Consider the following 72,089-nt stretch of genomic DNA (forward strand, 5'->3'; position numbering starts at 1 on the left):
TCTGGCACATGACAGTTCTAACCACTATTAAATAATCGATTAATTGGGATACAATCTGAATGTTCTCTGCTTTATTAGTAAGTGTTAATACTCATACCAGCCGTCCTGAGGTACATTTTTACTTCAAGTGGATTTCTCGTCATCACGAAACAACAATACTTGGTTTATCAATATCTTAATACATGAACATCAGGAGATAATTAGAATCAATAGCATTTAACATAGATATAATAGATACAAATATTTTAAATTAAATTGGTTTGTTTTGAATTTCGCGTAAAACTACACCAGAGCTATCTGAACCAGCTGTCCATAATTTAGCAGTGAAGAACTAGGGGAAAGGCAGCCAGTCTTCAACAGTCACTGCCAGTTCTTGGGATACTCTTTTAGCAATTAATAGCGAGATTGACCAGAATTTATAAAGCCTCCATGGCTTAAAGGGCGAGCATGTTTGGGGAGGCGGGGATTCGAACCTGTGACTCTCAGATTACGAATCAAATGCTCTAACTACTTAGATATCCAGGGTCCTCTTAATTAAATTGCAGTCATAATATCGAAGTAACGTGCCTTGGAAAAACAAAAACACCTATTATGTAATGCCCATTTGTAAAGTAACATGAAAATTTCGTATTTAATTTTCCAAATAAAACTATAATATAAAATTAATATTAATCAATTAATAATAATAAGTATATGTAACAAATTTCTACTGAAAATAAACGTATAACGTGTAATAATTTTCTTATCAGAGGATTTCCCTTTTCAACACTTTTATACTTCTGTACAACTGCCGCCAAATCTCTTTTACTTAGGTGAAAAATTTGGCGTGATCCATTGCGGCAGTTACTTGCGTTTCTTTGTCTGGTTAGATTAGGGTTTTACCATGGCGAATGCACGTAAGGATTTGTAAAACCGTTATTCTTAGTTTAATAATTACTGTATGTTTTGCTAATGTTTTACATTAAAATTGTAAAGTTTGTGTATAGTTTCATTAAGAAGAGTTAATGTGGGCGAAAAGTATTACGTAGACTTCACATTTCAGGTTAAGATAATGTACTGTAGTTAGGCTTAGGTCTTGTACTAGTGGTAGCTATAACAGCAATAAGAGTAATATTTTATTAATAGGTATTAGTGGTATCGTGCAACAAATTACTATAATTTTATTAAGTTGTAGATTTTTAAGAAAACTGTTGCTAAATATTTTTTGTATTGTGTAATCATATTTTTATGAATATAAGATTTGTGCAATTTAGCAATAACAGCAGAAAATATAAAATTCGGCTACAGAAAAGTGGGAAGAATGAAATGGATTTAGTTTATTTCTTTTTAAAATATAACTTAATTAAAATTTGTAGGACTATTTCAACTTTCAAGTATTTGTAATCAACATTTAGTAATATAATGTTTTGCATGTGTAACCTTATTTATTTTATTCATAATAACATAATACAAATGCTAAACATTTTGTTGTCTGTATATCATTAAGGGGTTTTGGCAGTTTCAAATAATGGAAAAAATAATCACACTTGAGGGGATTCTGCAGTCCTAAATTAGAAGATCTACACTGCAAACTCAATTGTATAGTTAATAAATAATGAAAAACAATTACAGCTGTACCTGTAACTTGAACTTTCACTCCACACCACTTTCCCATTGAAACATTGCTAACAAGATGATGATGGCTGATATAGAATTAGGATTTTACTTGTGACCTGATACTGTGTGACATCTGTGTTATGGCAAGGTAAAATGTAGCCACAGTAATGTCCATCAGTTTCCAGTTTATCACATAGATTCACATATGGATAAGTGAAATGAAAATTTTCAATAACCAAATGTCAGGAATAAAGTACAAGCTTATCTGTGTACCTATAAATATATGGGAGTTTTAAGTCATATTGGTTGTAAATTTGACATACCATGATAGAACAAGTAGAAGTTACTACTGGTAGTCTGTCAGTGTAATGATGTAATTCATATATTATTTATACCACTTTTATCATAGACTATTGTAGTCAATTAAATTGTGCAAATTAAAGTTTCATAGATTTTATCTTTTTTTTTGTTTCATAAACTGTTGTAATTCACATTCTCTTAATTTAGCCACATCCAAAAATACAACGTGTAGCAAACTGTTGTCAAGACAACATGTTGTTTGTTTATGCCTGATGGTAGGATGTAAAGTTACTTGTTACCAAGCCATTGTGTAGTCTATATACATTTCTCATTTATTATTCTTTGATATGTCAGGTTGACTTGAGTAGACAACTGTGTATCAGTTTATGCTTTATGTAATGTGTAACAAAAAGTTTTATGTGTGGTTTTGTATCTATAAATTCAATGGCTAAAAATAATTTTATATAGTTTAAAATTTTGTTTGCCTTTTCTAGTAGTAAATGCTTCTTGATTTGATGAAACTTTCCCGGCCAAAGTAGATCATGAGGAGAGCTATTGTTTGATGTATCACTGAACCTTATTTGTTTAGCAAGTGTGAACTGACACCCTGTTTTTGGTTTTAACATTTGTTCCCAAGTTGTTGCCAAATGGCATAGGATGGTTTTGGTGATATGTTTTTAAATCCAATTTACAACTCGTGGAAGTACAGTTACTGTGAAATAAATTGTGCAGACTTAGCATGTATTGGTGCTGTAATAATGTGTACAATAATTTCTGTTTCATGTGAATTTTATATATCTGCAACTGTAACTGAGAACTATTTTTTGGACCCCACCAATAACATTAATAAAGTTGCTGCTGCTACTAGTACTAGTACAAACATTACTTGAGTTTTATATGATTTTAGGTATTATGTAGTTATTCATTTGTGAAAATTATAAGAACTGGGTGTGAATCTAAATCACAAAAGCAGGTACAATACTTTTAACCAGTTTCTTTGAGTGGAAAGATAATTACATTCTCTTTGAGATTTTAAATTTATAAAATTTGGCATTACTGTGTAGGAGCTCCATATGAAACTTGTTATTGAAGCATTTCCACGATGCAAAAATGTGTTAAATATTTCAGTGACATCTAAAATATTAATTTCTTTTCATTTAGATTAACTAGCTCAAGAGCATGGTTATTTTACCTTGTAGTTTTACATTTTCTTTCACAATTGGATTCAAGATGATTAATTCAATGTAAGATTCCAAGTATTAAAAATAGTGTTGATATATTGTAGTGGTTGAGATGTTGTTTGTCACACACTGTTTGACGTTATGAACTTCCTGGTATTGAGTGAAAGACTAGTAAGAGGCAACAGATCTGGTGATGTTTTTGTAACCTTGGTATTGGGGACAAATATTAAACTAACCATCCAAAAATCTTGAATATTATTTTTTGTAATCTCTTTAAAACCTTCAAAATACAATCAAATATTTGTTTTTAGTAAAACTATTTTCTCTGTTAATTTTTTTACCTCAACTGTATGGGTTTGTAATTTTGACTGACTGTGCAATGTCCAAATAAATAGGAAATATAAATTGTTTTTTGTTCTAGATTATGATGCTAAAACACATGGTTTTTCTAAATAGTTTAAAATCTCAAAACATTATATATTTATATTTATTAAATTGATCCTCAAGTTTGTGCATGACTAACATTATAGAAGCTGTATTGGTGCAGAGCAGGTGCACCCTTTTTACTACATCCAGTGATATAAAACTGACCTTGTCTTTACAAAGTTAGCTGTCCTTGCTGTGTTTTAGTAGACTAGTATTTTGTAAAATACTGTCACATTTCAATTATTATACGTATGTGTATGTAATTTATTACTATTTAGAAATAAGTTCTTATTTTTCTTAAAACATAGAACAGTAAATAAGTATAGTAAACAATTATATCTAGTAACAACTTTTATACTTGTTTGCTGCTTGCTGTAGGTTGCTAAACCTTTTTAAATTTCACATGTAGATGATGTGAAACAAAAATTTTGTTTAGATTTTATATATACATTTGAAATAATTTAAAGAAAAAAAAACTGTATTGATGCCACAGAATTCCACTATAATTGTGGAGTCTAGAGGGTTTGAGAGTTGTTTTCTAGTTCATCATGCTACCGTATTTTTTGCAGCTTTGCAAGTGTAATTATTGTATTGTTTTGCCATTGTAAATCGTATTACAACCACCATGTGTGCATTCATACAGAATCTGGAAAAGCATAAAGTAGGTAGTAGGTCTTTAGACGTGAATGTAATTTGAAAAGCGATTCAAATATCATTGTAGTTTAACATGTGGTTAAAAAGTTATAATATGCAACTTAAGTATGAAACTACTTACCTAATAAAGAAAAGACTAATCTCAATGTCTGTTTGTCTGTAGTTTATCGTTTCCTTGAGTTCAGTTTTGTTAGAAAATAATTTGAAAGTTAAGAGTTTGAGTAAAAGGCTAAGGATAACTTGTTTATTAGAATATTTTGTAAGGTGGCTACTTTATTGTAAAGAGAAAGTTGTATGCTATGTTGGGAATACTAAATTTAAGACTATATTTAAAGAAGTTGAAAATGCTGACAAGCTAGAATGTGAAATAAGAATTTCATATCTTTTCTCTTTGCTGAGATATGGCTCATGTACCATATTAGGTACAGTGGTTTCATTCACTTATTTCCATTTTTGGAAGTAGTCCCTTACATATGCTTAATATACAATGTGAGTAATAACCAATCAAAATCTCAGAATGCCCCTTTAGTCATTTTCAAGTGTTAGGATACAAACTCATTCTTTCAAACCAAGATTTGAAACAGGTAGGTTGTGTCTTTAGACTGACTGAAGTTACTTTTTTTTTTAAAGGAAAAGTACCACTTAGTTACTAACCATGATAAATCATAGTGGAATTCTATATCAGTATAGTTATGATTTCGTGGTTATTTCAAATATATATATATATCTACACACACACACAAAACCTAAAAAAAAGTTTCGCATCCTATATGTGCAAAATGTGAAAAGGTATAGTAACTTATGACAAGCAGCAAATGAGTGCAAAGGTCATCATAGCCAGAAGTCTAATTGTTTGCTAAACATATTTATTTACTGTTCTATGTTTAAAGAAAAACAAGTATAAGAACTTGTTTGTAAATAGTAGTAACCTGTGTATGTATATAACATACAATAATTGAAATGTGACAAAATACTAGTTCACTAAAGCACAATGAAATGGGTCACTTTGTAAAGACTAAAGGTCAGTTTTATGTTATTGAATAAGGTAGCACGAGTGTACATTTACCACATCAATGCAACTGCTGTAATGTTAGTCAGACAAGACTGGGAGATCAGTATAATAAAAATAATGTATACTGTTTTGATTTTCAAGCTATTTAGACTAACCAATTGTAGTTTTGGTATAATCTGTAGTCATTCTAAAACAACAAAAGCATAATTTATATTTCCTAATTTTTGATGGTTATGATGTCAATCACTTAAGACCCTACATAGTTATGGTAGAGAAAATAACAAAAAAAAGTTTTACTCAAAACAAACATTTGAAATATTTTTAGGAGGTTTTAGAGATTACACAAATTATATTTGAAGTTTTTGGGACAAATAATAGTTTTTTAATCGTAACATGAAAATCACTTTGCATTCGGAGTGAATCAGATGTTTCACAAACAAATCTTTAAAATATTTTATTAAAAAAATCTGAGTTTTTGTGTACAAATGACAATTGTTACTAAAAAATTTACTGAATTTTGTGAAGTACACATACTGCATCAAAAGTTGAAGTATAAATACTTTAATATTATACTGAGCCCATTGCAAAAGGGTTGAAGGTTGTGTGCTTTAAATTATTTAGGAAACATTTCTTTAAAATTATTTGTATTGTACTTTTGTGTGGAAGGTTAGCAAATATTCAGTCTTAAAACTAGAAAGTATATATTGACTAGCATTAGTGTGTTAAGGTCTTGTACAATAGATAAAGAATCTAACTGTAAACTCATTGAAAGGAAGTGTACTTGAAATAGGAACAATAAATTTAGTCACTTTATAATTGTGAGGTTTGATTCTAGGTAAAACATGTCCCAGTGGGATATTGTTTTTGTAAACTTGAGACAACCCATGAGATTTAGTGGAAGCCTAAGGGGCCTTCAAGAACATTTTCAGAAATGTAACTACATTGCTTGAATTTTTTTAACTTTTTTCCCATGTTTTATGGTGAGTTTTAACTAATCAACATTGAGAGTTTTGAATTTTGTTTTGCTATTGAGATTCCCTTCATTTTTAATGTAATTTAATTTATTAAGTGTAACACCTGTACCTTTATTAGGATAAGTGTTAGTATTTTTGTTAGTATATAATTCCTGTAAGGCAGTGTGTTCTTTATGAGAGTAGTACAACTGGTTTTGTGTGAGTCCTAGTTATAAAATGAAGACAAGGCAGTGTTTTTTAACCTAATTTGTACAAAGCTGTGTAAGTTCTTGCAACAATGTGTTGAAACTAGGTTGATATTTCAAGGTTTTGTAACTGCACTCAAAGGGGAATAGGTAATCAAATAATTTATGTTTAGGGGGAAGTAAGCAAAAGTAGTCCCCTAGCTAGAACACTCCTGTAGTTTTGCCAAGTACAACATCACTAAAGATAAAAATCAACCTGTTAGGATCAATACTTTTGGTAAATTTGTCTGGAATTAATAATTTAATTTAATGTTCTGCTTGCATGCTAGGTGGATTGCAATTTTGATATTAATTGTTAAGACCTGTGGTTGAAGTAGATGCATGATATATTGGTTTTTAGTTTATTCTTCATTGATTTATGTTAAGTGATGCACTGTTTACTGTTTCTTTTGTATGAATTTCAACTTCCAAAAGACAACAATGACATGAGAATAAGCACTGATTATTTGTGCACATAATGGGTTTTAGTTTTGAAATAGAGGAATTTAGGAATGACTTAATGGCATTTGCAAGTTAAAAAATGAATGGCCAGTAACATTTTCCATAATTTCAGGTTGATGTTTTTGAAAAATCAAAATAGCCATAGAGTGTAATTCTCATATCACTTTTATAACACTTGCAGCAGGCCCATTAAATGCATGAGTCAGTTTTATGGTGAATAGCATGATAGCAACAACAAAAGGAAATTGACATGGCATAGTAACAAACATTTAATTCTTGAAAATTTTGGAATATACATATTTCGTATTCAGCAGTTAAACAAGGTAAAATGTCAGATATAAAAATTTCTAAAGTTTCAATATTTCATAGAGAAATTAAGCTACTGCTCTACAATATGATTCAGATCATTTGGTAAATATAACATGGATTTAAAACTTGCTAAATCTGTCAAACAACCTGATAAACAGTTTGGTTGGCTTACTTGTATTTTCATATGATAAGTTTTGATAAGCCAGTGATTATAAACTCAGTGGATTCTATGAATAAAAAGTGACTAAGAGATGGATTCTGACAAATTTTAAGTTTTTTTATTATTATTCAGTTGTTTGTAGTTTTAATAATTACTTTGAAAATGATGACTGGACAGCTGGCTATTTCTTGCCTCTGCCATACTATGCACAGAATTTCATACTACATGTAAAATATAACTAACAGCTTATCAAACCATTAATATCCATATACAGTAAAGATATTTGGTTTTTGTGGTGCATAGAGAGAGTGGAGCAGCATTGACTGAATGTGTCCAAATTTTATTCTTTATGAATGGATAGTTTATAGTGTTCAGAAAACATGATGAAATATGGAATCAAAGGTATATGATGCTTACAGTTGTGATGGTTTTTTTTTTTTTTGTTTTTAATCCTCATAGAAGATTGAGTGAAATCTAGAGCCTGCTTTGACATTGTGTCTAACTAGACTCTTTCTCATGTTATGGTTGATATTTATATTCTAATGGCAATGACTTCTTTCAGAAAATAATGTAATAATCCACTGTATTCAGTGCCTAAAGTTTTTCTGTGATTTGTAGAATGTCTGAATTATTTTAGCTTGCATTGAACAAAAAAGACATTTTAAACATAAAGTAATCAAATACATTTTGAAAGTATTTAGCACTGCATGTAAATAAAATGTGTTACAAACAGTAGTGTCCTCCACAAAATCTGATGGTTTATTAAATTTGGACAAATAAAAGAACCACCGTCGGTTGCAGACTAAGCTAAGCAAAAGCCAAAGTAATGGTTTGCAATCTTCAGTCTGTAAAAAGATTCAGTCCTTATTTTCTCATTTTGCTATTCATGCAACTGACAATCTACTATTTGAAACTGACTATATCATTTAGTTACAAAGTTCAAGTAATCCTGAGTTACATAGTGAGATGCAAGGTTTCTTCAAAAGTGGACATTTTTGGTCAGTTATGATTAGCACATCAAGAGATTTTGTTTTATAAGATACTGCATGTGTTTGTTTCAGTTTGGTAAGTTTTCAAGTACTGTTTATGACTCAGTTTGTAGGTGTGCAGCTTTCAGTGAATAGTCATAAATGATGATCAAGTGAATCCTTATCAGTGTATTCATAATGGAGAAACAAACCCTCACTCAACACACAAGCTCAAAACAGCATATAAAACACAATGTATGAAAAGTTACAATACTTCCTGTAGTTAGTCTGTAATGTTTCCTTGGACTGTTTTTCTTTATTTTGTTTTGATGTTTCTGAATATGAGTTTTTAGATTTGTCCAAGCATTAAAATGTTCATATCAACTTGTTTTGCCTTCAGTAAATTTGCAAGATGTTCTAACATTTTTTCATTTATTATTTATATTATTTGCAAGTTTGTCTTAAGGCCATTCTGACACTTTCAACAAAGTCAGTAGCTGAAATGTACTTAAATAAATCACCAAACGCAGTCAGTGACTTTGTTTTGATAAATGTCCTTTGTATCATAAAAATCTGTAACACCAAATACTTATGGAATAATATGAGTAAGTTTTACATTTAAGTAAACGTAATCTGTGTCGCTTTGTTGTGCATGGTTAAAGTTTTAAGGTACCTTTTGGTAAATTACAGCCTGATCTTTTAACATCTACCAGATTCTTTTAGGTGCCCCAGCAAAATAGCTTTACATAAGTAATAGCTCTCCTATTGTAAAGCTACAGTATTATTCAAAGGGCCAAAATTTCTGTAAAAGCAGCATTTGAACTACAAATTACAATGATTTAATTTTTTCTAATTATCATTCTGTTTTGGCTTTGCCATTTAATGTGGTGAGTAAATCCTCAGCCACATGTTATAGGTGTAACACAGTGACAATGAAGGATTCAATGAATATTAAAAGAGCATTTTGTTCATTTTGAAACCAGTGGGTTCCGTGTACCTTTTTAGACTTCCATAATATCTTAAGTTCCTTAAGTTGCCTTAGGCTGTTAGGTTACAAACAGTAAAGGTTCGTAAGTATTTCAGTCACATTGTCAAGATGTTTTTAAAAGCAGCCCATTGTAATTTAGGCTTCTGAATTCATTGCTTGATTTTTGAAAGGGATGTGAACTCTTTCTTTCTAGACTTCATATTAATTTCATGCTGTAATTGGTGTTTAAAAAGGCTTATACTTTACACTATTTGTAGCATCTTATGTAATTACACCTTAGAATAACTTGGTTTCATGTATTTGTGATGTTTTGAAAACACATAGGTCCAAGAAGCCTTAATAAAAATGAATTAAAAATCCTATAACCCAAGCACTTTCAAAAGGTGGACCTTTCTTCTTCAGGGTCAAACTGGGAGTGGTAGTGTGATTGAACAAGTGATATATGTAGAGGATGTTTAGTGACATCATAGGGGTCATCTGGTTTTCCAGGAATTTTTTATTTCTCTGTGTACTATTGTGAGCATTGCATTTCTGGTGCAATGTAGGTGATGGTGAGTGTGTGTGTGAAAAGGTGTCAGTGATATTTTAATTTTGAAATGGCTAAATGTATGTGTATTTTAAAAAAAATGTGCTTAGGTATTTAGGTAAAATAAAAATAAAGATAACACCTGGAGAGTGATTGAAAAAGATATGTTCTACTAATTAATTTAAAAAAAAATCAGCTTTGATATTTCATGAAAAAGTGAAGAATAAAGTTATTTTTCTGACAGAGATGAAACTAATGACCAGAGTTCACTGATTCCTCTATCTAGATTAATTCTGAAAGGTTGAACAGTGTTTAGCTTGGCAATCCAATATGCATCTTTTATTTCTCTTTTTGCTTTAGTTTTGAAACCTGTTTTAATGCCAGTGAGAATAACATTGTTAATGGAGTGACCATGTTAGTTGAAGTGTTGAGCGATAGGGAGATCTATTTTGGTGTTAATAGAAGATTTATGATTGTTAAAATATTCTCTTAGAGTTGTTTGTGTATGTCCTACATATTGATGATTGTATTTTTACACTGTATAAAATAAATGTTTTTTGTTTCACGAGTAAGTTCTTTAGATATTTTAAAATTTCTTTGATTGTGCTTGTAGGAAAACGATTCAGTGGTTTTTTTTTATGAATTTGCAGGTTTGACAATAGGCTTTATTATATGGATGACAACCGTTTTGGGGTAGGATGTAATTTATTTTTCTGTGAACAAATATCTTTTAGAGTTCTGCTTTTTTGGAAAGAGACAATGGGAACTTCAGGAAATATCTGTTTAAAATGACTGTTGAGCTGCAGTGGATGAAAAATGTATTTTAAGAATTTGTGAAACATTTCTAAGTTTAAACTGATAGGTAATAACAAGAAGAATTCTATTTGAAAGTTTAGTATTACTCTGATTTAGGATGTTTTTCCACTGAGTGTTATTAACCTTCTCAGTTTGCTTGTCGATTTCGGTATCTTTATATACTCTTTGTAACATGGTCTGTTTTAGATCCTTTGTGTCTTCTGTAGTCTGTTTCATCTGAGTATATTCCCTTTTATTCTAAGAGCTTGACTGTAGATAATGTTTTGTTTAGTGTGAGAGGGGTGACAGCTTTAAAAGTGAAGATATTATGGTCTGTCTATAGGTTTCTTGTACAAGTTAATTTGTAAAGTTCCATTTTTTAGAAAAAGTGTGATGTCAAGGAAGTTAATCTGCATGGCAATAATTGCAAGTAAACTTGATTGTTTTGTGAAAGGAGTTTGTAAGTGTGATAAATTCTTTAAGTTATTTACGATCGGCTGTCCAAATGAAAAAAGATGTTGTCTATGTAACGTTTTTATGTGTTGGGATTTACAGGGCTGAGTTGTAAAAGCTGGTTTTCAATATAATCCATAAAAATATTGGTGTAATTGGGAGCCATTTTGGTACCTATTGTGGTACCATTAACCTGAATGTAGTGCTCGTTATTAAATTTGAAGTTTTTCAGTGTTAGAACTAGGCTCGCAAGATCAGTTATTTTTGAGATTCATATGGGTTAGAGAGGTTTAATGCAGACTTTAAGAGTTTCTAGTCCTACATCGTGTGGGATGTTGTAAAGAAAAAAAACATCCATTGTGCAAAGATTATTATTTGGTGGTAACTGTCTGTCAGTATTAATATCTTCTATGATGTTGAGAAAGAGGGTAGTATTCTTTATGTAAGAGGGGGAGTGTGCAGGGAATACATTTTATGTGTTGGTCAACAAAAGCAGGCAGCTTTTCAGTAGCCATGTTTATATTAGAAATTATGGGTTGGTGAAGGTCACTTGGTTTGTGTATTTTGGGTAAGAAAGAAAATTTACCAGGAAAAGCTTGTCTGGGTATCAAATACTGAAAGGTTTCTTTGTTAATTTTACTGTTTTTGAGGAGTTCTTTAAGCTTTCAGTTATGATTTTAATAAACTGAGTTGTAGGATCATGTGAAAATTTTTTTTATAGAAATTAATGTCCTCAAGTTGGCTTTCTACTTTAATTTATGCTGTCATTTATGTAAGCAACGTAACTTCTTTTCAATTGCACTTCTCACTGGAGCAAACAAGAACTTTGTTCAGATAATTTAATATCTGGTGTGACATTGTTTAGATAAACAGTTCCAGTGCACAATTTAAATTGCTGAAATATTATTGGATTGCATCAAGGTTTATAACTTGTTACTTCACCGTGTCAACAAAATTAAGAAATTGTATCTGTAACATATATACATACTTAATAATTAAAAGTTTTGATGGCAGAAAGTAAGAATTAATATGGTTATATTCCAAATGGTACTTAAATTTTGTATTAATATGAAATTGATAAAAAATAAGATTTTTAATTTCTTCCTACCACTGTTATTTTCTGTGTTAAATAGCAATCGAGTTTCTAGATGCGTAGGAATTGTGCAGCTGATTTTGTATAGATTAGCCATCTTGCTCTTTGTTTCAACTGTAAAATTATATCTTGATCCAACTGATTTACTGTGATAAAAGTTTGCAGTATTTTTAGGTTCTTCTGGACACTATCCTTTTCTGATACATTTTTATACTTTTCCAGATATCCCATTAACAACAGTTTCTTGAGGAAATCTGTCCATGTTTTGAACAGTTTGAAGAAGACATTTGGGATACAAAAGCTTTAGAATATTTTTTTCATTTTCAACCCCAGTTCATTCTTTGCCAGTTGATAGCAGTGCTTGGTTTTACATGTGTGACCTTTGTTTTATCCATGTATAAATCTTACAGGTATTATGTGAGAACACAAATATGTCAATGAAGGAAACACATTCACATACTTGACAGAATTTAGGTACTTGGATAGAAGCTGTGGTATTTTATAATTTGGTAAGGTAGCACAAATGATTTATGAAGTATGTGCATCACTTAACACAAATAATATTCTTTTAAAAATAAATCAACATGTAGTTTAATGAATGAAATAACAACTGCTTATGGATAGTCTTATAACTACAAATATACTCTAAGGGCTGTAGTAAGCTAATGAAACAAGGTAGAAAGTAACAAAAAACTAATCTTACAATATTGTTTATATATATTTATATATGTATAAAAGGTTATTTAACAAATTGAGTAAAAAATAGAAATAGATTGAAAAACTTCAAGGTCATGCTTTTCTTCCCCCAAGAATGTGGATAAAATGTATTAATTATTATTATACAGCTTGAATTTTGGTTTGCAAAACCTCAAATATTCATTGCAACTTGTAATATGTCATGAGTTACTCTGATTTCTGGATTGATATGCTGGGTGTATTGCAGAGTTCAGGTGATTAAAACGGTTTAAGGCAGAAAATTATGAAGCTGTATTTTTAGTTTATCACTGGTTCTTTTAGTGTTTAGTGCACTTTTCTGCTTCCTTTATTTTCTATTCTAATTGCAACATACTTTAACTGAATGATTTTTGAGTAAAATGTTTATTTTCAGAGTATACGGGCTACAGCAACAATGGTAGCACTCAACAACCATCGAGGTAGGTGTATTACATAGTTATCTTTATTGTGTACTTTCAATCTTGTCAAATATAGTTACATTTTGTGAAAACTTTTACATTTTTGTTATTGTTGAAGAATAACAGTGATAGAAATTAAGAATAGCTTTTTAAGGTTTTTACAAAAGCCATGTAAATCTTTACCAGTTTTTTATTGATGGTGAAAGTTTGAACAAGTTGCAAACAAAGCAATTCTAATTTGTCTTATTAGGGATGATGATAATGAGGCAAAAAAAAATCAGTTTTTTGTGTGTGTGTGTGTACTGAAAGGTATATATATATATATATATGTATGTGATGATACAATGTTTTGCAAAAGTTATGGAAAAACTTAAGTCACTTCTATCATATTGAAACTAACAAAGTTAAAGGCTTACGAGGAGTAATTATTATTTGAGAGCAGAGTTACTTCTGTGTTTCTAGAATAGAAATTGACTAGATCTTACCCAACCAGGAGTAGAGAGTTCTGTGTTTGAAAGGAAGATTGCATTTTACATCTTCATTTTTGTGTGAAATTTTATAAGGCTAAGCAACATATGGCAAGCAGCAAATGAGGAAAAAGTTAATAACTAGAAGAAATAATTGTTTGCTGTATTCATTTATTTACTGTTCTATGTTTTAAGAAAAATAAGTGGGGGCATTATAATGTGACAGTCAATCCCACTATTTGTTGGTAAAAGAGTAGCTCAAGATTCTTTGATAGATTATTTAGACAGAGTATTCATGATGAAACCTTGTACAATGGAAGGTATCTGCCTGTTGTGTTTCCACAACAAGCAGTTGCCATCCATTCTACAAAGTTTCATTAGGTATATATACATTTAATGTATTATAACTGAAATTATGACTGTATATTGTATTATAACTGAAGTATGACCATTTTAGTCTTGTCTGCTTGAACACAGCCAAGACAGGTCACTTTGTAAAGGCCAGTTTTATAACTTGGATATAGTAATATAAGTGAATGGGTGCTGAGTCATTGAATCTTCTGTAATGTTAATCAAGCATGGCTGAAAGGTCAATGTAATAAAAATGTATGTAACTGTAATTTTATTAGATATAAGCTATTTAAACTAAACACTTGTGTTTTTGTGTTATTTGTAGTCATTTTAAAACAAAATATAATTTATATTTATATTCTAATTTTTTATGGTGTTTATGAGGTTAGTCAAATCAACTGAACCCATACAGTGAAAATAACAGATGAAATGTAAAGGTTTTTCTTTAAATGTAATGTTTATTAATTATCTGGAGGTTAAAGATTTTGAACATGGACATTGAACAAATTTTTTGATGCACAAAAGTATTTTTTTAATTTGATTATTGTTTGACAAGACCTGCCACTTATTAGAATTTTTCTGAGTGAAATCTTTGTCTTTAGTATATGTACATGTATTTGTAATTTCCTATGGCCCTGGCATGATGTACTGTACGTGATGCCAGTTGATCCAATAATTTAATATTGCAGTTGTCAAAAATGGCAATAGTATATAATGAAGATGGGTCATGAGCATCACACTATCTGTGATGAAAGTAAACAATATTATAAATAATTCTGAATCTTGAGTATATTCTTTAACACACACATAATTATTTTGCCTGTTTTTATAAAAAAAAATTATTTCAATCATTTTCAAATGTAAAATTTGTTCACACATTAAAAGTTTGTATGCCTCAAATTATGCTACACTTAAGTAATTCTTCTGATACACCAAGACCTTTTAATTATGATTTGACATGTCTATGGTGTTATTATGGTAATATCATTAGCATATGAATCACTACTTAAGATATTGATTTTTTAATTTTACAGGTTATTTGTGGTTAGTGTGATTATATAACATTGGCTATTAGAAATTTATTTACTAAATACTTATTAAATGGAAATGAAAATTGTAGATAGCCTTTTGGTTTAAAACGTAGACACTCCTTCATAATTCATGTGCCAAGTTTTTATGGGAATTTGGATTAATCAGATCTTTTGACTGGCAGTTGTCCTAGACTCCTGGCCCGGCATGGCCTAGCGCGTAAGGCGTGCGACTCGTAATCCGAGGGTCACGGGTTCGCGCCCGCGTCGCGCTAAACATGCTCGCCCTCCCAGCCGTGGGGGTGTATAATGTAATGGTCAATCCCACTATTTGTTGGTAAAAGAGTAGCCCAAGAGTTGGCGGTGGGTGGTGATGCCTTCCCTCTAGTCTTACACTGCTAAATTAGGGACGGCTAGCACAGATAGCCCTCGAGTAGCTTTGTGCGAAATTCCCAAACAAACAAACAAACCTAGACTCCTCCAAGATCTCAAAGTGGGGATGATATGTGCACTGGATAATTCTCTGAGTCCATTGATAGTCCAGGAAAAAATGAGTTGGGGTAAATCTGGAGAATGAGGAGGCCACTTTTGTGCTATTTCTGTCTATTCAGCATGAAAATGTGTGTGTTGACCATTCATGGACTGCCATTTGATCATTGTGTTTATGTGGGAGGGTATTCCATTCTGTGAAAAATAAATCTTATGAACAGGTATCCAAAGTTGATATAGGTTTGGATTGAAGAACTCCTGCAATAATGTTGTATAATCCTCACTATTGACAGTGCTGTTTTGGAGGAGATATGGCCCCTCACTAGCTGTTCAGCAGATGTTGTGCAACACTTATTAATTTTGGGTGGAATTTCTGTAAATACTTATGTTCATGTATATAACTGTGTTCCCCACATCACACTTTTGTTTGTTGACATGGCTGGACAGTTGAAGTGTTACATAAACTAAAAATGAAGAAGAGCAACGTCCTCTTCAATTGTAACATGGTAATCATTTTTTGATAAACTTACTATTGTTTTGGAAAATGTGTCTAAGTTTATGGAGAATTTGAATATGGTAAACTCTCATATTCAGATGATCATTCAAAACATGGAATAGACATTTCGGTAGGATAATTTCAATTCTAGACTTGCTCTTTGGATATATTTCTGACTGCTGTTCAGAAAGGCATCCTGCACCTGTAGCACATTTTCTTTGTAGCGTGTAGGATGTGAAGCTGTCCTATATGTTGTTTAAACAGATTTAGGAGACATTTGGACATTCTCCCTCAACAGCAGAAAATTCCCAAGCTACACAAAATACTGAAACTGGATCTGTTTGAACAGCATCTAGGACAGGGGTTCCCAACAGGTGGGGGGTCGAGTAGCCTTGTTAGAAGTAGCTTGGGATAACATTAATTTTATTTCATCAATTACATTTTCATGCTCTTACATTTTTGTTTCGGTGGAAAACAAAACATGTGCTACATTAGTTTAATGTCATTAGGTGATATTATGGGTGTATGTATGCTTGCCTGTGAGTGAATTTGCCTGTGTGAATGTGTATGTGTCTGCAACTGTATGCATGTGTGTACTAGTGAGTAGCGAGTATGTGAGTGCATGCGCATGTACGTATGCTTGTGTATCTGTTTAGCTGTGATTAAGTGTGTGCTCACTGTCGACACGTGAGTCACATGTCCGTGGTGATTGGTGGATGACAAATCGCGCGACTGGCCACGCTCCCTTCCCTCCCAATACTTACCCCATCATTACTCTACCTGCACTCCCACAAGTAGTCAGTGTAAGATCTACAGTTGCCAAAGCGTTCATTATTCAACATTTTTATTTTATTTTAACAAGGAGATAAGTAAGCAGTAGAGGTGTGAGTTGTGTCCATGTCTAAATGGTGCAGATACTCAGAATGCTACCTCAACATTGGCTTCACCACTGTGCTCGCCAACGACGGCATCGAGAAACCACAGTGTGTTTTGTGCCATGCTGTCCTGAGTGCAGAGTCAATGAAACCATCAAAACTCAAGCGTCATCTCGAGACAAAACATCCAGAACACGCAAGGAAGGGTTTGGATTTCTTCAAACGGCATGAATGGTGTCTTAAAAGCCAAAGAATCGATAGAAGTGGGTTGTTTCAGCAGCAGAGTGCAGCTGTAGTGGAAGCTTCATATGAGATTGCATTCGAAATTGCTAAGCAAAAAAAGCCTCAAACGATTGGAGAAACACTTCTTAAACCCTGCATGATGAAAGCAGTAAATCTTTTTCTTGGAGAAGCCAGTGCAAAGAAGATGCAGCAAGTATCCCTGTCAAATAATACTATACAGAGGCGCATTTCTAAAATGTCTATGGATGTGAAGGAACAGGTTTTGACTGAAATCAAGGGTTCCCCTTTGTTCTCCTTTCAGCTCGACGAGTCAACAGATGTAAGTTCATGTTCTCAGTTGCTTGTCTTCGTGAGATACATTAATTCAGGTGACATCAAAGAGGAATTCTTATTCTGCAGTGCACTTGAAACCACAACAAAAGCTGATGATGTCATGGAAAAAGTTTCAACCTTTTTTTCAAGACGAAGATCTTCAATGGGAAAACGTGTGTGGGGTTTGTATGGATGGGGCACTGGCTATGCTGGGATCGAAATCAGGATTCCAGTCGAGAGTGAAGAAGCTAGCATCTCAAGCAAAGGGCATCCACTGCATGATTCACCGATATGCTCTCGCCAGTAAGACTCTCCCTGCCTCTCTGCAGGAAGTACTTGAATCTGTAATCAAAATTGTAAATTATGTGAAGACTCAAGCACTCAACACTCGCCTATTCAAAGAACTATGCAAAGACATGAATGCTGACCACGAAGTCCTTCTCTTCTACACAGCAGTACGTTGGTTGTTGAAAGGAAACGTCATTAATCGTGTCTTTGAAATGAAAGATGAAATAAAGCTATTCCTGGAGACTCAAGAAGGGAAAGATCTTGTAGCTCACTTCGAAGATGAAGCATGGAATAAAAGGGTTGTGTACCTAGCCAATATTTTTGACCAGCTGAACAAGCTCAATTTGAAGCTTCAAGGAAGGGAAACACATGTTCTCCTTTTTCAAGATAGTCTTCGGGCCTTTGTTTCCAAACTGCAGAACTGGCGTCGGAAAACCAATCTTGGAAATGTCGCTATGTTTGAAAAACTTTGTGGAGTGACGGATGAGTCTCAGATCCAACTGGATTAGTTCCTCAAGGATGAGATTACCGAACATCTTCAGTCTCTAGAATAGGAAGTCGAGCGTTACTTCCATGAGCTATCACAGGAACAGGAGGCCCTGGTAAGGAACCCATTTTGTACTGAACTTGATGTATCCAGCATCCCAGATGATATCCAAGATGAATTTCTGGATCTAAGGAACAACTTTTCAGCTCGTGATCTCTTCAAGGTGAAATCCGTGACTCAGTTCTGGTGCGCTATGTATCAGTCATACTCAAAAGTCAGCATGATAGCTTTACGTGTCCTTGTTCCATTTGCTTCTATCTACTTGTGTGATGCAGGATTTTCCATTCTTGTCAATATAAAAACAAAGAATAGGAACAGATTGGATGTTGGAGATGACATGAGACTGGCTTTAACAAACACTCGGCCACGAATTTCAAAGCTTGCTGCTGAAATGCAACATCAGGCATCTCACTAGCTGGGTTGGATAGCTGTTCAAATCTATGTTAATATTATTTTAAGAAATATATGTTCTTTTTGTGAATTCAGGTTGGACCAATGTGATTTAATTTGCTAATAAATAATTACAGAATTTCTAATTTTTTTTTAGATATTTCTTTTCCTCTCCTTCACAGAAAATAAAAGAAAAATTAAGCTGCTGATAGTAAGCACTAAGTAGGGGGTCACATGGGTTTCAAACTTTTAGGTAAGGGGTCGCCGCGAGTGCCAAAAGGTTGGGAACCCCTGATCTAGGACATAGCTTCACATCCTAGTGCTGGAAGAAAGTGAGGGTTTGGAGCTGTCCCATCAGTATTTCACCTGAAAACCAATTTTAATATGGTTATTCAAAAATTTTAGCATATTCTTCCCATTTAAAAAAATCAAAAATAAAAAAAAAAATCAGTGGGGATACTTTTCATTTATTCACCCCATATATCAACAAATATTAAATGAAGTTAGCTAATAATAGCACTGGTAAAGAAAAATATCTAACTTAATCTTTAACTTAATCTTCATTGATTGAGCTTATAACTTGTACTATTAAGTAATGTGGTAACTCTAGGATATTTGAGGTTGCATTTAAAATTACTCTTTTAATAGGCATTAATTCTTTGTCAGATTTTATAGCTTTTCTTCAGATTGTGTGATAATGAATAATGCATTGCATACATTTTTTTTCACACTAAACATCATGTTTTGATATCTGAGGCAGCTGAAAAAAATCAGGACTTTAATGCTTTATTTAAAATGTTCCTACTGGTGAGCTATGTTTTGTTGAATTAACATTGTAACATCTTAAGGAGGTGTATTATTGAAATTTACATTAAAATTCATTCTTCCATCCTGGCTACAATTATACCAATCACTGGTCATTTAGCAGTATTGATTAAATTTGGAATGCATTTCCCTTAATTAGTGCTTAAGCAAATCACTAAGTGTAATGTGCACAGAAAAAAAATTATTTGAACCACAAAGGGGCCTACTTTGAAGTTATTATAAATGTAATTTGTAACATTTTAAATTTAACTGTTGCAAAACATTTAATTTATAGTACATTTCCTGTTGTGTATATTAATTGATTGCAATATACTTTCAGGTACAGTGGAGGATATGGTAGTTATGGGACTGATTCAAACTACACTGAAGGAACATATGGCCAATCTAACTTAGGATATAGTGTAAGTATTGTTTTTCACTGTTACTTGTGAAACATTTAAAGTTGAATGTATGCATATGCAAGAGTGTTTGTATGAATTATTTTGCTCAGTTATCCTTTGCCAAATGAAGTTGATACCTTATATTAGCTAAAGAAAAATGTACACAAACACTTAAGTATTTTTAATTTTCAACTCCCCTTCCTTTTTTTTTTTCTTACATTCTTCAATTCTTTTTAAAGCAACAACCACATCAACAAGGCTGGGGAGGAAATACAGGTGGAATGGCATCATCAAGCAGCTATTCAGGGTACAATCAGGATTACTCTCAACCTACTCAGTCACCAAGCTACAATTACAATCAGCAGCAGAGTTTGTCATATGGTCAAACATCTGGTCAGTATGTCTTGCAAGTTTTTATGAATATGTGTGATTTGAAAAACTGGTTTGATGATTTTCTGACTGTTGAAGTGAAAGTTACTGCAATATTCAAGTTAGCAAATTTTCTTCGTATAAACAATCTGTAATGCCAGATTCATTTGAGCAAATGATGTTTAAGTTTAGTATGTTAACTGTTACTGGTAAGTTTCCACAGATTATGTTAAAGAGAAAATTGCCTTGTGATTAATAGACATCTTTGTCCATTAATCTATGACTTCATCTTACTATGCATGATGTCTTTCAAGCAGACAGCAGTGATTCAGAGGTTTTATCATATCAGATCAGATTGGAACATACTCCATTTATGGAACTTTAGCAACACGTTATGGAAAATGGTCTCTTACCTACAGTACCAAGCCATCATTCTACTATCAATCCCCTGCTAGCCAACAGATGTATGCCTATCAAAATAGTTATGAAACCAGTCAAAATCAGTCACCATACAGAACTTCTCCATTGTACAATTATTCTTACACTTGCATATCAACAATAGATTATGGGCAGTAGCCAGGTACCACCTCAGTTCTAGTTTGTAGCAGCCAAAAGTAGTGGCTTCACTGCAGGTGGACTGTTTTCCTTTTTCCTATTATCACAACATTACCAGTTCAATAGTTATCGCCACAAGGAATTTCTCTGCCAGGGCATGATTTTATGAGACTTCCAGCACCTTCTTTTTACTGTTATGGTTAGAGTATACCACATACATACTTCCTTTTGCCCAACTGTCTTAGGGTGGACTGTTTGGCCCACCTTCTTGTAAAAATATTACAACCTAAAGTAATTTTCTTTACCATGGCAAAATAAACACTAGGTTGAAAGTACAACATTCTGTCTTTGCAATTCATTAGAAGCTCTGTTTTGAGCCTACAAGCTAAGCTTATGAGTTAGTGTTAAGATGTCTTTGGCAGATGTGAAAACTGTGTGTATTTCAGTGATAGTTTGTCAACCAGAAAATGGAGAAATTACACCTTATGCTCAATAAATTGTGAATCTGTTGATTTGCATATTTCAAAAAGTTATAAAATAAGTTTTACCTCTGTTACACAGAATAAAAATGCCTTATTAAAAGTGTTTTCATTATGCAACTGCTATGTTGTCACCAGTGAGATATGTTATGTTGAATTAAAGAAAAAGTCGAGAATAAATCAGTGATGTGGTTTGTGGTTCTATGCTTTTATTGACATAGCTCTAAAATTCTAAGGAAGTGTAGTATTGAAATGTGCGCTAAAAGTCATTCTGCTATCTTGGGTACAAGTATACAAGTTGTTAATATTTATAAGGATTTATCTCAACAAAATGACAAAAAGGTCATTTTGCAGTTTTTTTTGTATATGCATTTTGGGAAGTATGGATCAAATAATTGCTAGTACAACCACTACAGTTCAAGTTTTAGCATTTACATTTGAAATGTATTGAAATAGTAACTAACAGGACTACTAATACTTGAATTTAAGCAACAGATATATTTTCACTGAGCACTGAACTTGTAGCCATATTAATGAATAGATGTTTTAATGGTGCATTTTCATATTTTCTTTATATTTTACTTAAAAAAGACCAGGAAAAATATAGTAGTAACATAAGTTTGTTACATGATGGGAATCCTATCAATTGAAGTGGCCACACTAGTCTGAATATTTTTAGACTTTTCACTTTTCTAATTCTGGCCAATTTTCAATATGAGTTACAAACTCAAGTCTTTAAAAATGAAAACAAACAAGCATAATAAATATTGGAAACAAAATTACTGAACTTGTTTTAAATTAAAAAACCGTATTGCAAATTGTCTTTTTGGGGAAAGATAGTATGATGAATAGTTTCTTGCACATTATAATGGAAACTGCCTTAGAATATTTTAAATAATACTTGGACATGAGTCTTGTAAAATGTGGCTAAATATACATTGGTAGAAATGAAAAAGATATGAAAACTGCTTAGTTATTTATATGAATGTCAACATGAATATTTGAGTATAAGGATGAATATTCTCAGAAATTGCCTGTGTCATGTGTGTGTGTAATAACAATGAAGCTGTAATTTTCATTCATGGGCATTTTGTTGCTGTTTATGTCTGCTGCTGGAAATATGGTTAGCCCTTATAAGGTTATTAATGGTACATTTACTGTGCAGGTGGTCCTAGTTATGGAGATAGGGGAAGATCAGGCTTTGGGTAAGTTTTTTTTTATTTTTTATTTGTAATATACAGTTTTCAAACATTTAACTACACATTGAATTTCTTTTAGGAACATTATAATGGTAATGTACATTTATCATTGAAATGTTTTTAGATATAAAATTTCAGTGATGTCGAGAAAACCCACTTGTAGAGAAATATGTATTCAAAAACAGCTCGTTTGGGTTGAGAAAATATTTTACATAGAAGAGCGAACAACGTTTCGACCTTCTTCAGTCATCGTCAGGTTCAATCGAAGGTCATAACGTTGTTCCCTCTTCTACATAAAATATTTTCTCAACCCAAACAAGCCGTTTTTGCATAGGTATAAAATTTATCATTAATATTAAAAGCATTTTATATCAATTAGTTTGTGTAAATAAATCCATGACCTTAAATGTGATGAAAAAGTAACATAAAGAATTGTTCAAAATTTCTCAGCCATCTGATTCAAAGTTAGTTCCTGTGTGAGAGTCCTAAATCCTGTAGTTTTAGGATTACCTAAGATATCCATGAAATATTCATATAGGAAGGGCAAAAATCAAATGCTTGTATATCAGTTTCCTTGTTTTTTAAAAGTATTTCTGCAAGGAATTGTTTGGGAAGTACAAAGAATGTCATGATGAGAATAAAGTCATAAAGTTCTTTACCTCATTACATTATGAGCAGTAATCATTTATTGTTGTTAGAAAGATGAAAGCCTGTTGTATCAAAAAGCTATCTTAAAGATTTGTTAATACTAAACTTTTTTTTCGTTGTAGAGATTTGGTTGTCTTCATCATGTATTGGATAAAGCACTTATTTCATCACAAAAGTTAATATTTTGATACTGTAGCTAAAATAGAACAGTTAAAAACATTGAAAATATCTAAAAATAAATGAATATAACTAATTTCAAAGGTTAAATGAATTGCAAATTCTTACTTATTTTTTATTAGATATTAGTGATCTCTATTGTAGGAATGTAAAGCACTGAATTTGAGAGATTTTGTTTTACAACTGATATTACGAAGTAGATTCTAAATGACTAAAGATTTATTAAAAAAAAGTGTATAAACTAATTGCTGAAATTTTGAATTTTTGTACTGAAAATCCTGTTACCCTGAGTATGTTTTCAAAGAATGAGAGAAATGAATGGTTTGCAAGTTGTTTTAATGTTCTAAATTATGAACAGGAGATGTTCTAGTTTAATTAGTTAATAAATTTAATTAAGGTTTGTTTTGTAAAATATAATAATAGAAACATAATTGTGTATTTCAGAGTCTGTTTTATGAAACACCTATAAATGACAAGGTTTTGTACTGGAAATGTGAAATTTTTCAACATATGCAGGTTAAATTTCAATCAGAATGAAAAAAAAATTCATTTGATATGGCTAGATCATTTTAAAAAATGATTTAATACAAGTAGACTTTTTTTTGCTTAACAGGGAAATGAATGGATTGAATATGTTCAGTTTGAGTGTTTTGTATAAGCTCTAATAGACAAATAATATGACTTGATGTAAGCAAACTATAAAGGAGTTAGAAGTTTCATGTACACCACCAAAGAGAAAAACAACTTTGTTGTTAATGATCAAAAGTTTTTTACTAGCTAATGAAACTAGATGTGTTGTTGTAGAAAGTTGAATGCCTTAAACTAATGGAACTGAGATATGTTTTATTTTGGACACTTGCTAAAATATTTAGGTGTTTAAGCTTTGGTGCCAATATAAGCAGTAGACAATGGACTTTTGTATATATATAATAGAAGTAGCTTGATTATAAATGGTTGTTTTAGAAATAACTGTCTGTTGTAGGGTTTTGAAAACCCAAGTATTATCAAGCTGCCATTAATCCTTTCCCAATGACATGCTACGATATGTAGCACTTAATGTCGTTATTGTTATATTTCATTCCAAAAATAAAACTGGTGGTTGAAATTGCTTGAAATTTGACAAGAACTTTCCTAAAACCATGTAGTTTTACGTTTTGGAAAAATAAAATATTTAGTTTTGATTTTTTTTTCTATTTTTAATAAATTTGTTATTTAATGTAGTTAGTTATCTTTATATATATATTCTAAAAATACTATTTATCTTGAAGTTTTCACATTTCATTTCCATAACCTCTAAAACCTCATAAATGAATATCAAATTTTTGACATAAATATGTACATTTTTTTCATTTTCTCTACTGTATCAATAACTACCTATTTTCAGTGTATAGTGCTGTGAAATGTATAAAATTAAGTGCAAATATGTACGTACCTTTCAGCTCTTCACAGAATTATCTTTGATTTTTTTTTAATATGTGTAATTTCATATTTTTATCTTTTCACTTGTTTATTTTTAATTTTCCTTTCTACTTTGTCTTTTAATATTTATGCTGATACATAAATGGTGCTTGACCATTATTATTATATGGTGACTTCTGTACAGACTTGTTTCACTAATGCTTTGAACATGCATATGATGCTATCATGTTTATATATTTTCACAATCCAGGCAGCAACAAGTAAAACTTACAAAAAATATTTAAACCTTTCAGATATGATTTTTGAAAACCAGATAATACACAGTTAACTAAAGTATAAAACTAAGACCTAAATACAATTTAATTTTCTTTCTTGCAATAACATATTCAAGTGAGAAGCCACTGTCATTGTTATAGTTAATCAAGCAGACAATAATATTAATGGCAGTTAAACATACGTTGTGAGAAATACTGCACATCAAAATCAAATTAACTGTTGGTATAGTGTAAACTGAGCTCTTTCTAACAACTATATGCATTTGTGTCAACTAACTACATGTACATTGTAGATCTCAAGGTGAAGTATAGAAGGTGGGCAGAGCACCCATCAAGGGTTGAAAAATTTATGTTTACCAGTGAATACAATTCTAAAACTTTCTCTTCCATGTCAAAGAGACATGTATACCTACATTGCAGTTTAGACATTTGTATATTTCACAAGCTTGTGTTTATGCTCAGCCTCTGCTAAAGTTGAGATTTTTCATAGATGTGGATCACGTGGCATGTAAACTGCAGATAGTTCTTTGTTTCCTTTCTTGACATGTGTGGTGATAATAGTGTTTTAATTAAATTTTGCTTATAATGCAGTACCAATGCAGAAAGAAGTTTAAAAATGACACCTGGGAGCTATAGGGTTAAGTCTTCAGGGCTCATTTAAGTACTGAAAGAACAAACTCTGAACTGCATGTGGCTACACATTTCTTTCACCTGACAAGGGACAAAAACATTTGTGTTGCTATTGAATTAATATTTTGAATGGTTAGGAATATCAATTTCTAGGAAACCAGGTCAAAATCAGTGGTTTAATGTTTCATCATTCCACTGAATCTAAGCATGTGTCTGCTAGAAATAAGATAGGAGTTTAATTTGGAAAAAAGAGTGCATGGTGAACGATTTCTGCTATATATACATTAATTACAGCTGTTTAATATATTTAACTTCTGTTACTCCCAACAATGATTTATACATGAAAATAGCTTTGAGTTTATTATTTGCTAGTTGCTTAATGCAACAAATAAGTGATTAGTTATTTGTAAGTTTTCATTTCCTGAGTTAGAAGGGTCATTAAGTTGGCACTGATGATGCCATTACTTGCTTTACACAATTTGATTAAATCACAAATTTTATGAATTTGTGAGGTGTTGAGATGAGTTTTAAGTAGACAGCTTCCATCTTTAAAGTGTAAAGATTCATTTTACAGCTGGTAAGCGACACAATTTTAGTCAGATATGTTGGTAGTGTTACTTGTTTTGTTGTAACATTCCACAGTAATAATTTAAAAATGTTATTTTATTCCAATTTAGGTGGCTAGAATAAAAAGTTACTTTACCAAATATCATGCCAGAAAGCAGGTATAGCTACTGTTCTGAATAAAAGATTGTATTTGATGTTTCTAGGCTTGGAAGTGCTGTTAATTTATCTTTTGATTGTCTGGATTGTATAGTGGAAGTCTCACCTTTTAAAAAGTGTGAATATTAAATATTTTATTATTTCACTTAATATAAAATTAAGTAGTGTTGAAATATGTGGACCATCAGCTTAAGCATCACAATGGGTAAAAGGAAGCAAGAGAAATGATCAAATAATGTGTAATTGAAACAAAGAATGATTTAAAGCATTGATTTGATAAGATGTGATTCATAGCCATTTTTACTTCTTACTTGTCATTTGGCTTAAATGCAGTGTAACATACAGGCAGAAATTTATTCCATTGGAAAGCAGTACTCATTACCTGGGGTTTTATTCCTCTGTCTATAACAGGAAATCTTTGAGAAAACTCTACTTCACGAAATATTTGGTTTAGTGAGCAAATATTAAGTAAATAAATACCTTTAAATAACTGCCAGAGGTTATCCTTTTAAGTATTCATTAAAATTCTGTGCATTTATAGCAGATCTGAACTGGGTTGGAATTTTTTAGAAACAATTGGATATTTATTAAAATGTGTGTTAAATAGTAACATGTATAACTGCATCCAACTACTCATTGTTTCCTGTTCTTTATCGACTAACTGCTTGAATAGCTCAGTTGCACTATAAGTGGGTTATTTGCTTCTATGAGTGAAAACATTAAAATTAAAAATTAGTATTCAGTCTTTGATACCAGTATAAATGTTACTTTTAACAAACTTTAGATTGTAGTTTTTAAACAGCCTGTACATACATTTAAGAAACCAGTATAATATACGAGTAATTGAAATATTTTTTGATAGGATGAAAGTTTTCATTTGAACAAGATGTAGCTCTTAAAAATTATATATCAGTATTTTTTAACCAAATTGTTTAATCAAAATTGCAGAAGAACCAGTGGTTTTTATGGAAACAATACATTATAGAAAACAACTGAATACATTTATAGAAACTTTTAAATAAATGTGCCAGATAGCTCCTGTGTGTGTGTACCAGAATGGATGTAGTGCTTAAAACAAGCAAGACATACTTGTAGTTTTTAAGTAAATAGTGTAAAACTGTTTTTATAGATTTAACAAATTCCCACTGGTTCTATTGCTAATTGGACTAAAGTTAGACATAATAGTGTTTTGAAGTTTTCCAAGATCAAGAGTTCTCACTGAAATTTCTGTGCTTCGATTGTAGTAACCAAGGGCCTGGTGGAAGGGGAGGTTTCAACAAAGGTAAAGCATTGCAGAAGTGATGCTCAGTTTTTATATAATGTTGACAGTTAAATAAAAAAACTAATTTTTATAGGGTGGTGGCTGTTTACAAAGTATATAATATTTTTTGTGTGGTCATTGTCATTTAATATTTGTTTGACATTTGTAAGAGGTAAGTTAGAGAAAGTCTTGGATATGAAGGAACTTGTTTACAAGCAAACTTGATTGGAAGAAAAAGATGCTCTCCAAATACATTAAAAAGTGGTTATGGCAAAAATGTTATCTGAAGGCTGTAATAAGTTAAATCCAACAAGTTAAATGTTATTTTTGATAAGTTCTGCTTTAATGCATGGCTGAATTTTTTTATTATAAAGGTTCTGAATTTATTGCAATTGGCTGAAGCAAAAATAATTTAGTTCAAAATACATTACTATTTCATCAGATGAGTTTGATTGGGAGTACTTGGCAAGTGAATGAGTGTATAGTTTATATTGATTGTAAATGTATTCAACTTTTGAAGTAGTTTACTTAGTTGTGCTTGTTAATAACAAATTATCTTTCTTATTGTGTCTTAATATTATGCATCTCAAACATTAAAGTCAAACTTTACAGTCTAGTGATTTTTTTTTGTATAGAATACAGCTAATTTCAGATTTTATTGGAACTTAGCAGATGTGTTTTTGGAAACCTTGTTTTTTGTATGTTTAACATTATAACTATCTTTTAAGCTTGGTTAATAGGCTACTTAGTGAGTTGAGAAATTGTTTAATAATAATGACTTTTAAATAAGCTATCATACCCACTAACAGTTGTTCTGTAATTTTAAGATAGTAAAAAAAAACTTGATTTTGTATAAAATAACATATTAGAAGTTAAGATTGCATTGTACAATTGTAAATATCAAATTTATGTGCAGTTTTTCTAGTTATTATGCTGCAGATACAGCTCAAGATTGTTTATTGATTTTATGAAAAAAGTTTTCATATAAAACCTAACAATGATGAAATACATCATTATATTGCTATCAGAGTTTACTTGTACTGTAATAAAATGCCACATTATATGAGTCTTTAGGAAAATTAATGTATTTTTAATACATTAAATCAATTTTCCAAATTTTTTTAATTATTCAAAACTGTGTGAATTGGTTCCTGGAGTTAAAAAAATTCCAGAACAGTTTTCTCGGAGCACAGAAGTAAAATGTGACTGATGTTTTTCAAGAAAACTCTGAAATTCAAGAATAAGCATATGGGTATACTGATATGAAAGTAAAAATGCTTAAAACCTGGTTCTTTCTTTCTTTTTTTTTTAAAAAGTTAGTGATTATGAACACAGTGAACATAAAACACCAAAATACAGTTCTCTTGACCACTTTTAAGTATCCAAATATAATGAAAGTAAAGCATATGAACCATGTGTTTGACTAGAAAAGTACATTACTATCAAAGTTTTAAATAAGAACATGAATGTATTGGAGGTAAAACCTTGTTGAAGAATATTTTTGTTTACAGTGGTATTAGTCCTATGATAAATATGTGATATCTGTAAAACTTCCAAAACACAATTTTTAGTAAAATACTGTATATTAACTACTTCAGGTATAAGTAGAATATAATGAATCTAGAACACTGTTGTCAGTAAGAACGGATAATTTTATCATTTCAACAGATCAGTCCCCACACCTCATGGGTTCAAAAACCCACTGAGTTTCAGTAATATTCTCCCTCCCCAAAAGTATAAGAAATAGTATTACAAAAAGACTGTTATGAAAATAAACATTTTTATTTCATCTTAGTGGTAGAGTTGCCTTAGTTTTTTCTTGTTACCACACATTTTTCATTGTTGAACAGATAAAGTAGAAAAAAAACAGATGTCTAAAGGTATATAAGAAAAGGAGAAAACACTACTGTTTGTTATGAAAGTGTTAATTGTGAGTATTAAGTAACACACAAGGATGTACATGAGACAGTTAATCATTGTACGTTGTATTAATGAGGAAGGTTTACCTTAACATCTTTTGAAGCCAGTAGCTGACTGTAAAACTTATGCAATTGTGTAGAATATTGCTCCTACTTGCTCTCATTTGTATTAATTTAAAAGCAAAAGTTATCTTAAAGTGTAAAAACTGTCAAAGTTTCATTGATTATAATGTATCTCTAAAGTGATTGTATATCAAAAAATGAAAAACTTGTACGAGAGATATTTGATTTTTTTTTTACAGAAACGAAGTAGTTTTCATTTTATTGATAATAGGTTGATAAGGGTTAATGATTGACACATGATAAAAATCAAAAGGAAGACTAAGTATCATTTATAGTTATTAGTTTCATGGAAAAAACTATCAAACCTGTATTATGACATATCCATATGCTTCTGCAACCATTATAAACCCAAGCAAGGTAATATAGTTTGATCAGGGAATAAACTGTTTGATGCAAGCATTTACAATATTCAGATACAGAACAGGTATCTGATTAAACACTTAATTCAATGATAAATGAAGAAGTCCTTTATATGAGAAAGACCTTGTATAAGGAACGTGTTCCAACACTAAAATCAGGGGTTTGATTCTACTCGGTGGACTCAGCAGATAGCCCCATGTGACTTTGCTATAAGAAAACAAACGGAATGTGAATTGATAACACCAGACACCAGATTCTTGTATTAAAGTAGCCATAAATAAACAGTAAGATGTTATTTACATTTTCCTTTACTTGGCTTTAGCCTCAATGTCTTTTTGGGTAAAACAGTATGCATGCATATGATTTATTGCAACTGGACTGCAAGTCAAAGAAATCTAATGTTATAAGTTGATAGCATTATTATAGCAACATTGGTATAGTGTTCACTTTTTACCATGAAGAAAGGTTCCTATTGCTAATTTATCTGAATTTTTGTATAAAAGAAAAACAACTTATTTTTAATTTTAACAAACCTTTAGCATCAGCATTTGTTTTTCAATAGCAAGTCTGAAAGCAAATTATGGTGTTATGAACATGCACTAGTGTTAACTGGCTTTAGAATGTGAATGCAGTAGAGGTAGAAACATTTTTGATTTGTGGTTGTCTTATGAAACGTCATTATATGTGAATCTATTTTTAGAAAATTCAAGTACTGGATTTAAAAATCTGTTAAATCAGCAGGTTTCAGCACATATTATAATGCAAAGTTTTGTATAAATTGTACATAAATTTTTCATATCATTGGATGCCATGGGAATGCTCCTCCAGAAAATGTTTATTTACTGGATCACAGTATTATGTGGCTACCTTTTGATTATTCACCAATTTCAGACCATTTGAAGAATATTATAGACGATTCCTGGTCAACTGGGGTTTCTATAGTTCTTTAATGAACTAGGAACTTTTATTAAAGCTCCGAGTTAACATTGAATATTGATGATGTCAGGAAACTGCACTGGTGTCAACAAATTTATGAACAGTATATTGAAAGTAAAGAAAATAAACCAAGGTGTATAGAACTAACTAATTCTAGAAAAAGAATAATAAGTAATGGAAGTAGAGTAAAAGAACCTACAGTGGTTTCCAGACGTGGTGTTTTGGATTACACATCAGTGGTAATTGTCATGCTTGCAATAGAAGAATTTATATGAAGATGCTAGCCATTGAAATGTACTAGCAAGATAAACAATCATCTACCAAATCCATTGCAACTAAAGCATCCATGTAGAGACATTGCTGTTGTATCACAAAACAAGTTTATAGCAGTGTTTCTCAACTCGGAAACTAAGATAGTTCCATTGACAGTAATTAACATTCTCAGGATCAAACACAGAAGATATATATTCCACCTTTTATTTGCTCCAAATGTTTTGTTCTGGGAGTGAAATATTAAATTTATGGATGCTGCAATATCCTTCTTCCAATTTTCCATATGCACAGTTCTCTACAGATGAACCCAACAAAGCAAATCTCGTTTGGTTTCAGGCCTTTCAGTTTTCAACTTCATGTTCAATGACTACTAAATAAAGAAAGAGAAAAAGTAAAAGTTTGAGTTGAAGTAAATTTTCTTATTTTAGATTGTATAAGTATTATAAAGTTGCTCTCTTCTGTTTTTTTTTTTTTTCTTTCTTAGCCACTATTTCCATTTCTAAATCTTAACTGTTGGGGGGTGGGGAACTTATCAAACTATTTCACTCAGTTGTCTGTAAAAATATAATACTTTTTTTAAAAATATGTACATGAGTTATCTAGTTGTCACAAGATTTCAGCTCAGTTTACTCTATGTCTGTATTACTTTAGAAAGTTAATAAGACATAAGAACCTTGGTTGTAGTCATACTTAGAATGTGCATGAAGGGGTCGACTGAAAAGGTTCGAAAACTGAGAGAGAGGTATGATGCAAAGTTTGTATTTTAAGCATAAAACATTCAATATTAGTAGATGTACTAATTATCGTGCAGCATACTTGTTTCAAAAGCAAGTACATTTTGTTTTGATCGAAATTTAGAAGTAACAAATGTGGATCAATAGCTAGCATGTACAAGTTCTAAATCTGTTTCATGTATTGGTGGTGTAAACTAGCTCTAAATACCAGTTGTGTATTTCTCAGTTCTGATAGTATTTGATTTAAAATGTATTATTTTATAATATGTATGATTTACCATTTCAAAGTTACATGTGATTACTGTTCCTATCTTGATTGAAAATACCAATGTAAAATAAGAAAGAAATGCATTTCTTATAGCTTTCTTCTTGCATAAATTAGTGTATCTTTAATACTTCCATTTGTCAACATGTTCTCCTTTAATAAGGAATCTGAACAAATTAGCATGATCACATTGCAACTTGAATAGTTAAGTAATAGAGTTAAATGAGTTAGTAAATGATTTTACATAACTTATAAACTCCCAAGTCTATTCTGTGGGTTATAGTGGGTGTAACTGAAATCTTAGAGTTGTTTTTTTTTGTCATTTACTTGCCATTAGAATTTACTTTGTGGAAGCATAAAGTTGTTTAATTTTTAACATATGTTGTTATAACTTTCCAACTGAAGTTAATGAACCACTTTACTATTTCTTAATGGTCAAGAATTATTCTTTGTTAATATGTATAGTAAGTAAAATAAGGTAACATTGGTTAACTTATGCTTAAGTATCTTATTTCATAAGTTAAAAGGTAAATACTTAAATATGTATTGTTTGTCAACTAGTTTAAATTTAAGCATCGTGTTCTGATACAAAGCTGTTAGAAAACTGCAAATAAATTGGGACAGTTTAAAGAAAAGAACGAACAACATAATAACAATTATTAATTTAGGAATATTAAAGTTCAGGATTCACAGAATTGTTTGCAGCTGTTTTTTTCTTATTGTGAGCATTAGATTTTATGTGTGATGGGTTTCAATTGTATTACAACCAGTTTGTGTGAGCTTTGGCTATAGGGGAAAAAAGTTCATTGGTTTGGGATATTTTGTTCTATCAGTTTCATCTGATGTTCTTTTATTATGATTGTACATGTTTATTATGTAAAGGAGGTAAGGTCCTTGACCAAAAGGCAGTATCATGGTTAAGTAACATTTCATTGAAATGAGTAGAAAAAAGTGGAAATTTTATACACTATTTTTGGTTAGTGTGGAACCAACAAAACAGATTTTGGCATCTGTAAGTAAGATGATTATAAAAAGTCATTTTAATGTTTAACAACTGACCAATTGTGTGATAATTTCATTTTTTACTGTGTTTAAGTAGTTAGTTTTTACTAATATGTCTGGAGAAAAAAATTAATACTGGAACAAGTAAAAAAAATTTGGAATTTTTTTTATTTTCCATAATACCAAATCTTAGGTTTTAATATTCAAGCAGTTTTGAATGTAAAAATATGTAAGCAGTACAAGTATATACTCCCTTTCACACCCAATATGCTCGTACTTTTAGCCGCAGGAGCATTAAAATGTGACTGTCAATCCCACTATTCGTCTGTAAAAGAGTAACCCAAAAGTTGGCAGTGGGTGGTGATGGTTACCTTCCTTTCCTCTAGTCTTACACCAAAAAATTAGGGGTGGCTAGTGCAGATAACCCTCATGTAGCTTTGCACAAAATTCAAACCAAACCAGTACAGTTATAGGAGGTTGAAAAAAAGGTATCAAAGATAAAAAGTATAAAAACCTGTGTGAGAATTATGAGAAACAACTGTGATATTGTTACAAGTACACTTGGACTACTTAAAAAAATTAAATGTATATGGTTCTTTTTCATACTTGTTTCATGTTTGGTAGTGTATAAAAAAAAAATCAATTAAATTTTATCTGGAGTTACCTTAGGTATCATACAGGTGACCCTGTGTCACCACTTATTTTACTTGTTGGTCTTTGTTTGTATACAATTGTAAATAATACAAATGTACCTATTGACCTTAATTATGCCACAAATGTAAAAAATGTTTGACAGTATTAACTCTCAAAAATAAATAATTTCTTAATATAAAAAAAAATAGAAGGACCCTCACAATTATAAATTGGCAATTAAGCAACCTTCATGATTTAAATATATTCTTAATGTAATTCATTTTAAGCATTATAGAATATCTAACATGATATGCTCAGATGCTTCTTGGCCTTTGACCCTTACTTCAGTCTCTCCTCATCTTGTATTGCTTAGATATTCTGATATATTAAGTACTGTATGAAGATTTTTTTTGTTAAAAAGTGGTTTAAATATTTAGAACTGTAGATTTGAATTTATTGTGACTGGACCAGGATGTTCTACCACACCCTCACGCTGAGAAATGATTCTGTAAAAAAAAAAGTCGGAATACTCAAATAGATTTGTAATGTTCACGAAATTAAAATTAAAATGACTTTTATAATCCTCTTTGTCTGAACAAAATTTAATGTCTTGCCATTTTTTGTTTACCCCATTGATCTGAAATTGTATGAAAAAAGTTTTGATTTCTTTATATATTTGTATGAATGCTAACTGATATTGACAGTTGGTCACATAACTTGCCAGTGTTTATTTTGGTTATTGGGAACTTTCACTTTGTCTTATTAGTTTTAATTTTCAAAATCTTTGTAAGTACTGCAGACGAGATCTTTTCTAAATTTCTTGTTATCAGCCTCTTTCATGTGTGTAATTTGATAATTTGATTGTGAAGTAATTAAGAATTGTTTTTCTTAACAAGATGTGCTGTTGAACAAATATTTCTGGTTTTGTATTATTGATACAGGAAGAGGTGAATTCAATCCTGTAAATGGAGGAGGAACTGGAGGATATGGAGGTGAAGTTTTGAATTTTTTTAATTCAGAGGTTAAAACTGCTCTTAAAAATATTAGTCTTATTATCAGGAGTGTTATTGTGGATATATATTTAGGACACATTTTTTGGTTCCTTTTTTTAGTTTTATGAAATGTTCATTCATGTTTATTATATGATTTTGAACAGAAGGTTTGTGTGTGTTTTCATTTTAATTGGTAAAAGTTGCTGTTGAAATGGTAATATAATATTTGAGTTCTCATCATTCGAACATTTAATGTATATCTTATGGCATGAATTTGTAACTTATTTATATTAGTGTAGTGAGTTAACTAATCCAGTAACAAAAGTAACAGTTTACTAACATTTTCAGCACTGCTTTGCATCTGGTATTCTTTGCTTACGGAAGTACTTATTTTCCTATGTGCTATGAACATTAATTTCTTACACTTTAAGTTGTCTTTATATTGTCTTAAAAACAAGTTTGATATGTCCATGTTTATATCACATGTACATAGCTCTTGAAGTTGCTTTGTCGGTCAGTTTAGGTCCAGATGCTGAGTTAATGGTGGACACTATCTTTGTCACTGGCTTACCAGAGGATGTTAGTGAACAACAGCTGAGTGAACACTTTGGCTGTATAGGAATAATTAAGGTTAGTTACTTGTACTCTTCTCTTTCAATTTATTACATTTTATGAAGCAGTTTAAAAAAAACGAGTTTTTATTCTGACTATTTTAATTACATAATGTCTTTTAATGCATAGCCTAAAATGTAAAGTATAACATTTTTTTTATCTAAGCTTTCTATTCAGGTTTGAGTAGTTTTAATAGAAATGAATAAAAATTTTGTAACCTAAGCTCTTTCAAAAGCACTCGGGTTATAGGGTTTTTTATTCATTTCTAAGCTGTCTATCATTATTGATTATTGTGACTATATAAAAAGATCATCAGGTTAGGTATCAAATAATAATAAAATTCTACTTTAAGTTTTTAGTATATCATCATGTGGTATGTGTTTTATTTGATCAGTATTGGAAAATAAATAATTTATCATTAGTGTATTTAATGTTATAAATTGATATTTGTAAACATGTTTAGTTTGTGGTCTCTTTTATCGTATATAATTTTAATTTATGTATTTTTTTCACTTTTAATATTTTCATTATACATTACAATTTTCTATATAAATTTTTTACTCTGTTTTTAAATATTTAAATAAAATTCTTTACTTGGACTTGTAACCTCATTATAGTCTTTGCTTAAGGGCAAAGTATATTTCTAACTAGACCCATGTTCTTGACCATTACAGAACCTGGTTTTACTCACTAAGTCTTTATAAGCTTCCTATAAAACATGCTTATAATATCATATTTTATGCATCTTGCACATGTGTATTTTGTAAATGGCTTGATTTTGGTTTAGTTACATGTTAAGGCTTTTGAGAGATGTAATAGATAGTGTTTTAGCTGGATAACAAATATTCTTCGGTCAAGTAACCAAATTGGCTGCTGAATAGGATAGTAAATTCACTTAAACAGTTTTGTTAGTTTTAGAGGACATTCAAAACTATATTAGATAAATTTGAAATCTTAAAGGAAGGAACACTTCTACTTACTGTCTAGGATGTGGGAATGATACTGCGACAAGTGATCATATAGTAATTTCAGTTAAATACTTATATTAAGTTGGCCCACTATAATATTTTTCAACAAAAGTGAAATAATTTTGTGAACACACTATATCTGTCCTGGACATTTCAAGTGCTTCTTTTAAGTCTTAGTTTGTGGTATGTCCTGGTATGAGATGTGAACAGACCTTTCACTTGTTTACACTGATTAATATATGAGATTGACATAGTTGATTGCTGTTTTCAATGTAAAATGCAGAAGGTTGTGTGGGATTATTGCAAATTAGTAATTTTAAAATGAAGTGCAATCACTGTGAAAGATTTTGATAATGTCAGGTTGTCAAGTGAAGCATGTTTTCTCCACACATAATGTGTTGCTCTGAAATCCCAGTTAGCTGTAGTTGATTTCATAATGGTCATTATACAGGCTGTTACAAATTTTAATAACTTGTTTCTAGAATATTGGAAGTTAATGGCTATAAAAAGTATTTAAATATACTTCAACAGAAACTTGTATGAAATTTAATTCTGAATATTATCTCCTGAAATTTTGGCAAATTGTATTGTAATGTACTTCATTCAGCCTGTAAGGAACTTATTCTATTGTAATGTACTTCATTCAGCTTGTAAGGAACTTATTACATTAATACATCCACATTTAAATGGCATTAAAATAAGATTATTTTTATTGGTGCAAAGCATCTGAGTAACTGTGTGGTTAATAGATGCAACACTTAAGGCTTCAAGGAAGTTGTAAATATGCTTAAGAACATGTGAAATAATACTAAATTGTCTGGAACAATAAAAAATTATTTACAGTTGATGTTATGTTTAGCACAAATTTTAGGTCTTTTAGAATAATATTTCTGGAAAAAATGATGTAGTATTTTTGCAACTGATGATTGATAAGTGAATAAATCTTGTTTCAGAATGTTCAAAAATGCACAAGTTAAAGTAGTTTTAGAAATGTTGAAAGAAAAAAAACTTAAGGTTGGTATTGTAGTAGAAATGATAGTTTTTAAGAACAAGCAGAATCCTCACAAGGCTTGTAGCTTTAAATAGTGCAGTAAAATACAGTAATTCTAGAAATTTGAAAATGGTTCATTCATTCCAAAGTTTTAACTAGAATTTCGCTGTACTTTAAAGGTATTATATTATCATTATAAGTGATAAAGATCTATTGCTTTAAACACTACTAGGTAAAATAACTTTGATTTTATTTAAGTCTTGTTTTACAGTGATTTTATTAGCTTTAGACATATCCAGTATCTCACACAACTGCTTGGCACTTAGATGTTCCTGCAGGTGTTCCATTACTTCTAACTGCAGTTTCAACCACAACACTGTTTTATTTTTTTTACATGCTATTTCAAACTAACTGTTTCCTGTCATAATGGTTTAAATGCCAAAAGCTGATATGGACAAATTAAGAAAGGAGGAGGTTATGCATTTTGGTGCCTTTTATGTATAACAGATTTTTAGGCCTTTTGGTTACTGTTGCTTGTGGATCATAGTATTACATTATTTTTTGTTTATGGAAATTATAATAGTCATGAAAAGTGTTTGATTGCACTTTAAAAATACTGTGTAAAGTTATGAATGTAGTATTACAAAAATGCTAAAGGAAAACCTCGTGGCTTATAAATAGATGATTGTGTGATAACTGAATAATAAATGAAAATCAAGTTCCATTTAAAACTATGGTGGCTAATTATTAAAAGATTAATCAAAATACTGAATTAGATTGAAAAACATTTAAGGTTATTGCTTTGAAAAACTTTAGAAACAAACAAATTATTTCAATTTATCAAATTTAATATTTGTTTTCTAAGTAAGAAAAGAAGGATCATGTATTTTGGAAAATATGAAAATTTAGGACATGCATGAATGCAACACGTTTCTGACAATGTTGAGTAACTTTTGTAATAGTTATTAAAAGTCAAACTTATTGCTATTACTGTTCTATATCAAAAAATGTTAATTGTTATTTTGTGTATTAATTATTTATAAGTAAGTTACTGGGCTATTTGATTGACTCTAGTTTCTTGCAAAATGATCAAATGGACTGCATACAAAGTATCAATTACAAATACAATCCCAGTATGTTCTGTCACATCCTTTATTAAATATTCCTTTAATTATGTTCCAGGCATTTCACATGTAACCTCTACGGATTGCATTACTGTTCTAGTTTATGCATTACATAAATGGCAGTTTATTCTGGAAAAAATATAACATGTATAGATTCTTTTTATACTACCATGTGTGCAGAAAACAACCTGTAAATTTAATTAGATAATGTTTCCTCCCTAGAAATGTTTGTAGTGATTGTACAGGGTAAATAATGCAATGACAGTATTGATGCTACATTTAACACAAGTTTTTTCAACTTGTTTCATGTTAATTCAAGTTCTTAAAAGAATTTATTGTTAATTATTAATCAGTTATTCCTCTTGTATACCAGATGGACAAAAAGACTGGGAAGCCTAAGATCTGGATCTATAAGGACAAGATGACTGGTAGAGGAAAAGGCGAAGCAACTATCACGTATGATGATCCTCCAACAGCCACCTCTGCTATATCCTGGTTCAGTGGTGTGTATGTTTTTTACCAATGACAAATTTAAGAAGTGGCAACATACTTTCAAATAATTGGCATGCCAAAGTTGCTTTTTATGATGCAAGACACTTTTTGATACTGTATCGTACTCGATTCTTTGGTTTTTCTTAAATTATATTTTATCGTTACAAGTTTCATTCCAACACCAGGGTATCAAAATTAACAGTGATGTAAACCTAAAACTATTAAGCTTTTAAGAATATTTTTTGCAAGATATTTTTTTTAGATTTCAAAAAATACAGTTAAAATGCTACATAACCTTTAGGAAGCTCATGTTAATTTTAAACTGTTGTGAATCATTTATATAAATGATATTATATATTCCTCACTTATACACTTGTCCAGATAAAGGCTGTTTTATGTATCTCTCTCTTCCAGTGATGTATTTTTGTATCATTGTCTTTTTGAATCCTGATAAACTAGTTCATAAATTTAGTTCTAACAAAAAAATTTGATATCTTATGGTATTTATTTTTCAATTTAAATTGCTTAGATTTGAATATATTTAATGAAAACAAAATCTGTAAAGTAGATTTCTGTAGCGTATAAAACATCACAATGAACAATCATTCTCTACTTGTACCTTGTGTTAATATGTGGAGCATTAACAAAACTGGTGTTTGTGTTGCATATTATTAGGTTTATTTATGAGTTCATGAAATCATATTTCTTATTTTATTTTCACATATTTAGGAAAAGAATTTCTTGGAAACATAATTAAAGTTGAGCTGGCCCAGAGAAAGCCCCATTCCTTTGGATCAGGTAGAGGTGGAGGTATGCGTGGTGGAAGAGGTAATTATTCATGGAAGATCTTTAGTTGTGTAAAATATTATACTTGACCAGTTAGTGGCAATGGTAAACATACTTTCTAAGAAAGTGGCTTTAGAGAATTAGTGAAGTAAAATGTATCTCACTTCAGCTATACAGTATTCAGTCTTGTGTAAAATATACATGGAGCTTTAGAAATTTGTATATAAAGGCTTTTAAGTGTGGCCTTTTGAACAGACTCCAACTAGCATTTGTACTTGTTTTTATGTAGACATGTCATTTGTAATGCCAATTTTTCAGTTCATTTCAGAGGTTAGTTCTGATCACAAAAGTTCTTAACACTGTTGAAAGTTTAATGCTTATATCAGATGGTGAAAACTACAGGTAGTGACTTCAAGTGCTGAATTAGACTTCAACAAAGTTTTATGACCTATCATTGAATTGAATAGAGAACTTATGAGAACTGAAGTTGTTCAGTTTTATTTATTGTTTATATTTGTAATCAAAGTACATCGTATTTTAAGTGGTATTGACCTCGTAATGCTGAGACATTCTGTGTATGAAGACATACTTGATTACAAGTGGTTTAACTGCACAGATATATTTGTAATATATTTTGTCATGATACATCGAGTAAGCTTGGAATGCACCTAGAGTTAACCCTTTTGCAACAGTTCACAGTTCAAAGGCCATGTCATTGTGTTTGTTGACTTGCATTCAAAATTTTATTGAACTACTATTTTACAGGTGTATGTCAGTAAGTTTGGGATCAGATTGTAGATTTTAACTCGAACATTAACATATGAGTTAATTTCTTAATTTAAAAGTAAATATTAAAAGAAGACATTTTATATATAGATATTTAGTGAGTCACATGGTATGTTGAATGCAGCAGTGTTTAAAATTAAATGTTTATGATGTCAGGTGATTATTTGATAAGCTAGAATATAAAATAAGAACCTTTTATTTTTTTATTTTGCTGAGATATGGCTTGTGTACTGAATCAAACACAGTGGTGCATTAAACTCCTCCATTTTTTGAAATGGTCCCTTTTATATTCTTACAACAGTATGTGACATGTGAATAACCAATTAACAGCTTAGAATGTTCCCAGAGCTGTCTTCTCAGCCATTTTAATCTACAAAAATCTACCATGTTCTTTTGATCTATGTTTTCAAGGAAGTAGATTATTTTTAGTCTGTTCAAAGTTTAATTGTTTTTGAAATCTAAATAAGTCTTAGTTACTAAGCTTAATAAATTATAGTGGAATTCTTTAGTATCAGTGTAGTTATTTATGATTTTTGATTATTTAACTGCATATATAAAATTTGAGAACAATTTTGTTAGTTATCTTGCTTGCACAGGCAAAATTTAAAAGGTTTAGCAACCTGTGTCCAGCAACAACTGTGAATACAAAGGTAATAGTGAGAAGAGATAATTGTTTGCTTGACTTGATTTGTTGTTCTATACTTTAAGAAAAAATAAGTTTAATAATTTATTTTTAAATAGTAATAACCTACCTACATGTATATAATATATAAGTGAAATGTGACTGTATGTTACAAAGTACTAGTACAGTAAAACACAGCCAAGACAGGGAAGACTAAAGATCAATTATATATTACTGAATATGTGACCTGGGTGCAAGTGTACCATGTTAATGTAAGTTATGTAATGTTAGTTAGGTATGACTGAAACGTCAATATGATTTAAAAAAAAAAGTTTTTGTTCATATATAGTCTTATGAGACTTAAGCTACTTAGACTAAACATTTATATTTTTGTGTTATAATATGTGGCTATTCTAGCATGAAAAAACAATTTATATTTATTTCCTAATTTTTTATGGTGGTTACGAGGCTGATTAAGTGACAGATCTCACATAGAGCATAGAAAATAACATAAAATATAAAGTCTTACTGAAAACAAATTTTTGAAATGTATTTAGGGGATTTTAAAGATTACACAAATAATATTTGGATTTTTGGGATGAAGAATGTTTTTTTTAATCGTAACATGGAATCACTTTACACTCAGACTAGTAATGAAATACTCTATATTCACAAACAAATCTTTAGTAAAAATACAAAATATTTTCAATCTTTACTACAATTATACCAAATTTTTTGAAGATACACGTGCTGTATTAAAAGTTATAATGCAAATATTTAATGTGCAAATGTATAGACAAACTTGTGTGTGTTATACTGAGCCTGTTGCAAAAGGGTTAAATTAGTGAAAATGGATTGCAAAATAACATAATTTCTAAGTTTTTAATATCTTTCTTAGTTGCCGTAGTGTGAAATTGTGTGGGTTTAAGTATAATGATCTATGAACTTTTTTAAATAAAAATTTACTTAATTTTGACATATTAAACAGATTTTATTATGAGATTAGTAGAGCTTCCTGGTATGTACTTTTGAAAAAGTGCTGTTTGATACATTAGTTTTTCTCTAAAATGTATACAGTTTAAAGTAAAGGGAATGCATACAATTTGAGCTTAGAGTTATTTATGCATAATTTGTTAGGATCCAATGTAAATATATATCTAATTGGTGATTATAGAAGATGTTATATAATAAATTTGTTTGAAAAAGTCTTGAGTTTTATTGTTTTCCAAGGTGGCCGTGGTGGAGGAGGTGGAGATGGTGGACCTCCAGTGGGTGGTGGTGGTAGAGATGGTGATTGGCAGTGCCCAAATCCGTGAGTATTAAGGTGGTTACTGAAAATGCTAGTCATACAGCAGTGTGTTATCTTTTGTGAAAAATGCTAAGTTGATTTTGACTATATGATATACACTCATTTTGTTAGAAAAACACAGTTTCAAGAAATCAGTTTAATACAAATATATGGTACACTATATGTAACCTGATTACTTTTGAAAAGCAGAACATTTTTGTTCAGAGACACTTTAGTACATATGTTTTATCTGAAAGGTGAATAATAGGTAGTATTTATAACTAACTTGTAAGACAGGTGAATTAGTAACATTTCACATTTTTGTAGTTTTAATTCATTATGCCATGTTTAACATTAGCTTATTTTAAATATTCATTTTCAGTAGTGTAAGTTATATTACTTCATCTGTACTGTTGGAGTAAGATACTGTTTTTCATGGAGTAAACGGTGACCAATTTGCTGATTAAAATGTCAGTTCTGATCAACTTGACTTCAAAGTTCATCTTGCTTAGGTTTTGATTCTTCATTGGTATTTCCTTCAAATTGTCATTAAATAAGTTAAAGAACAAAAATTGAAAAAAAAACAACAAAAAACTGCCAAGATTTTTTTTTTTGTTTCTGAATTTGAAAATTAACTCACCATTCACAAAGATTTTTTATTAGTTTTTGTTTCCCACTATGTTTTTTCACACTTTTCCTGGTGTTTGATACTGATACTGTAACTTTTTGAATTTATACGTATTTAGACAACGTTGAAGTGATTAATGTGGATTTTTTCATTCCTTCATTTCATTATCTGTTGAAACATTGCAGGGCTTGTGGAAATAATAACTTTGCATGGCGAGATGTGTGCAATCGCTGCAAATCCCCACGGGGGCCAGGAAGCCCGGGACATGATGGACCCCAGTTGCGAGGTGGATCTCGAGGAGGCATGAGAGGACGTAGTGATAGGGGACGTGGAGGATCATCCATGGGGGGACGTGGTTTTGGCCGAGGAGGGTCTGGACGTGGTGGATTTGGGTAATTAAACTGCTGGAATGCTAGTTACTTAACTGTTTATGGAAACAATACTAGCATTGAGTACATTAGATTAAGAAATATCAAGGCTAGAGATTTTTTTTTAAATAATGAAATCCATAATCAGATACCAGACTTGTCAGTTACAGAGAAATATGGAAATAAATTCATATCATAAAATGTGATGTATTTATACTAAAATATAGTATAGATTAATAAATCCCATAGCCTTCACTTATTTTAGAACTCATCTTTTTATTTTATTACCACAGTCACATATTGTTACTTGTTTTATTGTGTGTTTCACAGTTCTTTGGGGGGTGCACATTATGGGTATGCCCTTCTAAATAAGTTTTATAAAAAATTTTTTATTTATAGCTCAGATGAAAGCATAGTAAGTTTGTAGGTCTATTAATCTCAGTATGTTTCAATTCCCAATATCTAACAGTGTTGTAATCACACTAATGCAGTAGGCCTAGGTCTGTATTAAAATGTAAGAAACGTATACTCAGGCATAATATTTTCCTTTCAGATTGTCAGAAAAACAACTGCTCAGAAGACCCTCAGAAATATTTATCAAAAATCATTTTCATACCTGTATTTTCATTTGCTATTAATGATGTGTTACTAGGTGCTTAAAAAGGATGGATTCAAGATGTCTGTTTTGATTGTTTTCACCTGATATATTGGTGCAGCTTCTTGCATACAAACCTGAGTTAAACTTTCAGCTTTTATTATAATTCTACATAGAAATTATTTTGTATGTTACTTTACAGTGTGAACCTGCCATGATTTAGTGGAGACAGTCATCATTCAACTTTTGTATTTAGTAGAAGCTGAACTTGTGAATAAGCAGTCAATTTTTCCAAGAGAAAAACAGAAATCTAGTTTTTGTTTGTTTTTTAAATTTCAACTCCATTCTTTGATAACAAATAATTACTATTGATTTAAGTAGCAAATTGTAGGTGGCAGACTTGCAACTGTTAGTTTCAAACTTTAAAAATCTGTTTTAGTATACTTGATAATTGTCTTAAATGTGAATTAATATTTGATTTTTGCATATCAGTACATCTTTCTAAGAAATTGTTCAGTTTATGAAATTTCAATAATATTGTATGTGACATAAATGATAATTTTATGACTTACTTCTCAATAAGATTAGTGGGGTTAAGACTTCTTTTGTTTTTGTTTAGGGATCGAGGCGACAGAAGATCAAGACCCTATTGAAACGTGTTTTCCTGACTTACTGACAAATAATAAAAAAAAGAAAATCATTTAAACAACTGTAGTCATCAACTCATTGTCATCTTACCAGAATTTCATCACTGTGTTGTTTTATTATGTTTGTTGTAAATGTCAACAGTTAACTGTAAGTCTTGGTGAGCTTTTATTGAAATACAAGTTTCTTCTCCACAACGTTGTACTGGAAATGTTTGATAGTTCTATGGGTTAGTTACAGATGTGCTAATGAACAAATTTTGATGCTTGATATCGTAATTATGGAAACTGATAAAGCATGATGTATCAAAGAGAAGGCATTTTTCTGTTGTATGTGGGATTATATCGGTTTCTCAAAAAATAAAAATTTTTTGATTAATTTTTTATTGCACAATTTTAAACATTTCTGCAACATGACAAGGTGGAGACATTGTAAATGAGATATCGTTAAAGCCAGGATGTTTTATTACTAACCATTTTAGGATAACTAAAGACAATGTAAGTTTAGGAGAGTGTGATTCTTGACTTTAATGTGTTAAGGGTTCCTGATATTTATAAAATCAGAAACTTTGATATTATGTTATACTTAATGCATGTTCTTCTAATAGCTGGATTATTTTTTAACCCCTGCAGTTGCTCTGCAATCTTCTCTTATTTTACTTTAGCATGTCGTTGTACTAGACTAAAACCATTTATAATTTTTTGAGAATAAAATTTTTATCTTTTAATTGTTTATATAAGCCACAAATAATTCATCTACTAAAAGTACAGCTTTTCAGACCCCTGAAAAGTATTTTAAAAACTTGCTTTCTTTTGATGTGAAACTACTACAGTCATATGAATACATTCTGAATGCAAATGGCTCAAGCAAATAAAGATTACAACTTCCAATTAAAAAAAAAAAAAAAAATTCCCCTCACACATTTCACATGTTGCATGTTCAGAATGATACTACCTTCACAAATACAAAAGCTATCAAGCTATGATGTGTGAAAATTTATTGATGCTTTGGTTAAGCTTTTCTGATGGATAACTTTTGGATTAGTTTCCTTGGGAGCATTTTTGTGGCAGTTGACTCCCACAGTGTTTGTGGAGTCATAAAAGCATTTTTTAATTTAGATTTTAATTCATTATATTATTTTAGACAGCTCTTTTTGAATTACCATAATAAGTATTCATGATAATTCAAACAGTAACAGTTTTTCTTTGAAGTGTTAGAGCAAAAATGATCTTTTTGGGTGATCACTATGATAATAACAAATATTAGAGTTAATCAACTACTACTCTGCTCTTGTAGATTTTTTGTAATGATTTGTTTAAGTTTAGTATTTTAGATGTATTAACCAACCCAGCAATAATCAATGTATGATGGTTTTCATTTTTTAAAATGAGAGAAAAAAAATCCTATTTTATAGGTATTATACCAAAAGACTAGGCTTTTCCTTTCCTGCTGCATCTATCAAAAACAATTTTTATAGGTTATGCTATCTAAGATAACTTGCTTATTTAAATAACACATTTCATTTGACAGTAGAATCAAGGAAGTCAAGATTTCATTCTGTCATGTACTAGTTTAATGAAATGTGTGTATAATATCAAAATGTCCTCCTAATAGAGAAACAATAAAAACATTTTAAAGCAAAAATGCATTTTGATATATCATTTTATATGAATTAGTAAAAGACTACTTTTCAAAACCCGTAGTTTTTAGATAATACGATAACTTCACCAAACTTGTACTGTAGGTATTTGAAACTTGCAGTTTTAACATGCTTGTGGTAATAATGTCAGTTGCAATAAAATGTGTTCAAGTGTCTGTGACTAACAAGAAACAAATTATAATTTTTCTATTAAATAGCTGAATCAAGGATTTGTAGTTTATGGTGAAGCAAGTATTTCAAAACTAAAGGTTACTCTAAACTAACTTAAACAAAACAATAGTTTGAAACCAGTCCTTATCATTTATGTATTTACCAAGCTTTTTTTTTTTTTTTGAAGGCAACCTATTCTAAAAGTCTTAGATTTATTCTAAAAGTCTTAAATTTTAAACACCTTAGTCAGATCCCCCTAATTCTTTTTTCAAAAGAAAACTTGAGAGGTTTGAGTCTCTTCAAGTCTTGTATTCAATATTTCTGTAGATATAACCTAAAGTCCTATTTGCCCTACAAGTAGCAACAGCATACAGCTTAGATGGCATTAAAGACTGATCGAATGTTACACCAAGATCCATTTCTTTCATGGCACTGTTATTTCATTCAATTTATGAGGTAGAAATCATGTTTGCATTGTCGTTCTGCATTAAAAACTGCTTGAGTGATGAGTGACGACATGACATTAAAAAATCTAAACATGCTATAGAAACAATGTAACGTTTTACACGATACTGGTATGAGGACTGGCATTACAGATAGAATGTTATTCAAGTATCTTCAAATATATAATTGCAAACACGTTCAACTCTTTGTTCCTGAAGTATATTTGAGTTGTAGGTACTCATATCCATAAATAAAATATTTGTAATATTTAATAATTCTGCTACGTGATTAATTATTGACGTAAATATTGCATCTACTGTGTTATACTATATAGATACTATTGTAAGTGTTGCTGGTCACCAGATTGACAACGGCAGGCACCAAATTACTCCGATCGGTTTGCGGCACATTTTGTTTTGGTTTCACAGAACTTTCGTAGATCGAAATTCAAACACATAACTAAGGCAGAAATGTAAGGGTCACATTTTTGTGTGTAGTGTTACGAGCTCTGAATTCCTCATTTTGAACTACTGCAGTCGTGCAGATTGGCTGCAAACATGTTTTACCATACTCTATGGCTCGTTGTCTGCGGATCTCTAAAGTTGGGAAGGCCATGCACCCGTGTTTTGATATCGTCTGTGAATTAACACCGCAAGTGCGTACAGTTAACCAGTGTCTACTATAATTCTTGCTTAGGATCTGGGCTTTGGGTCCGTAATGCTACATCCGAGAACAAGATTTATCAGAAGATGATGATCCGATGCTCAGTTAAAACATGTTTTATTTAAAAAATGCATACCCATCTAGGTAAGGTAATACCTAGGTGCACACCCTCAGAATTCTACTTAGCATAGGTGCACAATTTCAGGTTTCTTTGTTCTCTTGTTTCCTTTTGTATTCTTGATGGTCACACTGGCTCGCACGTCTGCCTGTCGTCTTAATTTGTAATATAGAGAATCACTTATTTTCTATGTGGTTTTTCACTAGCTTGCCTCATGAAACAGATGCGCGCACGCATGTGGATAAATAATAATAAAACTCAAGTGCACACCCTCAGGGTACACTTGTGTAAGTAAAATTTCAAGTTTCTATATTCTTTGCTCTTGGAGCTATAGTAATTAAGGACGCGGATACGCCGTTTTAGTATTATAGGTGATTATGAATCTTTGTTGGTTATTTTACTATTGTGTTAGCATAAGTAAGGTTCTTTAGTACTCAAATGATGACAATGTAATAAAAATAACTTTTCAATGTCGTAATTCATGCTGAAAAAGTCAATTATGTGCTCGTAATAATGCTAGAAATTAAATTTACGATTCTGTAAACATTATGAGAACAATTATGGTAGTTATATGATAACAGACAACCACTCAGCTACACTATCTAATTTTTGTTTAAAAAAATACATTTTTGGGCTCTTAAGGCTAAACTTTCAGAGGGCACTTTTACAAACGGCCATAGAGTTATAAACAGAGGGAGAGAGCACGCTCGTATAGAGTTACCGCTGCGTAATAGTCGGAACACAGACGGAGCATTTTTGGAGCCAGAGCTAGTCACTGAGCAAGTCAGACGTGCTAATATCTCTGCCAACATGCTTTTTAGAACGAAACATTCATCCTCGCCAGTCAGGCCGTTAGTACCGCCGGTAATGTCGACGGCCTACCGTCAAACTTCACGCCGTTTCAATTCACCACGTTGATCGCCCGAGCCAAGCCAGGGGCAACCATTGAACCGTCCAGGACCAGAATTTTACGCCGGGGCGGAATCCTCATCCAACCAGCCACTACTGCAGACCAAATTTATCTTTGCCAACCATGGAACACCGAATCTTTACTCAGTATTCCTCAGGGGCGTCGACCCATCAATAGAACCAGAAGAAATCAAACAAGCCATAGAACCTCAAATCCAAGCCAATGTGTATGCTGTTCACCGAATTTTTTTTTGAAAACAATAATCTGCCTACGTACTTTATGAAGATAGTGACAACGTCGAAGTACAGTGCTGACTGTATTTTACGTGACGGCTGTTATTATCACATATTCCACTTTAGAGCCGAACGCTCACATCGACGACCTTTCAACACTTGGTCAAACAAAGCATTCAGACATCAGAAACAACCAACGGACAACTTCCAACAAGAAACTTCAAAAATACCGCCGAGTCCAGATCTAACCAGAAGAAACACCAAGACACTCAACCCAGAAGACGTCAACTCCCTCTGAGAGCAACACGCCAAGTGTCAGCAACCCAAGAAAGAAAGAGGACAGATCATGCCAGACTTCAATCCAAGTTCCACAGAATTTAACAACCAGCCAGACTCAAACCAAGATAGCAATCGACGCGACAGTTCAAACTGAAAAACTACCTCCACGCAGAAAACTCAAACTAAAATCACAAGAAGAAACAAAGCATCACAGACCAGCGAAGAACAACTCACCGAAGAACAGCCAGTTGTTCCATCACCAAGACCACGTTTTTTCATTGCACCAATGGGCTTCAAGTGTGAAAACAAGTTCGTGACGAAGATACCACCCGATCTACAAGACCGCAGCTAACAGTTTCCATGTATACCACCGTCACAGTTCACCAGTTCTTTTTTTTAATTTTTTTTTCTCTTCCCATGGGGCCTGGCATGGCCAAGCGCGTAAGGCGTGCGACTCGTAATCCGAAGGTCGCGGGTTCGCGCCCGCGTCGCGCTAAACATGCTCGCCCTCCCGGCCATGGGGGCGTATAAAGTGACGGTCAATCCCACTATTCGTTGGTAAAAGAGTAGCCCAAGAGTTGGCGGTGGGTTGTGATGACTAGCTGCCTTCCCTCTAGTCTTACACTGCTAAATTAGGGACGGCTAGCACAGATAGCCCTCGAGGAGCTTTGTGCGAAATTCCAAAACAAACAAACAAACAAACTCTACCCATGTTTCTTCCCAGCTACTTCCGGGCACGATCTGGGTTGATTTTTCGGCGCCCAGGCCGTGAAAGTGGGTTTTCTCGGGGTACTCCCGTTTCCCCCCACAGCAAGAACTCTTCTGATTTCTCTCTCTCTAAACTAAACCCCTGCCACGTTTGTTTGCGTTTTTTACACTCGTACATTGGTCAATCACAGACTGTGATGAAATGGAGGTTTCAAAATGGCCGCCAAAACGGAAACGGTGTCAACAACACACTAGCACATGCAAGTCTTTAAAGGGGTGAGAATTCCGGAGGAAACCATATAATTAACTAAACAAGTTTGTGATTATAGCAATTATGAAGCAAACTGCGTGCATGAAGTAAAGTTGGCAAGTTAATTGACAAAGTTTATTGTCGAATAATGCCTGGTGGTCATCATAGCGTACCTGATTCGGTAGAAATTTAACTCTATATTCACAGAGTTTTATCACTAAGTTTAGTGACGTCAACTCAACTTGGACTTTGATGAGAAGATTCTTTTCTTTTAGGATTTGTAGCAGTTTTGCAATAGATTCAGGTTTCCTTTTTATTTATTGCTTGCATACTCTCAACTCGTTTTGTACTTCTTTAGCTTGTCCTTAGCTGCTTCAAGCTGACATTCCACTGGGACAGTTGAACAATATGAATGTTCGACACCTGATGTCTTTTTCTTCTTCTTGGCAGGTATTGGGCATGCTTCCTTGATTTCGGGAGCACGTTTTCTTGGAGGTGATCTACTTTGTGATTGTGTAACTTGCTTATGTCGAGGATAACCTGGAAAGATGGTAGGCACTGCCAGAGGTTTCCGTTCATACTTCAATATGTCATCATCTTTTATATCTCTTGGATGCACTCCTGGAAATAAATGAAAATATTTTTTTACGTTTTGTGATTGCAGCAGGTTTTCACAAAGAAGGCCACTGGTAGTTTACTGTTATCTCATTTTTTAAACAGACCCGAAATTAAAGATAATGTCCTATAAACAGTAACAAACATACAGTCATTATTATGTATTTTACATAAGTTATAAAGTCGTTTATTGTATTTTCAAAATATGAGTTTTCTTTTTTAAAAATATTTTGTTTTTAATTTCGCGCAAAGCTGCACGAGCCGTCCCTAATTTAGCAGTGTAAGACTAAAGGGAAGGCAGCCACCGCCAAATCTTGAGCTACGCTTTTAGCAACGACTAGTGGGATTGACCGTCACATTATAACGCCCCCACGACTAAAAGGGGCGAGCATGTTTGGTGTGACGGGAATTCGAACCCGTGACCCTCAGATGACGAGTCGAACGCCTTAATCCACCCGGTCATGCCGAGCCTTCAAATATATTAATAAGTATTGACAGTATTGTCCAAGTAGTATTATACCTATCATATAACCTTTGCCAGAACGTGTTCACTGCACACCCTGTGTTGCCTGGATGGCAGAAATCATTCACGACTTATATTCTTTAACCATTGTTGACAAACTGTTTCATCGGAAGAGAAACTAAAAATGAAATTGTAGTGTAACCGATTTTTAGGATACACTTTCCGACATCAATCTAAAATCTTCTTTTCAAATTAAAATATCGGACAAGAAAAAACAGCATTGGGACCAAAAACGTGTTTAGCCTACGTCCAGTTTTCATCAGCGGCCATTACCCTTCACGATTTGGCTGCTCTATCGCTTATTCATACCTAAATACTGGTATATTTAATACCTCAATCTAAATCAGTACCATATCAAACTCAATTTTGACGTCCAATATCTTGGCGCGGCATGGCCAGGTGGTTAAGGCACTTGAATTGTAATCCTAGGGTCGCAGGTTCGAATCCCCGTCACACCAAACATACTCGCCTTTTCAGCCGTGTGAGCGTAATAAGATGATGGTCAATCCTACTATTCGTTGGTAAAAGAGTAGCCCAAGAGTTGGTGGCGATGCCTACATGCTTTCCCTCTAGTCTGACTGCTAAATTAGGGACGGCTAGCGCAGATAGCTCTCATGTAGCTTTGCGCGAAGTTCACAACAAACCAAACCAAAATCCAGTATCTTAATCAGGCCTACGGTGTATTGCTTTATAGATCTAGTAGAAATTAGTACATTACAATACAGTTTGGGCTTTGACAGTTTGCAATTGCTCGAGCTTCAAAGCTTTCATTTTGAAAGAAAAATTTATAAATGTGAATACTTACTTGTGGAAGGAGATTCCTAAGGCCTTTTTACGCTTATTTGTGCAATTAAAACAAGCACAGCTCTCGGGGATTGTTTGAGAAGTTTGCAGTTATCTGTCAGTGATATTCAGATGTCTATTCCAGTTTTGACAATGACGGCAACTTCCCCATGTCGTCACACGGTTACGTGACCAGTTCTTGCTATTTATAATTCTATGTAAATTGTTTGTGTATGACACAAGATCCAGTGTTAATACAACGTGGTATGAGAGTGTTTTTAGTCACAATGCGTAATATGAAATTAAAAACACATTTTGCAGTAAATTACTTGAGTGTTGTGATAAGACTTGAACTAAACTGTACTAAAAAAGTTCCAAATGAAGCTGAGATGAGATATAACTTGATAATTTAGGCCTAACCAATAATGCAAATGTTGGTTCAAAACGCTTGATATTTTTACTGAATTTCTTTATATTAACAACTGAATTTGTCGCAAAAAATTTGAAACTTGAAAGAAACGTTTATCAGTACAGTTTTTATTGTAACTATTATTTATTTTAATAAGCAATTTCCTGCGTTGTTTACTTCAACATACAGGCGTTAATTAGACCATGAGGCAAGTATTTGTAAGGCGTGCGACTCGTAATCCGAGGGTCGCGGGTTCGCGCCCGGGTCGCGCTAAACATGCTCGCCCTCCCAGCCGTGGGGGCGTATAATGTGACGGTCAATCCCACTATTCGTTGGTAAAAGAGTAGCCCAAGAGTTGGCGATGGGTGGTGATGACTAACTGCCTTCCCTCTAGTCTTACACTGCTAAATTAGGGACGGCTAGCACAGATAGCCCTCGAGTAGCTTTGTGCGAAATTCCAAAAAACAAAAACAATTGTTTATTTTATTAAAGTAATTTACGAGATATAAAAAGTTAATTGCAACAAATATTTTCCATGTATAAATAACTTTAAGCCTCAGAAAGGTAAATCTGGCTTAATAACGAAGGTGTTCTCTTATTAAATTCTGATTTAGCATATTCTTAAGGTACCAACAACAACCTTAAATTGTATGATTTTATTTCTTTTTGAAGCGTTTGTTTCTTTTATGTACATTGACACACATTGCGGAGAGCAGCGTTTTCTAAAGTTTGGGACGCCCCTTCCCGCAGTTGGGTGAGTGATCAGGGTAGAGTAAATATTGCAAATTAAATGTTTTTATTTTTTCTTTAATGAAGATAATAATTAGTTACAACAACACAGCATTTTATCTCATCACTTAACTCACAGCAACAAAGGGCATAGATGGAAAAAGTTTGGGACACTATATATATTATAACTGTCGACGTTGGTTTTTATGATCAGATCTGATTCACTGTCACTACCAGTTCTATTCTAATTCATATATTTTTACTACTGTTTTCAAGGTCTTCAGTTAGATACATAATAATAACTGTGTGTGTGTGTCTATATATATACACACACACAACTAGTGAATAAATAAATCGTTATCTACTAGAACACACTACCTAGTTATGAACATTCTAACACAGCTATTGTGTACTTTGTAGTCTATTAATTTAATGAATAATAATATAATTTAACCTGTGCATCAAGACACTTTAGTGCGTCATGTGGTCGAAACAACAGGCAGAATACGCTGTATGTTATTAAGAAGAGTGATAGTTTGGCGCTTTTACACTTTGCTTGTTTTAGAATTTAGCGCAAAGCTACACGAGGGATAGCTGTGCTAGCCGTCCATAATTTACAGTGCAAGACTAGAGGGAAGGCAGCTAGGGGGATTTACCATAACTTTATAACGCTCTCACGTCTGAAAAGGCAAGCATGTTTAGTGTGACAGGGATTCGAACCCGCGACCCTCAGATTACGAGTCGAGAGCCTTAACCACGTAGCCATGCCGGGCCCCAGAATATTGGAACTGGAATGACACCTGTTTTCACTTCTTGTAGACTATCACAGAATTTTATATTTTGTAACTAAATCAGTATTTTTAATCAAACCAAGTGTAGCGTTTTGGAGTTGTCATATTTTTGTGTTTGTTTTAAATCAAAATCTCATTGGACTAGCTGTTGTTTTCACCAAGAGAAAATGAACACAAAATTGTAGCGTTCTCCCATACAATAACACTATGTAACACAAATTTTGTTCCTGGATAGTATGTATTACTTCTTAATTGCTTATGTTCTAAACGTGCAGAAAATGGCCATTATTCCCTTCAAACATTGCTTTTGTGACCTGGATAATGAAATTTAGAAATTAACCTATTTTCTATTTAAAATCAGGCAAATTTGCACATTTTCATTTACATAAGGTCTGAATAAAACAACATATGAATCAAGATTTACATGTATTTATACTAAAATTATACAAAAATGAACAAAAAATGTTTAGAAGTGAGTAGTTTTTCGAGATTTGCGACTGTTATGTAAATCATTTTCACGTATCAGCCCCCAAATATAGTCTCCAATCATGTTTTCGTTATATGCTCTTTAGTAGCGGCGTTCAAAGTCCAGTATATCTTGAAGCGCTAGCCTTGCTCTTTGAGGTCCACCGAATGAGCCAGGGGAAGAGACAGATACTTATTCCCGTTATGGAGCAGCACAGCTTTGAGGCTTTTGAATGAGCTATCAATGAAGAGATGCCACTCGTTTGGATTACAGGCAATTCCAATTGCCTCGCACAGACCAGATACATTGTGGAAGAAGCAGAGCCCATTTTGACGAGTGAAGAAGCTTGAAAAATATCGGTGACGCTTCCTCTGATTTGTGACTTGCACACTTTCATCTGACAAATCCCACTCCTTGAGTCTAGATGTCAAAAGCTCGGCATTCAACTTTGTCAGGCCAAGATCTCTGATAAAGTCATTGAGGTCTCTTTGGTTGGGGTAATATGGGTTTCTCTCGCCAGCTGCACCTCTGAAATTGTAATCTGAATTTTCAACATCTACCTCCTTTTCTTATTTGCTGCTCTCTTTTGAAGATTGCTGCTTTTTCTCTGGCAGAGTGGGTACAGGGCAGTGGGGCGATGGATGATGGAAGGTACGAATACATGATAGCAGATGCATTCTTGCCAGTCCGACGTTTGGGAGGGTCCACCATGCAGAAATAGCAATTGCTTGAATGGTCAGTGAGTTCACACCAAATTCTTGGAATAGCGAACTTCATGGATCTCTTTTCCCCTCTGTACCATCCTGCAAAAGAGCAAAATAAAATTGTTATTATGAAGAATAAATTTATTTCATCCACAACTAATGTGTAGAATGTTCATGCAAAATATTCTATGTGTGATATTTTTTCTATACTATTGGACATTTTAAAAAAAATGAAAAGCTATTTAAATTTTAAAAGGTCTAAATTTTGTAAAATATAAAATCTTACTATTCAAGCAAGCAAAAAATTGTCCGTCTTACCTTCTAGAGTTTTTTACAGTGCTCACAGGTAAAATTAGGTGCCCAGGGTTTGTCTTGATCCCCGACAGGCATGCTGAAATATGTAGCAGATACTGTCACAGAGTACTTTTTCACACTTGTTTGATAAATTGGCCGCATAAATAGCAGAATGCGTCTCGATAATGCTTGCAGCTTCTTGATGTCATCTCTGATAAAATCAGATAGGTCTATGTGTTCACTTACGCAGTTAGAACTAAACTGAAGTGGTGAGTGATGAGCCCTTGTATATATATTACTACGGAAAGTTCTAGAAAATTCTAAAAGGTTCTTGAAAATTCTCGTAAGTTCTACAACATTCTTAAAAATTCTTGTAAGTTCTACAACACTTTAGAAAGTTCTTGAAAATTCTTGTAAGTTCGAGAAAATTCTCAAACAGCTACTCAGCACTGAATCTACCTGGAAAATTTGAAAATTTCATTACCCAGGTCACAAAAGCAAAGTTTAAAGAGAAAAACAGGTCTTTCAAATTTACTTTAGGCATAAACAATTGGGAAATAACACTTTCTGCCCAGGATCAAGAAAAAGTAAAAATTCTGTTACATTGTGTAATATATACATTCACTGATTCAGACATCAACGCTATTTCAGTTTATGTTGGTGTTTCATTCTTTAGTTTTACCTCTTCTCTATGTTTATAAATCTATATACATTAATCCTTCTGAATTACGTTTTCCCATTTCAGCATTATTTTCAAACAGGTGCTTAATTTGAGGGGAACGCTATTCCCATTCTTGAAGTGCCCCGCTACCCGCTAATCTAGCGGTAAGTCTACAGATTTATAAAGCTAAAATCAGAGGTTTGATTACCCTCGGTGGACTCAGCAGACAGCCCAATGTGGCTTTGCTATAAGAAAACACACACAAATTCTTGAAATAAATATCAATAATTAGTTTTTATATTATTCTTATTTTGTGGTTCATGCAGACTTGTATTTAAATCTTAGTTTTGGTCTAATATTTACAGAGTTCTTCATGTTAAGCAGTTACAATAAAGGCACATTTTCTACTACAAACTAAACTTTGCGCTAGCTTGAAAAATCTTCTTTCAGTGACATATATACCATTGTACCTTAATGCACATTTAGATATGGATATTTCATCACTCAAACTGATTCGATGTGATACAACGGAAGTAACTTAAAACAAATGCCAAACAAGTCGACTTATTACACAACTTTTAAGACCAAGAACAGACAGGCTATACTTGTTACTTGGAAAATGTTTGACAAATGATTTCTCTAATGAAATTAGCTGTTTCAATTTGTGCAATACTTAACATTTGTTTTCACTCCTAAGCTATACTCCCTATTTAAATTTGCACAGTGTTTCGCATTTGTTTTTAATCACAGACTAACTTTTTCAAATTGCACAATCTTTCAGATTTATTAGAAGTATAAAAGTTCTTTGCCAGATGATTCTAACTACAAATTAAAGGGGGTATTTTTATCTTTGCTAGTAAACTTTCTCTTCCTCAATCTTTCATTAAAGGTAGAATCTTCATTACTTTTAAAAATACAGCTTATTGCATTTTATTGTCAAAGGAAAGATTGACATTATAAAATTAATTTTGATGTATAAAAAGTAACTATATATATATATATATGGATGAAAAATATTCCATATGACAACAGGCACAACGTTGTACCCATATATTGCAGAGAATTGAGAACATTATTGTCAGGGTTTTGTATATGAACTGGAATTCTTTTGCAGTAGATGTCTGTGATGTGGTAGCATTAATTTGAACAATAAATGGACAGCACAAAATCTACTTGTTTTAAAATAATATATTCAAAATAAGTAGAATTTTTTTACACTGTAGGATATCACAGTTGTATCTAGAACTCTAAATGAGTTTCTTTTCTTGTCAAAAGTCCACGAAGTCTGATTCAATTACTTTAGAATCCAATTGACGAGACGAAGTGTTTTTCTACCTCTATCACAATAGTGTCAATGAATAATTCGTTTACCTCACCCCATGGGCTACCACAGTTGTATCCTGAACCTTAAATAATTGTCTTTATTTTCTTCTTATCGAAGTCCACACATGCAGGTTCAATTACTTTAGAACACCCTCTGACAAAACAAATTATTATCCTTATCTCTATTAATCTGTGAAACTTACTTCAAAATATCATCTGTTATGTCTAATCACTGACACGCTGGTCAACTTCACGTTCCTAAATTTTTCTGACTGAACTTTACTTGATTTGCGCTCACTTTGTTGGCTATATTTTTATGTTGATTAATGAGGCCTCGAACTTTCTATAAACTACGCAGGCAACGCTACAGTTTAACAATACTCACTTAATGTAATAAAAAAAATATTGAGGATTCGAGTATCGTGGCATCAACAGTACTTCAACAGTTTAACCACACACACACACAACGTACGATTCTTACGGAGTTATGAAGCCAAACTTTTTATAACTATTGCTTTAAAGTAATTACTCTTAACTCTCTTGTTATAAAAAGTAAATACTCATTAAATATTAAGTTACAAAATAAATTAAATAATAATACTTACACTGAACAGTCTTGTATATCCAACAGTTATATTAACATAATTTCGAATATGTAAATGAGCAAGTCGCGTGATATCCACAGTTGATATTAAGTCATAGTGGAATGGAATGTATCCAAACTATATTTAGTCATTGTTTAGCATTCGTAAATAGTGTGATGTCACTAAATATTTATCACTTTGGAAAGAGTACGTACCATATCTCTTCAATGCAAAGTGTTCACACACTTAGATTATAAAGATACGTTCAGAGTAGAGATTTACAATCTCCAAGATCAGAATATCCCTATTTAATGGCATTGGCAAATAAAGTAATATAAATCAACTTGAGACATGAGAACTATTCAGAAAGAGACCTTCAACAAATAGTGCTGCTGACATGGTAATCATAATTTGTCATCTTGTAAGAGAAGAGGATATCATAACATTATAATCATCGGAAATGTCGTCCACGTGCTTAAGACAATAGTCTGTGACATAATAAAAAAGAATTTCCATTTGAAATAGAAACTAAAACTACTGCTTCTACAACATATCCATTTAACTGTTGCATACCTTAAGTAAGTGGAGAATGAAACGGGATTTTCTGCTGTTCCGTACAATAGCATACTAAGTCAACCTCTTCATTTGTAATTCCATATTGGAAAACAAAATGATATGTTTGTTTCTTTTATGTATAATTTTTTTCTATTTGTTCTGTACATACTTTAGAGAAGAATTAAGTACGTGATTCCATTTTCTTATTTGTCTATCTTTATCCAGATATTTAAATTTTGGAGTGATCTTAAGGACTATAATGTTCTGAGATCGAGAGTAGAAAACAACTTTTGCACTAAAATAAAAACAAGTTAATTAAATTAAGGGTGCCTGGCATGGCCAAGCGCGTAAGGCGTGCGACTCGTAATCCGAGGGTCGCGGGTTTGCGCCCGCGTCGCGCTAAAACATGCTCGCCCTCCCAGCCGTGGGGGAGTATAATGTGACGATCAATCCCACTATTCGTTGGTAAGAGAGTAGCCCAAGAGATGGCGGTGGGTGGTGATGACTAGCTGCCTTCCCTCTAGTCTTACACTGCTAAATTAGGGACGGCTAGCACAGATAGCCCTCGAGTAGCTTTGTGCGAAATTCCAAAACAAACAATTAAATTAAGGTGAAACACAAGAGACTTTGTAATATAAAAATATCATGTGATATACTATTGGAAGACACAATCGTCTACATTCTTGTACAACGTGCAACATACAGTCTATCATCATGGTCAGAATAAGTGTTATCTCAAGAGAATGACAAGTGAGCGAAAAAATGATACGGAGGCTCATTACGTTCATGTCAGTGTACATAAAAATTTTCAGTTTTATATTTTGTGATTTATATAGGCGCTTTTTACCATTACTTCGCCCCCGGTTGATGGATATTTGCCAAATTTGTTATGAAGGTTTGTTGGGTCCGTGCAAATACACATGCAAACTTATGGTTTCACATTCTGTATTTTGCAGTTTTTATGGACGTTGTTTTTATAATTAGTTACAAAAAAAGCAACTTTAATTAATCATGAATTTACATAATTTCCGTCTAGAGAACTAGTACTCCAGCTAGTAAGTATTATATTAATACAAGAATGTATAAACATAGTATATTTACATACCACATTTCTTTCAAAACTTTTATTTATTTATTAAGTTACAGTTTCTGCTAAAGTTATCAAGTTCTTGTATTGAATTTTTTTTAACAAAATGTAGAACCCATTTTTGTAATGCTATACAGATGTAAGCTTTAGGGAGCAATGACAAATGTTCTGATAGCTACTTTTTCTATCGAAAGATGGGAAATGCTATAAAGATATCTCTCGTGAAAAGGGAAGTATGTGTTATATATAAATTCTATATGTAACGGGTGATATGTGTTATAAATAATCTGAAATGTGGAATATAGATGTTTTAACTTAATTAAAACACTCAAAATAATATTTTTATGAGATGAAAAACACATTTTTGTTTGAAGATCAAGTCTAATTGATCTGTAAACGATTTTTGTCATATTTTATAATTTTTATCTTTTGTAATTTAAACACTTAGTTAACATTCAAATTTTAAAGACCAAACAGTTTTCAAGGTTTTATAAAAGATTAATGCGCAAAAGAAACATCTACTTTAATTTAATAGGTTCTTTGATACGTCAGAGGAAACATGACGTTTATTTGATGATATTTTAAATGGATGCTATTATTTTATAATTGCTTTTAAAAATTGTCTAGCAAACGTTTCGCAAATTAAAGGTTATACTTACGTTTGTATGTACAGACGTCTTCTAGTTATATATTGAAATGAGGCTGGTAAGGTTTATGTGTAATATATTCACTCTTATAATTTATAAACATTTGCTTATATAATTAACTGGTATCTTCTTCAAGTGCGCATGCGTCTATTTAGCTAAGCTTTGGTTTGTTTCTCGATAGAAAATCGATAGTTGCAAGGCAAGAAACTTGATAAAACGTCAAGGTCTTTACTTTGTTGAGTCTGCTGTATTTCGCCAGGTGTCTAAGTCGAGGTACTTACAGTTTTGTGTTTTAAAAAAATCAGCATGTCAGTTGGTCAACTGCCTGTCGCATATACACTTTTGGAGTTGACTGTGGCCGTAATTGCCGTTGTTGGAAATATAGTAGTGATGATAGCTTTCAGACTAGACAAACGAGTTCGGAAAAAAACTAATTTCTACATCTTTAGTTTAGCTACGGCGGACCTTCTGGTCGGATTAGTAGGAGTCCCATCAGCTATCCTAACAAAGTTAGGTCTACCAGAGGGAAGTTTCAGTGGCTGTATAACCATGCTATCACTTTTGGTGGTATTGTGTACCATCTCCATATTAAATCTCTTGGCAGTATCTGTGGATCGCTACTGGGCCGTGCTTCACCCTTTCAGCTATCGTCGAAAGTTTACTGGTCGCGGAGTGATTGCTATCATCCTAGGCTGTTGGCTGTCAGGAAACTGCATCGGCTTTTCACCGCTCTTTGGGTGGAATTCCGGATCATTGTCCAGTGGCCGCTGTTTCTTTACAAACGTCATGAACTATGACTTTCTAGTGTTCCTTTATTTCGCAACTATCGTTTATCCGACGCTGCTAATGGCATTTTTCTATGCAAAGATCTACATTGTTGTGCTGAGACAGGCAAGCAGTTTTCTGTTTTTGTTAAAGTAATAACTTATCTGGTTCAAGTACGTGTACGCTGATCAAATACTCAATGACGTTTCCATTACATATATTTTGTACAAAATACACTAAAACGTTAGTATTAAACAGAAGATATGAATTCTGATAAAACAAAAAGAGTGATCCAATGTATTTCCGAGAATAAATTAGGTGGGTAGAGGAAAGGACAATTTAAAACTACACACACTCACACACAGGTACCTTTCACACATTAATTAATAATACAGGGTCGAGTGTAGCTCAGTGTTCAGGGTGTGGAATGCGTAGCTATGGTTACCATGTTAGCGTTCCGTTACTAAATAAAAAAGGGGGGCCCACATTTTAGTGCCGTTTATGCGAATTATAAGGGTACGATCAATCTAACTATTTGGTCAGACAAGAGTTGACAGTGGGTGCTATGTGCTGTTTACTAGCTTTCTTTCTTCTGTCACTTCAAAATCTGAACTGTTAAAATAGACGGCCATTGTGTAGCTTTGCACAAAATACAACAAACAAACAAAAAATAATTACTGAGCCTTATTCCATTGTAACATGGTCTTTACTATCCGACGTCGTAGAAGATAAACTCTAAAAATATTTCCTTCAGATGTGTCATTTTATTCTTTATTATCTTTTATCCACGTTTCTCTTTCACATCTTGCGAAACAACGCTCATTCGATAATTAGTGATAAGAGTTTACGTGCAAATAACGATGTGAAAACCAATCATTTGACAACAGTTTCTCATTATTAGATCAGGTTTAAGAGTCAACAATGTTTTGCCTTGAGCACAAGAATATTTCTCGGCTGTATCCGGAAAACAGGAGTTTCAACAAGTGAACATTTCTTCCGGGGCTTTTATTTCTTTCAGAGTTAGATGTCAGAGTGAAAGTACGTTTAATCTAACTTATATTAAATCATGTATTATTTATTATTTTACATTTAACTGAAAACCGTATGTAATATCTGACTCAATTTGTATATTTACAACTAAATATATCAACTATTAGCTGGGGGTGATATTTAAACTACTGTTTCCTTTGTTATTTTCCTTAAGTTGAATAAGATCCTCTTTCAACTTTCGATAGTGAAGGATTGTTTTCGAATAATATCGTTACTTTGTGTATTATATACAAATTTTCATAACTGTGTTTAGAAAGTGCTACAGTGCAACAGCTTGGTAACACTGTATAATATTGATTATATCTGTAGTGTACAAAGTGCTACAGTGCAACAGCTTGGTAACACTGTATAATATTTATTTTTTATGTATAAGTGATTTTTAATCATGTGGTTTTTAACTAGATATGCCAATGATAATTGTATTTTTTCATGAAGAAGATCTTGATATAGAAACCGAAACATAATACTCATTAAGGTTCTTACATCAATTGTATTTGTATTTTATTATTTTACATATGTGGCAAGGCTCTTAAAGTTATCTGCCATTGTGCCTAATGTTGCGCGGCATGCCCAGGTAGTTAGGGTGCTTGACTCGCAATTTGAGGGTAGCGATCGTCCAAACACGATCGTCCTTTCAGAAGTGAGGGCATTATATGTGGCAGTCAATCCCACTATTCGTTTGTAAAAGATAAAACCCAAAAGTTAATGGTGAGTGGTGATAAACAGCTGCCTTCCCCCTACTCTTTTACTGCTAAATTACGCGAAATACAAATCGTACCTAATTTCAAACTACTCCAATACGACATCACTGATTACTCCAATACTACGTTAAAGGGTATACTGTCACTCTTATCACGCACCCACAGTTTAAAATGTATAAGATATTTTGTGGTATCGACAAATTCGACTTTGGATTACGGGCTATGAAATGTAGAGCTCTACCAAAGGGTCAACCCGGATCTCCGCTCCCTAAGATAAAAGCGATCATGGACGACTTGCTGGAATATTTTACGAATAAGTTTGTCCGTCTGTTATTTAACGTCGCAGACTTTGTATGTGATATTTTAATTTTAGATAGTGACCATCTGATGATTTTGCAAATTTTAATAAGCATTTTTTTAATTCAGTGATGTGTTTGTTTTAATATATTCTCTCTATACCGTATTACTGTTGCGTTTACATGCATATCTTATACAAAGTTTTAGCCATTAGAATGGAAAGATGTTTTCATTATGTTAGTTATTACTCGTGTTTCTACTCCATTTACTGACTGTACAAAGATACACAGTCGATACAAGACGTAAATCCTAGTGCTAAAATGTGTAGATTGGAACTACGCAGTAATATTGCCAGTAATGAGAGAGAGAAAGAGATAACTTACGAAGTGCCGATTTTTACAGAATAACATTGTTTGGAGAATATCTTTTTATTCTGAAATTAGGTTTGCTTTTAGATGTGGAATAATATTGAAAAATAACACTATATTATAGATAAGTAAGTAACTGTTTTTGGCCCCACAACGCAGTGGTGCCATGAATAAAAATTCTACAGTTTTTCGTAAGCAGTATTTTAAGTTGAAATACAGAAAGTTTATTTTATCCAAAGCTTGTTTTCAAAAAGTTCCATCCGTTTCTAAATGCATTTATGTTATTTTTAATGCACCAGCTCTATTTTTAGTTTTTCACTACTATTTTGATGCGTCCTATACCAATTTTAAATACATCCGTACTGTTTTAATACATTATATACTGGTTTTAATATATTTGTATTATTTTAATACATCTATACTGTTCTAATACATTCTTTTCTGGATGTTAACACCCCTGCATTGTTCTAATACATTCTTTTCTGAATGTTAACACCTCTGCATTGTTCTAATACATTCTTTTCTGAATGTTAACACCCATGCATTGTTCTGATACATTCTTTTCTGAATGGTAACACTCCTGCGTTGTTCTAATACATCCTTTTCTGGGTTTTTAATTAAATGTATTGTTCTAAGACATTCTTCACTGGTTTTTAATACGTCTGTATACTGATTCAATATACGCATTTTGGTTTTTATTATATTCTTTACAATATTTTTTATTTATGTGTCTAAGTCGGTGTAGTGTTTCGTACAGTAATAAATTCCGCTGCCCCAGAAAAAAAAATATTGCTCACGACATATTTAATGGCTGACAAAGACTTTATTGAAAGTGTGACAGCGAAAACCATAAAACTTAACAAAAAATGAAGCAAAACAACCAACAAAAAACAAACAGCAGTACAGCTGTTTCCTCAGTAAAAGTATTTAAATTAATTTTTACTTTTGTTTTCAAGGTTAAAACTTTAAAGATTCTTCAGGCCTACTTACTATTCATAATTCCAGCTTTATTAATTCCAACGCCCATGTAAGGGCTTGCTGATGTGCTGTAAGTATATACTTGCATCAGATTTTAACTAGTAAATGAACTGCAGATATATGACGACCCCGAGCAACCCTGGTTAATAAACGTAACATACCAAACGCGAATAGCTATCCTGATTGGCTAACGCCATTTCGAGCTCTTATGGTACAAGTAGAAATGTGCCAATCGAGAAATAATCCATATACCCCGTTACGAATATTCTGGTAATATTAATTATAAATGAATAAATGTCTGTTATTGAAGGTTAAATATACTGATATCCGTGCTTAATCTCACTATTTTAAGACATGGATATTAAAAAAAAGCAGTTTTATAATGCATTAATGGAAATCTTTGCTACAAGCCCTAAATCTTTACATATGTAAAATTGTAATATCTGTTTATTCAGTAATTGTATGAGTTTTACGCTGTCTTTAGGCCCGGCGTAACCACGCGGTTAAGAGCGCTCTACTCGTAATATGAGGGTCGCGGGTTCGAATCCCCGTCACGCAAAACTTGGTCGCCCTTCGTTGGTAAAAGAGTAGCACAAGAGGTGGTGATGACAGTAGCTGCCTTTCTTTTAGTCTCTTACTGCTAAATTATGGATGGCTAGCGTAAACATCCCTCGTGTAGCTTTGAGCGAAATTCAAAACAAATAGTGTCTTTAAAGATCTTTTAATTTATTGGTCCTATATAGATTCACCTAAAAAAGATAAGGAATACCAGTTATTATTCTTTCTCGTTATTAACAGCAGAGCTGTATGATGGACTATCTTCGCTGTGCCCCCATTGCAATGATCGTACACCGAATGTTAGCGTATAAGCCCTCAAGGTTACCACTGAGTCATCAAGTGGTGAACAGATAATAACGATACTTATTTTCAAATTACGTACAAAGCGTAATGTGGACTAAAACGTGATTTAAACTATAAGTATGAACTATTATGATGTGGTAATGCTACTTTTAGACATGTTCTCATCAAGACTTGAATTTTATAGAGTAATTAACAGGCAATAATAGCCTATAATATAAACGCCAAATATATTAAAAACGTTTATATTTTGAAGGTATCTCTACGGTACCTTCAAGTTCTGTCCATCTTATGAATATAAATTTATTTTATGACATTCTTGGTTGATCGTTTTTTCATACCTTCATTTCTTTTTCATTTCGAGGCCCGGCATGGCCAAGCGTGCGACTCGTAATCTGAGGGTCGCGGGTTCGCATCCCCATCGCGCCAAACATGCTCGCCCTTTCAGCCGTGGGGGCGTTATAATGTGACGGTTAATCCCACTATTCGTTGGTAAAAGAGTGGCCCAAGAGTTGGCGGTGGGTGGTGATGACTAGCTGCCTTCCCTCTAGTCTTACACTGCTAAATTAGGAACGAATAGCACAGATAGCCCTCGAGTAGCTTTGTGCGAAATTCAAAAAACAAACAAACAAACTTTTCATTTCGAAATGTTATAGGATATATAAACTTTTATCATTTGATACTTCTAACGTCTATAAAATATTGAATACCAATCGGGTGCGAGCTTGTATTTCGTGAGTTTGGCCGCGAATCGGGGATTTTGGAGCTAGACACGTGATACCTCTGAACATGCTTAGTAATATCGGTTGTGGGTGCGTTATGAAAATACTAGTCAATCTCATTTATCCGTTCTTGGGGCCTGATAAAGCCTTTATAATAATGTTACATTTCATCTAGACAATATTTAAGTTAGTGATGGCTATACCTCAATCTAGGTAGAATATGGTTTTATCGCTTTTAAGCGCACGTGCACATAAGGCGCCTTTTTGTTGCAAATTCTAACTCTAATTAAATAATTCAATATTCTGAAGTCGTACATATCCGACGTAGAACGGAACATATTAAAATTTGTAAATGTAACATCAGCAATGTTCATACCGCTGTTTCTCAAGACTGTAATACGGTGTGAAAACTTCGTGAAGTCTGTTGATGCTTCTCGCATAGCGCTGTTGTCGAAATAAACAATCGATTTTTTTTCCACGAAATGTTACTGGTTGGACGTGGTTGGAATGCCTCAAAGCGTTTGTTTCATCCTTCGTATTTCAATGCCATGGCTAAACATCAGGATGTAATTAAGGAGATTCCTCTACTGAGCTTATTTTTTAAAGATCGATTATAGATGCTAATATCAAGGAGCCATACACCGTGGACAAGAGGAAGAAAGTGGGCTTCAGTATTCACAAGATGTTATAGGGAATTTGTAGTCGATAGATCAGTTCTGTAACCACAGTTGTGAAGTCCATGTTTTAAGCCAATTAATTCACGAAATTAATATCAACAAACTCTGCCTCTCGGTGGAATTGTTATTGTTATTCAATAGCCATTAAACTCTTTGACGGATTTCTTCTTTTGATACAATTTCTAAATCTTATTTATTTGTTATTGATTCTTAAAATGATATTAAAATCAATTAATGAAATGTTAAACTTTAAGATTTACATGGGGCTCGGGTATGTATGTTAAGCTCCCCAGTGGCTCAGCTGTATGTCTACGGACTTACAACGCTAGAAACCGGATTTCGGTACCCGTGGTGGGCAGAGCACAGATAGCCCTTTGTGTAGCGTTGTGCTAATTACAAACAAACACATACAAGTTAAATAAACTATATGACAGCACTAACTTATCAGGTTTTAGTAAAAACGAAAAGGAGATAGAATAAAACATGTATCGACTACCTCCTCCCCCCCGCCAGTACAGCGGTAAGTCTACAGATTTACAACACTAAAATCAGGGGTTCGATTTCCCTTGGTGGGCTCAGCAGATAGCCCGATGTGGCTTTGCTATAAGAAAACACACATACACATGTATCGACTGGTTGTTTCTGGAAACAGATCATTTGTTGTCCTCACATCCACTCAATAGTTGTTCGGTATATAATATATTTAATACAAAAAAATACGAGCACGGCTTTTATGAGAAGCAATAGATTTCGTGTAAATTGCGAATATTGTGAACAAAGTCTATAAGAAACATCTTAATTTAGTTTTAGGTAGGCAGTTAGTATTACTGTGATATTATTTTCGTATTGCATAGTAACTAATGAAAATTATGTTTTTGTTCCAACCTTTAATTAGAAGTGAAAACGTTATTTTTATTCAGTAAAAGTGTACACTTTTGGGCTGTTTACCGTTGAGAAACGGATACTACCTACACAGAATCTAATATTTAACTGGTACTGTTTATCTACTAGCTCGATCCAATAAGTGTTTGTGTGACAAATTTATGAGTTGAGCTTTAAGAACCAGAGGAAATAATTGGCTAGATAAACACTTACTGGTATTTAAATACCCATGGTCACCAATGTTATTTCTCATCTTTAATTTATGTTGGAATCAACCGAAACAATTTTCTAAAATGAGTTAGAAGCATAAGAGGAAAAAAAAAAAAAAAACTATGTTAATTGGTTATATAGTGCATAATTTATACAATGAAGATTCAATAGCATCTATTTTAAACTTTAGTTCCCGCTTCAAGCAGCAGTTGCCTGGAGTGTGACGCTGAATTCCAATCTGGCAGAGTTAAGTTTATAATACCTTCAGTTCAAAAATTAAAACATTTTCAACTATACCAAAGAAGCAAACAAAATTTAGGCGTTGTATAGTTATAACTACATTATAGTAACATATCTACAGAATTGATTATCATGGTGTATAGCGTGTGGAGTGGAGAAGTGTGATCGGTAGTTTATGTGATAACATATAACAGTAAAATCTATAACAATTTTTGGCACATTTTCTTCAATGGCCATATATGGGCTTTCAATCAGAAGAGTGTAAAAGCATTTCAATAGCATAACTTGTTTGTTGTACGCTGCTACTAATCTTCTAGGGCCCGGCATGGCCAGGTGATTAAGGCATTCGTCTCGTAAGCTGAGGGTCGCGGGTTCGAATCTTCGTCACACCAAACATACTCGCCCTTTCAGCTGTAGGGGTGTTATAATGTGACGATCAATTCCACTGTTCGTGTGTAAAAGAGTAGCCCAAGAGTTGGCGGTGGGTGATGATGACGAGCTGCCTTACACTGCAAAATTAGGGACGGCTAGCGCAGAATAGCCCTCAAAACAAACCAAAAACCAAAACCACACCAGTCTTTTACTCAATACTGAATAATTTGTTATGTTTAGTCGTATCACTGCAAAAGTTTGCATTGTGAAAGAAAATAGTGTGGTCACTGGAGATTTGCATCAAAACTTGTTAAATGAAGAATAAAGAAAAACTGGAATAACGAAACAACCTTTAGTCGAGCACTTTATGTATATTTGGCTTAAACGATTAAGGAAGTCAACTGTTAAGAGATTATCGTTTAAAATATATGATGATTTTTTGTACGGACTAATATGAAATATCACAATACGACTGAAATGTTATAAGTATTTTATTCTTAACTTGCCTGATGTAGGTTTCAATTGAGAAAGTTATATGATAGCGTTTACTCTAAACCGCTGGTTTTGAAATGACGTCACATAAAGGTAGTTTATCGTTGCAATTTGTGGTGTCATAACATCAGTAAAACATGCGCACCTCGTGAATCACGAAAAGAATTTTACACTCCGTAGGCTACAACTAAGCATGACATATGAGCTTGAAAAGCAATAGATTAAAATATTTGTTACTCTTAATTTTGGTTTTATATACTTTTCAAACAGAACACTTTCGGGAACTCTGCGAAATTACACTCAAGCGAAAATGATTTAATAATTTAAATTTTATGAGGAAAAACACACTTTTAAGAAAATAAAGGTTTGGAGGTGGTTTGAATAGGTAATTAAGAAAACTTTTTTAGAAATATACAACCTTTCGACAAGATTATGTCAACATCAGGTACCAAGTAGTTTACAGAGACATGAATATAGATATATATAGTATGTAACAAAGAGGTCACATGACCAGAGTTTGCATAACAGCTTAGTAAAGATATCTTGATTACCTCAGGTATTGGTTTAGGAGGGGTAACTGTTTTGTTCAGTTAAGATAGCTTCCTTCCTTCTGCGTTTATTGATTCTCTGTTTAAAATTAGAGTTTTGTATAGACAGACAGTGGTTCTTTGAGGATTTGTTTGTTCTGTCCGGTGGAACTGGTTTTCAACTTTCTAACATTTTCTCCAATGTAAAGTCCTTGACAGTTATTGTAAGTTTTTTTTAATTATGATTTTAGTTTAGGATTGGGTTTTGAGTGTAGTTCAAGTCAACGGGAATGTTTTATGGCAAGAGTCTCCAATTTTTGAACTACTTTCAGGGATAAATGCAAAACTGCATTGTAATTTTGTGTTGTTTGGTGTGTTTATGACGAAGCTTTCTTTGTTACCATTCAAGCCGTCTCCAAACTTTTATGTTTTTTGATAGTTGTTATAACAAAATCACTGATACCTTCAATCCGTATAATATCTAAGTGCGATTTTTGTTTGTGTAAGTAATTGAAATAAAAAGAAACATTTGCTTTTCTACAGATTTTGTTTTTCGGAAAATATTGTATTTCTCCTTTGGGAAAATCTCAAAGAAATAATAAATTTGTAGTTCTTTTGTGACGCTGAAGATGGACTAAAACATAACAAGCGTTTTACAGTTAAAACTTAAAAGCATGCATATGTTTGTAAATGTCCTGGTCTGATGACTTGATGTAATTTAAAATAAAGTGAATCACAATCATCAGTGATGTCGAGAAAACCCACTTGTAGAGAAATATATATGCAAAAACGGCTCGTTTAGGTTGTTCGCTCTTCTATGTAAAATATTTTCTCAACCCAAACGAGCCGTTTTTGCATATATGAATCACAATCAAGTCATACTACAGTATACAACAGTATTGTTTGTTTCTTTCTTTCTTGGAATTTCGCATAAAGATACACGAGGAATATTTACGCTAGCCGTTCCAAGTGTAAGATCAGATGAAAGGCAGCTTTGGAGCTGCTTTTTTACCAACAAATAATGGGATTGACCATAACATTATAACGCCCCAACGGCTGAAAGGGCAAGCATGTTTGGTGCGACGGGGATATGAAATAAGAAGACATACATGCGCCACCTGTATAGGCCAGGTGGCGCATGCGTGTCTTCTTATTTCATTAGTCGTACTGCTATATCGTTGTGATTGATGTACATATTACTTTTCGTCACTACGGATATTATGTAGCTAGCTCCTTGTTCGTTTCTTCAAGCATCAATTTCCAGGGCATACTCTGACAGACTACGAACTACCCTGTGATAAAACATGTATGCGTATCCTTCGCAGTCTAATTAGCTCAACATGCACAGTCTGCAGTCAATTAAATACACCTTGTTACTGTCAGTTCGGCTGTGTGTACTTAGTATTATTTTCTCATGCCTTCGCTATTCTATCAAAGTGGGTGTGTTCAAGCACACTTAACGTTTTCCTCTGCTATGGCCACTTAAAGCCACGCTGCGCCAACCTGAACTTTAGGTAGTCTAGAACATTATTAACACAACAGATGTGGACTTCAACTTTGTTACACCATATCCGGATTCAGAGAGTAAAATACATTACCGATATTACGCTGTAGGTGTAAGCGATGGTGTTTGGTTTAAACGAATACTATTTCACCGCTGTCAACATAGAGATTTCATCAAACATTTAATAGAGATACTTAAATGATTTATCTGGAACAAAGAGAACTTGAGTATTTATTTGCTAACCTGTGAGGAGTATAACTGACTGATTATCTGAACATAATTTACAGTTGCTACAAATTACGTAATTTAAATAATACGTGTATTTGTGACGATGGGATATGAATTGTCTGTTTGTTTTTGCAATTTTCACGCAATTAGTACACAGTGGTCCATCTTTGCATAGCTGTTCTTAACTTTGAATTGATGGACTGGAGGGAAGGCAGCTAGTCAGCAGCACTCACTGCCTTCCTCATCTTGTTTGAATCAATAGTGGGATTTGACCGTCATTATTATAGCGCATACCCATCCCCAGAGATGATCTATTCGGACTAACTATGGAGTTACGTTCGGACCTTGAATTGTCGCTAATATTTGGTAGTGGTATAATGATGAATATAATGAACTTTAATCGAAGTCAATAAAAAATAAAACGTGGATCAATCATTTTGTGTGTGAAATCAATTATTAGTTTTTAAGTATTCATTGTTCAATAAGATGTGTGATTAGTTCTTATCTTTAGCATTGTTTGAGAGCAATGTGTTTATTTTTATAGTAGTACAATGCATCGTATTTGTAGATATTTTTATATATAACTCAAGACAGTTTCTGAGTTTTAATAGAATTTTAGTGCCATAAGCCCTTAAATTATCATGTGTAACTGGTAAGAAATCAACGTGAAAACGACAAAAACAACATAATGTGAAGTGAACTCTGTGTTAGTGTGACGTGTTTACACTTACTTAAGGTACTCTAATCCTTGACTGTTATTATAACTTAAAACCGCTTGGGGTCCTCCACCCTCTAAAACTTCACCTGGAA

The 72,089-nt window shown here is 32.5% G+C and overlaps 2 protein-coding genes across 3 annotated transcripts in view; both read left to right on the forward strand.

The window, feature by feature from the left end:
• The first annotated feature begins 773 nt into the window (after nucleotides 1-773).
• Nucleotides 774-46,466, forward strand: LOC143222991 (TATA-binding protein-associated factor 2N-like). 2 transcript variants are annotated; one of them, XM_076450328.1, is made up of 14 exons: nucleotides 800-896; nucleotides 6,005-6,149; nucleotides 13,230-13,275; nucleotides 19,885-19,966; nucleotides 20,185-20,338; nucleotides 22,514-22,553; nucleotides 27,664-27,701; nucleotides 34,867-34,917; nucleotides 35,441-35,547; nucleotides 38,986-39,115; nucleotides 39,834-39,932; nucleotides 42,529-42,610; nucleotides 43,400-43,606; nucleotides 44,797-46,466. In XM_076450328.1, exons 2-14 carry the CDS (start codon nucleotides 6,140-6,142, stop codon nucleotides 44,828-44,830), a joined length of 1,080 nt encoding a protein of 359 aa, XP_076306443.1. In that variant the 5' UTR covers nucleotides 800-896; nucleotides 6,005-6,139; the 3' UTR covers nucleotides 44,831-46,466. The 2 variants fall into 2 exon arrangements, with proteins under 2 accessions (XP_076306436.1, XP_076306443.1); XM_076450321.1 differs by lacking the exon at nucleotides 6,005-6,149 and having other exon boundaries at nucleotides 774-896.
• Nucleotides 46,467-60,581: 14,115 nt separating this feature from the next.
• The window catches only part of LOC143223000 (adenosine receptor A2b-like), a 15,658-nt gene continuing 4,150 nt past the window's right edge, over nucleotides 60,582-72,089 (forward strand). Inside the window, exon 1 of the mRNA XM_076450339.1 lies at nucleotides 60,582-61,299. Within this exon, the coding sequence (XP_076306454.1) occupies nucleotides 60,715-61,299 (585 nt within the window). The 5' untranslated portion in view covers nucleotides 60,582-60,714. The remainder of the gene's footprint in view (nucleotides 61,300-72,089) is intronic.

The sequence above is a fragment of the Tachypleus tridentatus genome, chromosome 1 (assembly GCF_004210375.1).
Source record: "Tachypleus tridentatus isolate NWPU-2018 chromosome 1, ASM421037v1, whole genome shotgun sequence".
Classification (NCBI taxonomy): domain Eukaryota; kingdom Metazoa; phylum Arthropoda; class Merostomata; order Xiphosura; family Limulidae; genus Tachypleus; species Tachypleus tridentatus.

What these genes read in the sequence shown, in the direction of transcription:
- LOC143222991 (XM_076450321.1), top strand. An exon ending in GCTGTATAGGAATAATTAAG is followed by an intron (nt 35,548 to 38,985) that starts GTTAGTTACTTG and finishes CTTGTATACCAG; the next exon opens with ATGGACAAAAAGACTGGGAA. An exon ending in TCTGGACGTGGTGGATTTGG is followed by an intron (nt 43,607 to 44,796) that starts GTAATTAAACTG and finishes GTTTTTGTTTAG; the next exon opens with GGATCGAGGCGACAGAAGAT.